Raw genomic sequence first — 70169 nt, 5'->3', positions numbered from 1 at the left:
TCACGCCACTTACATATTTTCTGTTATCTTATCATCTTTGACCGTGGCCTAATTTTGTATCTTGCAGTTGCTAAAGAGACAGAATTTAATCTGTGGGGATTTATATTTATTATGCTTGCTGCTGTTATGTCTGGTTTCCGCTGGTCCATGACTCAGATTCTTCTCCAGGTTTGTTATCGTATAATGCTTTCGCAGTTTTCTTATTTTATACTGTTTAAATACTGTGTAATAATGGTTGTATATCTGTGGCTGTATTTTCAATTCGTCCCTGTCGTGACTGAACTTTTGCCTTTTTTTTTCTTATATATGTCTTCCAAAATTCCTGAAGAAGGAGGAATACGGTAAGCTTTCTATCTTAGCATTTTACTCATAGATAGGAACATTATTACACCTTTCATCCGTGTGATGGCATCAGCCACACATGGTTAGGATTGGGATCCTTGTTATTGGTAGGATTGTTTTGTTGCCTGACAGTAAGATTTGTAATATGTTGTAAAGGTTGAATCCTATGATATTCATTTTGATTAATTTAATTGTCTTTTTGTAAATTTAAGTGGACTTATTGACATTATTTTCAATCCACCTAATATTTTATCACAGCCGAGTCATTTAAAAAATCATTATTTCAATTATTATGCAAGATCGTAAGATCATTGAGATCATATGTAAGATCCTACCTATCTTATGAGATTGGGATGCTATGAAATTTAAGACTTATGGTGGGTTCGGAATCGTTTCGACTTGGTAGAATCGTAGTATCCTAAGGATATGGATTGGGATACTGAGAAGTGACAACCATGCAGTCACATACCTGAAAAATAGTCATACAAGGTTCATAAATATTCAGATAGATTTGATTGGCTTAATTTCTTTGGAAGTACAACTACTGATCTATCTATAGCCGGTAGCCGCTACTGCGGTATTGCCTCAAAACTATTCCATGTCAGCTGTTCTGTGAATACATTGCATTAGAGTCTATACCAGTATGGTCTGAAATATTAAAATTGACAACTTCAAATGCAGTTTATTCTACTGAGTCAATCAACATGTTAAATGACAGATTTACAGCACCATTATTTTATTTTATTTTATTTTGCCATGCAGGATTAAAGAATCCTTTTACTTTGATGAGCCATGTTACCCCGGTAATGGCAATAGTAACAGCAATTATTTCCATTGTGATGGATCCATGGCACGACTTCAGAGCAAGCCACTTTTTTGATAGTTCTGCTCACATAATAAGCAGCAGCTTGTTGCTGCTTCTAGGTGGCGCTTTGGCCTTTTTCATGGTATGTGACTATGTGTCGTGTACTCCATTTTGGGGAATAAATATTTATGCTTTGGAGGGCGGGCCTGGTGCAAGCGATAGAGCCTTACCGCCTGCAACCGGAAGGTCCCGGGTTCGAGTCGCGGTCTCCTCGCATTGCACAAGCGAGGGTAAGGCTTGCCACTGACACGCTTCCCTAGACCTCGCACAGAGCGGAAGCTCTCTGCACTGGGTACGCCCTTTAAATATTTATGCTTTCTTCTAACTTAGAATTAAACATAACAACTACCCCCTCGTTGTCAAAGTACTAGTCCATTCTAGTGGGATGTGTTGTTTCAGAATTGTTATCCATTAAGGAAACCAGGAGTGTAGGTATTGCTATTTTTTATAATATACATTAAAGTGCTTAAACACATCATGTAATAGGGTGAACAGGTGAAGCATGGTTGATTCTGTTAACTATTACTTAGACTGTGGCTCATTGCGTGCATGACACCATGAGCTAGTTGGACAACTATTGAGGGAGTTTGTTTTTTCAGTTCCATCACAATACTTGTAACAAGTCTTCTCTTTCTGGAGTCTACTATTGATTTATTATTAAGGCATGAATGTGGCTCTCCCGATTATTCTTTTAAAAGGTTTTGTAACGGATCTGTTCACTTGCAGGTTTTGACAGAATATGTCCTTGTTTCTGTGACTAGTGCTGTAACAGTGACTGTAGCAGGAATTGTGAAGGAAGCTGTCACTATTCTGGTATAACTAAAGTTTGATTTTGCTTTCCATGTTAGTTTATGCAAAATTCATCTATGCTAGTTCATTCATGTGATTGTGACTCTACAATTAAAAAATGCAGGTTGCTGTGCTATTCTTTCATGATCCATTTACATGGTTAAAGGCGCTTGGGTTGGCAATAATAATATTTGGTGTCGGTCTATTTAATATTTACAAGTGAGTCGAAACTTTCCTATTTCATTTCCATGTTATTATTGTTACCGATCCACAATTGGTAAATCAACTCAAATTTCTAACTTTGAATCTTTAAATAAGAAGCATAAGTTTATTTCTAATGCATGGAGAATATTGACTAACAATTGTTTGTGCTGTATGATGAAGGTATAAAAGGTTCAAAAAAGGGCATCACAATGAAGATACTGGGACAAATATCCAATCTTCTAATGGGACTTCAAAATACGTTATCATTGACGATGATACTGAAGCTCAAGATGATACAGGCTGACCTGAATGTGGTAGGTAAGGTCAAAAAAAAATATGAGGGATATATTTTTGGTTCAGATAAAAGATCTTTGCTTCGCAATTTCTCGATTTTTTCAAGTGGTTTAACGGTTTAATTCATGTTTTTTCAGAATGCAGACTATTATATGCACTGGCTTTTCCAGAGAAGCAAGATCATCTGTGCCTGCATAGTCTTACTTTCACAGGCTAAATGATTTCATATTTTTGAGTTCATCAATCGATGTGGTCAGCCATGCACGAGCATGACGCTTGCAGCCATGTGACAAGTTGGGAAGAGAAAGACTACACGCTAATATATGGAACATACAGCCTGGTATCAGTACAGATGTTTTGTCCTTTCATTCAAAACAAAGAATTGTGCATATATCTGAACGAGACTTTCTGCAAATGTCCACTAAGAAAATGTTCCATCAATTGCAATTAGAAATACAGCTGACACACTATTAACTCTCTGGAAGAGGAGAGGGCTCAATTTTGTAGTGCATTCTGAATGTTGAAGGTAGATTCAGCATCGGAACATAGCTTTCTTTTCTTTCTTTCTTATTTTTTTAGATGAAAATAAACACTCTTATATGCAATGGTGTCATTATGGGAATGTATACTGTTTCACATACAAGCACCACAAGTTGAAGTTCGTCCCACCTTATTTTGGAGAGGGTTCTATTGGTAGTACTTCTATCTTGAGAGCACAGTGTCAGGTCGGCCCCGGTCCATCTCAATTATCCTCTCCGTTCTAAATTATAAGATATTTTGGCTTTTCTATATATATAACTTTTGTTATGCACTTAAATGTAGTGTATGTCTAGATACATAACAAAAGCAATGTATTGAGAAAAACCAAAATATCTAACAAAAAAATGTATCAAGAAAAGCCAAAATATCTTATAGTTTGGAGGGAGGCCAAACAGGCCCTTAGTAACAACCATTTCATAGAGGCACTGGTAGAACAATCCGAGAATATTTTCATGTTACCTGTATTTCCTAATGAATTGTATGAGTACATAAGCTGCATGAGTGCACTATGCAACTACCCGGTTTGTAAGGTGAGAAATATAGCAAATAAAGGCCTGGCCCAAGCCCAACTGCCCAAGATAATAATAAAGGGCCGAGCTTGTCAGCTGACAAGTCTCTGTTTCTCTCAGGACGTCAGCTGACAAGATAACGTGCCCAAACCCAACTTATGTGTCTCGTGGTTCCTATTTGAGCTCTTGTTTAGTTCGCGAAATTTGGAATTTGGGGCTACTGTAGCGTCTTCGTTTTTATTTGGTAAATAGTGTCTAAACATTGACTAATTAGGCTTAAAACGTTTGTCTCGCAATTTCCCATCAAATTGTACAATTAGTTTTTCTTTTCGTCTACATTTAATGCTCCATGCACGGGCCGCAAACATTCGATGTGACAGGTACTGTAGCAACTTTTTGAACTTTGCGGTCCAACTAAACAAGGCGTGATTCCTCTCTCCTACAGTATGCCCTAGCGGCAGAACTACTTAGTGCATCACCAAGTACACGATATTTTTTTTTTCTAAAAGCACGAAGTTTTACGACTCCTAAAAAATATTAGAATAGATAAAGAAAGCCATCATCAAAAGTTTCTAATAATCCACTCCTAAAATATAGAAGACAATTTTATATCAGGAATCTTATACTATTTCTAAATTATTTTAACCACTTTTATATATTTTTTTCTCTTGTATATTTGCATCAGTAACTTTTTTCTACTCTTTATTCTTTTCACGCCCTTCCACCTTTAGATTGGCCGACAAACACGCGCGGGAGAGAGAAGATACGCGCGACTCGAAAGCGCGTAAGTTTACGCAGAATATAGTGACTTTTTTCAAGTTCTAAAAGATTAGGAGGATGAATTAGGAGTTATTGGAGAGGGTTTTTTTGTTATCTTGTTAAAAACCAAGGATTTAGAGAACGCTCGGAGATGCTCTGACCTCCAAACAGAGTGATAACCCCATCTGTTTGATCCGTCGCTTGGCTTATAAGCCATACTTTTTAGTCAACGAATAATATTTTTCTCTCACAACAAATCAGCCAACAATACTTTCAGGCATGGCTTATCAGCCAAGCGAGCAGGGCATATCTCTATTGGATATATACTAGTGTAGCACCAGCTTGTTAATGATATGCTTATCTTTCCAGACATCGAAACATTTTAAATCTGAACCTCTACCGTGTGAACAGTAACGTGTTGTCGGTGTTTTGAACAAACACCAACTAGTAAATTTATAATTGCTACGCGTTAGACTCGGATGGTGTACTAAAGGACACAAGGTTTATACTGGTTCGGGCAGAATGTCCCTACGTCTAGTTTGCTGCTGCTCGTGTTATTAGTACCGAGAAAGGTTCGTAGTAAGGGGTACAAACGGTCGAGAGAGGGACAGGTACCGTGTCTCTGATGGAAAGGTCGAAAGGACGCCAAGAGCTCGGTTGCTGCTTGGCTGTGTGTTGTGTCGAATTGATTCGTCGTCTTGCATATCAAAATGATCGGTCCCCTTAGTGAGGTGCCCTGCCCTCCCTTTTATAGGCAAGAGGGGAGCAGGGGTTACAAACGAGAGAAAGAGGAAAAAACCAAATATAGAGAAGGTCCTTCGAAGGATACGGGTCTTTCTTTTCCCCTGTGTCTGCCCTGCTAACATGGCAGACCCTGTCAGGAATGGCATGTTCGCTGATCCATATAGGGCCGTGCCCTGGCCTCTTTCAGTAAGTGGGTGCATCCCATCCTACACCGACGGACGATGCGACGTGCTAGAGAGCCGAGCTGTGACCCTTCGGAGAGTAGACGGGGAAGTGACCATACGTCTGTCACTGTAGATGATGTGAGTTTTGTCTTGGATCGTAGTGGTTATCGTATGCTTGTGTTAGTATCCGCGTCCAAGGGCTGATGACAACGCCTACAACACGGTGGGACAAAAGTCGGCGCCTACAACACTGTTCGGGCTCTGTCAGGTTGAAAAGGGCCTAAAGCACATGTCTCGTCGTATCCTGACAGTACCTTCCTGCAGGCATGCAGGGCATGGCCCTCGGTACTGTGGTTGACTCGAATGTCCCATCGTACCCTATTCTCGTCTTTATGAAGGAGTAGGGTGCAGTCGTCGGGCGAGGCGGAGCCAACCCTCAGACGTCGAGCTAGGCGGAGCCAGCCCTCAGCCGTTGGGCGAGGCGGAGCCAGCCCTCAGCCGTCGGGCGAGGCGAGGCCTGCCCTAAGCCGTCGGGTGAAGCGAAGCCTGCCCTCAGACGTCTGCCCTCAGCCGTCGCGCGAGACAGGGCCTGCCCTCAGACGTCGAGCGAGGCGGAGCCTGCCCTCGGACGCCGAGCGAGGCAGAGCTAGCCCTCAGACATCGGGCGATGCGGAGCTAGCCCTCAGACGTCGAGCGAGGCAGAGCTAGCCCTCAGACGCCAGGCGAGGCAGAGTCTTAGCCCTTGGGGGTCGGGCGAAGCAAAACCAATCTTTCGTCGTTCGAGCAAAAAGTGTAGTAGTGTTCTTGTCTGATCGAAAGCGTCAACGTTCGATGGTTATTAATTCCACCTCATTGGGTACCTCGGTATTAGGTCCCCGACACGTGCATATCGATGTTAGCCTAATAATTCTCTCTTAGTGTCGGGTTTATAAACCCGGGGTCCCTCATGGATCTGCTTCCCAGCAAAAGCTCGACCCAGCAGACAACTTTGTGAATGACACACAACTCCTGGGCTAGCCTAAAAAACCTAACAACAGGCCAAAGAACAAACAACGCTCACTTCTGACTCCAGCCTGCCTCTCTGACCGAAAGGCCTGGCCAAGGAGGAACGACGCTCGCTTCCGACTCTGGCCCGCCTCTCCGACCGAAAGGCCTGGCCACAGAGGAACGACGCTTGTTTCCGTTGCCTCCGACTCCGGCCAGCCTCTCTGATCGGAAGACCTGGTCGAGAAGGAACGACGCTTGCCTCCGACTATGACTCGCTTCTCTGATCAGAAGTACATCGAACCTCTGCTTATAGCTCTTCTCCGACCGAGAGGCCGGAGCCGACTGGGCAACGACCAATCGGGGACACCCGATCGGTGAAGACCTAGGAAACAAACAGAGCAAGTAAGGCAGGGCGCTCTAGTCAATCGCAATATCAAGGGCCTGTAGGACAATACTATCAGGCCATGTCAGAAGGATGTACTACATGCATCCAGACACCAACAGTGTTGTGGGCACCGATAAACCGCCTTGTACCCGACGACGTGGGCAACAAGATTAGGTAGCACACACACACACTTATTCTCTCACACTCACTCTTGTAAAGCCGTCCTCTTCATCTATAAAAGGGGATGCGCTCTCTTCAAAGACGGATGATTCGAACACACACGATTGGAACAACCAATGATCGATCCACTCTCTGCTAGCTTTAGACACTCTAAAGCTACACAGAGCACATGCTCGAATACTTAGCGCACGTAGGAGCTCCCATAACTCTTGGCCCTTCAATCCAGAGTCCGACCGGATCTCTTGCACCCCCTATCTTACTCCCTCTTGTTTGTAACCCCGCAGCAAACTTCGAGCACTTGGGCTCAGGAATAAAGTCATCGATCGACTCAAACTGGACGTACGACACGTTGCCTGAACCAGTATAAACCCTATGTTATTGAGTGCTAGGCCACATCCGATCACAACGTACAGTAAAACTATAAATATTTACGTGTTGATCACTTTCTACACCGACAGTTGGCGTCGTCCATGGGGAAGACGCCATACGTTCACACTTTTGGTCATTGGATGGCCCACCTTTCTACCACCTTCGCCATGGCGGGCTTAAGCGATATGACTCGCTTTGGCTCACTAGAATTTCCCACTATCCCACCTGTTGGGATGTCGGTTCCACCCGTCTTCGAGCCATCCCAGACCTTCCTCTTTGGAAGCCTGGACTTCATCGTCGACCGGATCGGCGTGCTTCACCTCCGCGAGGAGGCACTGGACATGGCGCCCGTCGGAGGAGGAGCGCCCTCCGTCGGCTCCGAGACACCCGATGACTTCAACGATGAGGCACCTGCGCTTCGCTCAGAGCCCACGCTGGGCTCAAACCCAACTATGAGTAACGTACGCTATGTTATTTACTCGCTATTTACTATCTTCCACCGATTCTACGAAGGGACCCTATTGTCCCTGCCAAGACCGCCATGCGACCAGTTCCCCTATGGCCTCGCACCCCTCGCGGAAGCGTATGCCCTAGGGCTCCAAAGGATGTTGGCGCTGCCCCCTCTCGCATCCAAATTCATGGGGATGGCAAGCTACACTCCCGTATCTTTTCATGACCTCATGGATGATGATGTTAAGAGCGACGGCTCCAGCATCGATGATGTCGTGGCACCTAGCCATCCTCTATCCTAGGAGTGCGCTATGGTGGACACTCTGGGATAGCCACCGGTGGTAGCAGAGTCTCTATAGACCCACAACCCTCTAGACCCTCATGCGGAGGCCCTCACATGTGCGTAGGAGCACGGTAAGGAGCTACGACGAAGGCAGCAGAACCAGCCACCACCTGCGCTAACACGCTCGGTGCAGCACCCTATGGCCCGTGTGTGGAACCCGGTGAGCGGCGCCCAGGGTCGTGCCCGCCAGGTTCAGCGCAACATCATCGATAGGGGGAACGATCCCCCATAGTTTGCTCAGGCTAGCCAGAACATCGCCGTGGCAGCGATGCTTCGGCATGGCCTTCCCGAGCCTGTTGACCCACAGGAGCAGGTGGTCCACCGAAACCTTCGGTCGCTGGTGGAGACCGCCGCCGTGCAATAGGTGGAGAGCTCCACGTCGTGACACCGACTCGTGGCCTCTCTCCCCACCAGGGGGCGGGGACGCACCAGATGAATTGCTCCATCTGCTCACCACTATAGCCACCAGGCGTGGAGCAGGAGGACGTAGCTGCACCACGGCCTAATCCGGCGCTTGCTCCACACCGGCCCCCGGTGCACGAACACCTTGGGTCGAACCGAGACACTCACAGCGTCATCAGCAATCGGCGTCGAGCCCAACATGATGATGACATCCATTGGGTGGTGGTGAGAGTAGGCGACACGAGCTACGACTGGACCATCAACGAGGCTGGTGAAACGCACCCCAGGTGCGATCACCGACCCAACGACCAGAGTCCTAGCCTGGATGGCCCGGGACCATGGGCCTTTGGCTAACGCATCCAGAGAGCGTCGTTCCCACAGCGCTTCCAACCACCTACCAACATCGCCAAGTATACTGGGGAGACGAACCCCGAAATATGGCTTGAAGACTTTCGGCTCGCCTGCTGAGCCAGAGGAGTGGATGATGACCACTTCATCATTCAGTACCTCCCCATCTGCATAGGGGGACATGTTCGAGCGTGGATCAAATTCCTCCCGCACTATAGCATATGCGACTAGGTAGACCTCAAGAGGGTCTTTGTCGGGAACTTCCAGGGGACGTATGTCCACCCTAGGAACTTCTGGGACCTCAAGAGTTGCTAGAAGGAGCCCAACGAGTCTCTGCAGGATTACATCTATAGGTTCTCAAAGCGGTGCAACTCCCTTCCTGATATCATCGACGCAGACGTCACCAACGTGTTCCTCTTTGGGACAACCTATGAGTCTTTGATTCACAAGCTTGACTGCCTAAAGCCCTGGACCACCCACGACTTGCACGACGTCGCTACGAACCATGCCTCCAGCGACGAGGCGGTCGGAGCGGTCTTCAATGGAGGCCAGGAAGAGGGCAAGGCCAAGCGCGAGGATCAAGACAAGGTGGCTCGACTGGGCACCTACCGACTAAAGGACAACAACGGCGATGTTCTCACCAACACTTGGAACATCAAACAGTTATGTCGTTTCTTCCCCTAAAAATCCGGTCTTACCACTTTTCTTTCATTCAACGTTTGCTCCTACAAAGCACCCCGGCCCAAACACTTTTGGCCTGGGTCGCTCAAGGGCTTCACAGGGGTGCGATACCACCTCTCTTTTTTACCCGAATGAAAGGGTAGTCAATTCCTTTAATTATCTTACGTAACTTTGCTTTAAACATTCCACCCAATCGCACCCCGCCACTACCGACGGTTACGACCAGTTGAGCCTCGCGGGCCACGCCCGGGTTCTTAAGGTTGCAGCCTACATGATGAACGAGCAGGTGCGAAAAAGAAAGAATAAAAAACAAAGCTATGCTAGGGTAAAAATAAGGAACAGATGGGACAAAACTTCCCCAAACGAAGTGATTCATCACAAAACAAAAATTGATGTATTCATCAACACAACTATTCATACAGGGGCTTCCCCACGAACTCATCCTTTACATATGCTAAGTACTTCTACTCTAAATTTCTACTGTGGCCGCCCGGCGGCGCGACCGGCGAAGATAAAGGCTACTCGCCCTCCGATGGGGCGACACTCGGCTCGGTCGAAGGCAGGGCGACATTCGCTTCTGACCCAGGCTTCGCTCCATCCGTAGGCTGGACGACGTCTTCTGCACATGCACCTTTGGCTACATTCGCACGGCGAGCCTCCATCACCCATTGTGCGGAGACTTGCTCTGCCACCAACTGTGCGTGTGGCAGCAAGCTCTCCCCGAGCGCATGGATGGTGTCTGGGCTCTAGCCGTCGGCATACCTGCTATAGATGGCGGTGAAGTCTAGCTCCGGGTGGTGGGTCGCCACCGATGTCAGCACCCCTAATGTTCCATAGAACATCCTGTCGGAGATGAGGGCCCGAACCTCATCGGAGAGCTCCGCCAGACGGATGGTGGGCGTGCTAGTGCTTGGCGCTGACCCGAACACTTCCGAGACGACGACTTGGGTGATGTTGCAGAGCTGGTCAAGCTCCCCCTCGAGAGCATGTCGCTCCTCAAGGGACTTGGCCAGCGCCTCCGCGCTCTGACCAATCATCGCCTTGGCTGTCTCCAGGTCCTGCTCCAAAGAACCAACCTTTTCGCCCAGCTCTAGAAGAAGGATGACAAGCTCAGAAGTAGGCTAAAGGAAAAAACCAAGACATCAAAAGCAGAAAAGGTACATACCGAGGTGGGTGTTCTCAAGGATGGAGAGTCCCTCCTCCTACCGAGTCACCTGCTCACGTAGCCAAGCATTCGCCTCCTCCGTCCCCAGCACCCGGCCCTAGAGCGCGAGCACTTCCTAGCCAACCTCTGACCAGGCCTTCCGCTCCAACTCCAGGGCCTCTAGGGAACTCTAGAACACCGCCTCAGTCTCCACCAGGGACTTCTAGAGCGTCGCCTCGGTCTTTGCTTGGCAGACCTTTGTCGCCTCAAGTCCCCGCTCAGCGAAGGTCGCTCGCTCCACTACGAGTCACTCTGCCGCCCCCGCCTCCGTCGCCTCGCCCACCCGGTCTTGAGAGTCACGGTGGGTGGACTCCAGCTGGTGCTCAAGCTTGGTGACCTGCCACGACATCGCGGCCTTCCGAGCATGCACCTCCTGGATTAAACGGGACTTGCGGCTCGACATCTCCTCTAAGCCCTACAAAGCAAGAGGCAGGCGTGCTGAGACAACCAATGGAAGACCAAGGAGCCAAGGACGAATGTAGAAAACTTACCTCTACGACCTGAGGCAGGTCGATCATGACCGCCTACTGGACGACCTTGACCCGCTCCAGGGCCTCCTCTAGCTTCACCCTGGTTTAGGCAAGATTGGACTCCATGGAGAGTCCTCTCCCCCAAGCATGTCCCAAAGCTACAACTTCTGCTCATCTTGAATGATGAACCAAACCTTCCTCGAGTCCTCGGGGCAGGGCCACACCAGGCCGGTGGTCGCCCCTAGCCCACCGGAAGGCCCAACCGATGACCGGACCACCGCCAGCTCCTACGATGGCGCCGATGGCTCCACCCTATCACCTGCTTCACTGTTGGAGGGGACCTCCACTATCTCGATTTCATGGCCCACCGGCAGACGTTTTGCCTCCGGCCTAGCCACGTCTCCCCTCGACACCTCTAGCTCTGATCAGGAGGGCGAGCTGTGCAGCCCTCCAACCGGTGAGGCAGGGAGCCCGGTCTCCCTCCCCTCTTCTGCCACAGCCAGTGTGGGAGGGATCACAAGGGTCACCTCTGACCTAGCCTCCGCCACTGCCAGGATCTCCACCATCATGTGCGCCGCCGCCTCCGTACTTGCGACCGGCTAGGAAGGCACCACCCTCAAAGGGGAAGGACCCACCACCACTGGCCTGCTCTCCTCGCCACTTGCCGTGGCTTGATGCAGGCTGGGTGTCCACTCCACCCACATGGGAGTTGGGGCAATGCTCAACCCCATCAACATATGCCGGCTGTCAAAACAAGTATAGGTCAGCCACGCTCAAAAACTCAAACTATTAGAAAAACAATGCATATCAGGACACAAGCGGCAGGGCTCTGAAGCCTCAACCTGCTGGCAATGGGACCACCAGGCGAGGACCGCTCACGGGCCACGACCCACGCCCCCTCACTTCGACCAAGGGGGAGTCGACCCGGTCGGTTCCCGACTGGTCCACGAGTCACCGCGACCTCTAGCTCAAGGCACGCCCACCGGAGCAGCTGGCGAGGCATCCCCCCATTGAGGGTCGCACGCTAGCACTAGCCTCGAAGATGCATGGGTGCGAGCCCACTCTTCCGACCGCCTGGCCAGCCCTAAAGCAGGCGAGGACAAGGCCGGCGATACCTCCGAAGGGCACGGCGATCGTATCCGCTTCGCCTCCTGCTCGCCGATGGTGTCCGAGCTAGCGGCATGCTTCCTTAGCTTGGGAACATCGTCATGCCTCTCCGCATCCCACCTGCCGCTGGCAGACATGGTCGCAGGCTTGTGGCACTCCACCGAGGTCATGATGACCTCTCGGCCTGCCTCATCCTCAGAGGAGATCACGTCGTCACCCATCTCCAACTCAAGCTCTGCCTCGACGTTGCTCCTATTCTCCCCGGCCAGCACGCGTCGGGCGACATCCTGCTCCTTCTAGAGCCTCCTTCGATCCTTCTCAGCTCTCTTCTTCTTCCGGCCATCCGCCACCTCCTTCAGGGCCACTTACTGAGCCACACCCTCTAGCCATTTCGGAAGATGTGGCCAGGACTTGTAACGCTCGAGTCCCTATGAAACGGACGACTCGAAGTTAAGATTACAGGAGAGCAGGATCGAAAAGGACATGAAGTAAGGAGAGGAGAATGTACCAGGTTGGACAGCTTCGAGGCATGAAGAGGTCTGGGCTTTCCTTCAAGGGTCTCTCGGGCCCTCAGCCGTAGCACCCAGTCTAATCAGCTCCAGACTTCGTCCTTTGCCAACTCCTCCGGTGACGTACGGTCGGGGTCCGTTGGGCCGGTGTACATCCACATCGGTCGCATCCTCTCCACCAACGGGGCGGCCCGACGGTGGAAGAAGGTGTGGAACACCCATAGCCCATCATGGCCCTGTTGCACTAGCTTTTGGAGCTCCGCCCCGATGACCTCCAGCTTGTTTTGTCGGCTGGCGGGCCCCCACGACCAGCTGTCCCGCCTCTCTGGGCTCCTTCTGGTGAACAACAAGAATGACACCTCCACCGGATTTCTGATGTAGAACCACTCCCCATGCCATCTCCGATTAGAGTCATAGGGGGTGTACGCGGGGTAGGCACCCGACGCACTCAGCTTCTTCTATAGCGCGAAGCCCCCCACCGACGCGATCCTGAGTGGTTTCCTCTCCGACAAGGCTCGCCTAGAGAAAATATGTCGAAAGAATTCCACGTGCGGCTCTATCCCGAGGAAGGCCTCACAGATAGTGACGAAGCCGGCGATGTGCAGCACCCCAGTCAGGTTGAGGTGCTGTAGCTCTAGGCCCCACTCATTAAGGAGCCCGTGCAGGAACCAGTGCGCCAGGTATCCTAACCCGCGCTCATGGAAGGCGAGGAAGGAGACAACCTCGTCGGCCTGAGGTCATGGGAAATCCTCCTCCATAGGAGCCCTTTAGTGCACCACCTCCTTCGGCGACAGCACCCCCTTCTCGGCGAAGGCGGCCGGCACCGACTCGCTCACACAAGATGACCTCCAGCTCGACATTGCGCTCTAGATTCGTAAATGAATCTGTGAGTTTCTCCTCTCCCTCGCTCTCCCCTTTTTTCCTAGGAACCGCCGTGGCACACGAACGCTCTTGGCAAGAAGGAAGAAGGAGGAGAGGCGACAGTTGGGGAATAGGCGAAGGAACGGGACGAGAGCTCTCTCCCTTCCCTATTTAAGGTGGAGGTGCAGCAGTTGAGGAAAGGCGAAGGATTGGGGCTTGAAACCTTCTCCCTTCCCCCATTCAATGTGGATGGAATATAATGGGACATGCCCTAACCGATGGGACGCACCCTGCTCGATGAAACGATGCCTGGTTAGATGAGACATGGCCTAGGTATGGCCCACCACTACCGCACGCCGAGTGTAAGAAATAAGGCGCAACTGCGTGTAGGCGGCCCTCCGCATTCCCAGGCAAGACTTGGAAGGCCCCAACAATGGGATCTCCACCTAGGAGAGACCAACGGGCTTCCTAAGTCGATCGGATGGCTTAGGCGAACCCCGAGAGATAGGTAAGGAGCATAGGGGCACCCCATGTGGGCCACGCCGACTCTGTCATGAACAATGAACATGGATCCTGTTCGGACATATCTGATAAAAACACCTCAAAGCCTATCACTCGAGTCAAACAAGGTAACTCTACCGATCCCTACTTTATTTTTTCTCTGATGCACGATCATTCATTCATCCATTCACAACACGCATTCACACATTCATTCATAACAGTCATTCATTCATCCTATACATCCAAAGCATCGCATATGCAATTGATGCATCACAACGCTCCGTATTGCGTTAGGAAGCGGCAGTTGCCTCATTCAACATGAGCAACGACCGACCGGGGTTCGAAGGCTAGCCTGCGAAGGGCTTGAGGCAGCCTCACGTCAAACAGAGCTAGGGGAGAAAATATAGATGAGCCCTAGCGGCCCTCTCCCAGTCTGCTCCGAAGCAGACAGGGTCATCTCAACCTTCTCGTTCGATCCTAACCTCGAGCCATGCCCACATAATCTCCAGCGAAGGGAGGCCAATGGGCCACCTGGGTCAGCCTCCAGAATGACCCAGGCATCTGCTAGGACATGGGTTAACGAGCAGTGGAATGCCACATGAGAGCTATGCCGACCCCATCACGAACGACAGACTCGAATTCCACTCAAACGTACCCGTTAGCAAACTCACCGAGCGTGTCACTCGAGCCATCGAGGCAAGCGAGGTTAGCTCAGCCCATCCGATTACGGAAACCACGAACTGGGTAATGCACGAAACTCAACTGACCCCTACCGAGCCCAATGGGGCTCAGGGGCTCAGGATGCCCAACACCTCGGTTGTGCCCAATGCCTGGATCCACGACTCTGATTCACCCGATCCCTTGGCGCCCGACATCTAGATCCGCGATTCTGACTCGACCGATCCCTCGACGCATCCGACGCCTGGATCCGATACTCTGATTCACCCGATCCCTCGGCTGCGCCTGACGGCTAGGTCCATGAGTCCATCTCGCCTAATCCCTCGGCAGTCCCTCGGTGCGCCTGACGTCTGGATCCACGACTCTGGCTCGCCCGATCCCTCGGCTACGCCCGATGCCTAGGTCTGTGAGTCCATCTCGCCCGATCCCTCGGCTGTCCCTTGGCTACGCCCGATGACTGGATCCACAAGTCTGTCTTGTGCGATCCCTTGGCATGCCTGATGCCTTGGTTAGTGACTCCGACACGCCCGAACCGTCGGTGCGCCCGACGCCCTAGTTGATCACTCCGTCTCGCCTAGTCCCTCGGCCGTGACAAAACGCTTAGGACTGAGCTCCTAGAAACGATGGGTCAGAAACTAAAAAGATGAGGCTACGCCCACCAAGGTGCACACACACACTCGCGCTGACAAAACCCCCTAGGCGATTCTATCTAAATCACCTAGGGGCTCGAGTGCTACACCCACGGGTGCGCTCGCGTGCACATGCTGTTGAAATGAAAAATTCCCCCGCTGGCAACACGACAAAACCCCCAGATGATTCTACCCGAATTGCCCGGGGCTCGGGGGCTACACCCGTGGGTTCGCTCGCACGCACCCACCGTCAAGATGAAAAAAACCCCAGGCGATTCTACTCAAATCGCTCGGGGGCTCGGGGGCTCCTGTCAGGTTCATAAACCCAGGGTCCCTCATGGATCTGCTTCCTAGCAAAAGCTCGGCCCAGCAGACAACGTTGCGAACGACACGCAACTCCTAGGCCGGCCCAAAAAACCTAAAAATAGGCCAAAGAAGAACAGTGCTCGCTTCTGACTCCGGCCCGCCTCTCTAATCGGAAGGCCTGGCCAAGGAGGAACGACACTCGCTTCCGACTCCGGCCCGTCTCTCCGACTGGAAGGCCTGGCCGGCACACCTCTAACTCCGGCGCTCGCTTTCGACTCCGGTCCGCCTCTCCGACCGGAAGGCCTGGTCAAGGAGGAACGATGCTCTTTTCCGTCGCCTCCGACTTCAGCCCATCTCTCTAACCGGAAGGTCTGGCTGAGAAGGAACGACACTCGCTTCCGACTCTGGCCTGCCTCTCCGACCGGAAGGCCTGGACAAGGAGGAACGACGCTCGTTTCCGTCGCCTCCGACTCCTGCCCGCCTCTCCGATCGGAAGGCCTGGCCGAGAAGGAATGACGCTTGCCTCCGACTCTGACTCGCTTCTTTGACCAAAAGTATATCGAATCTCTGCTTACAGCTCTTCTTCGACCTCGAGGCCGGAGCCGACCAGGGAACGACTGACCGGGGACGCCCGCTCGGTGAAGACCCAGGAAACGAATAGAGCAAGTAAGGCAGGGCGCTCCAGTCAACCGCAATATCAAGGGTCGTACCCTGCACATCTGCAGGACAGTACTGTCAGGCCGTGTTAGAAGGATGCACCGCAACCTTCCAGGCATGTCAGAACATGAACAATGTTGTGGGTGCCGACATTTATCCTATAGTATGGTAGACGCCGACATCTGTCATACCAGAAGATGACGATGGAGCCTACCACATGCATCCGAACACCAACAGTGTTGTGGGCGCCGACAAACCGTCTTGTACCCGACGACATGGGCAACAAAATTAGGTAGCGCACACACACCTTTTCTCTCACACTCTCTCTTGTAAAGCTGTCCCCTTCATCTATAAAAGGGGATGCGCTCTCTTCAAAGACGGATGATTCGAACACACACGATTGGAACAACCAACGATCGATTCACTCTCTGCTAGCTTTAGACACTCTAAAGCTACACAGAGCACACACTCGAATACTAAGCGCATGTAGGAGCTCCCGTCACTCTTGGCCCTTCAATCCGGAGTCTGACCGGACCTCTTGCACCCCCATCTTACTCACTCTCGTTTGTAACCCCACAACAAACTTTGAGCACCTGGGCTCGGGAATAAAGTCACCGACCGACTCAAACTGGACGTAGAGCACGTTGCTTGAGCCAGTATAAACCCTATGTCATTGAGTGCTAGGCCACATCCGATCACAACGTACGGCAAAACTATAAACATTTACGTGTTGATCATTTTCTGCACCGACACTTAGTTTAACATTTTTCACTAACTTGTAGACTATCATAGGATGCTGACAAAGGATCTTGTGGCAGAGATAGGTTATGTTTGGTTCACAAGTCTAATGGTTACTGTAGTCTCCATTTAAATAGGTGGACTAATTTTTATTCTAACCTAACTAGTTGCGAGCTTCTCTCAGCCGACCATGTATCCAATCAGGACATGACTAAACTTTAGTCACCTAAAATTTTTAGTTAGACTAATAACTAGTCCAGTGATCCAAATGGATCCCTAGTTATACGAGGAACACAAACAGGACTCTGAAATGTTACATGGGTAATACTGTAATGGACTTTGATTCCTAACATGCAGTGAAGAACCATTTTGGAAGGTATATATTGTTTACTGAAGCATAATAAGTGATGAAATCTCTCCAGCAATTGCCTACAGAGTATCCCTCCGTCGAGAAAAAAAAATGCAATTCTAACACAATTTTGAACCTCGTGTCCGTCCTCACTGCCGATATAAGACCAATCATCAGTTCATCGTCATCCTATGGAACACTCAGGCCCTGTTTGGCCGGGCTCCCGTGGGCTCCGGCTCCTGCACTGTAGCCGGGTGTCGGCCGCCCAGGAGCCGATAGGTGCCTACAGGAGCCGGAGCTACGGAGCCAGAAAAACGAGCTTCTCCGGCTCCGGTAGTGTCAGTGAGAGAGAAAAGGGGGAGAGAGAGAAACGGCTCTGATGAACAGTAACTAGGTGTCGGCCACCCAACAACTGACAGGCAGGAGCCAGAGCCGCCAGAGTCCAGCCAAACGGGGCCCTCACTCTACATCTGCATCCATAGTAGCTTCCCTGGAAAACTGGGAACGAATGACCCAAAGCTTCCGTCCTCCTGTGCGACTACAAGAACTCACTTTTTAGTGCCACACCTAGGAAGGCTGGATTGATCAGTCCCCTCGGCCTTTGGAACCTACAGACTGTTAGTTTTGTCGTAAACGATCGTCGATTATTTACTGTGGACTGATTTAATATAAGAGAAAAATATTATTCCAGCTTATAATCTACGGATCGTATACGAACAAGCGAATATTCGGCCTGTTCGCTAGTTGGTTTCTGGGCTAGCTTAGGCTGGCTGGTGCTGATTTATTATGAGAGAAAAACACTGTTGGTTGACTGGTTTGGACTGGCTGAAACCAACAAGCGAACATGCTGATCGTTCCTAGCCTTGGATCTCAACGTGTTTGTCCGATCTGCTCGCAAATTCCCTCCCGTAACGCCGTGCTAGACTGCTAGGCGGACGGCATCATGTGCGTATCCCACGCGGCGTACCGGTACAGCGACGCAGGCCAAATTCGACGCAGCGGCCGGCGTAGCCTCGCGGGTAACGCGCGTCGTCCCTCCCGGCATCGGGGGGAGACACGGCCGTGGCGCCGTGCCGCGCCTCGGTTCTGCCGGCCGGCTCTGCCCTGGTGGCGAAAAAAACAAAACGACTAGCCGGCCGTGACCGGCAATGGGGCGGGACAGCACGCGGCCCGCAGGTGGGAAGGTGGGGATGGGGTTGGATCCGTTACATCCGTAGCGGCGTAGCGCCCGCATCCTCCGCGCCGCACGTGGCCTCGATCGCGCGCGCGTGTTCCCCAGTGCTCCCAACCACCGCGGCGCCGAAGCCGGGCGGCACACACCGGTGCGTTGCCACTTGCCACCACCCCGCCACCAGTTACCGTCGGGTCGGCAGATTCCGCTTCCGCATCGGACGAAGCCTGTCTGTTTGGCGCGGCACCGCAGGCGGAGCGCACCACGCCGCAGCTCGTGGCGGTGCGAGCAATGTCTCCATCCGTGATCACAACTGGCGAGACGAAGAAAGAAAAATGCCAAACCTTTCGCTGCTTTCTGCTTGGATTCACATTTGCAAACGGGATAACCTTGGACGGCGAACGCACGAACGAAGAACGCACGCGCGCACCCAATCAACACGGGGAGGCAGCAGCAGCCGGCCTTGAACAGATAAACCCCGTGCATCGATCAGAGCTACTATGTACTAGTGCCTCCAAACAGGGAAAAAAATCAAATGTAAAAAGAGTTCAAGGACCATCAGGAGCACGGCGCGGTGGCCGCCAGGCTGAGCTCGCGGCGTCGCTCGAACACGACGGCGCACTCGGGCAGCTCGCCGAGTCCCGCGAACAGGGCGTCTTCCCCCTGCAGCTCCCGCTCCCACTCCTCCGGCGGCAGCAACGGCGCGTACAGCGCCGACCGGTGCCACGTCGGGTACTGGTCGAACCACCCAAAGTCGAAGCTTTGGTCCTCCTCGGCCGCCGGCGCCACCGTTGCGGTTGCTTCCGCTTCCGCTTCCGGCCCGGCCAGACCTGGGACGATCTTCTGCTCCTGCTCCTCTTCCGGCTCCTGCTGCTCTGGCACTTCTGTCTCTGCCAGCTCATGCTCCGGACCGAGCTCATCCTGCTCGACCACGGGCTCAGGCTTCGGCGCCGGCGGCCGAGGGGACGGCTTGCCTTGCTGGTGGCAGCTGCTGCTCTTGGGCTGCGGCGCCTCGTGGTTGTGGTCGAAGGTGTAGGTGACGAGCAGCACGGTGGGGTCCGCGCGGCTGCGCTCCACCTGCTTCCTCGCCGGGCACCCCTTGGAGCTGCTGCAGCGATAGTAGCCCCTGCACAAACAGAAGCACAAAGCAAGCTCACCAGGCTGCTGCTAATCGGGAACCAGCAATTACTTACTAGCATGCACACCGTGGGTAGGGGGAGCCCTTGATGGGCTTCTGCCCATACTTGCGCCACGCCCACGAGTCCGACGGCGGCGGCCCCTCCCCGGTGGCCCCTCTGGGCCGGTCCCCGCACTCGGCCAGCGGCACCGACACAACCCGCTTCTCCACCGATCTCCGGCTGCTTGCTCGCACACAAAAAAGAGACAAGAGCCAAATCAGCGATCTTTGCAGCCCTGATTTCTAGATTCCCGTACCAGCGCAGCAGCAGCAGGTCACGGGCGCGCACCGCGCAGAATACTCTCTGTGCAGGCACGCGTGGGACGCGACACATGAATCCTGTCCGTACCTGCGCTTAGCTGGCGGCAGCGGCGACGACGGCGAGGCGGGGAGGTCGCGCTCGCGCTTGTTCAGCCCGGCGGCCCCGGCGCGCGGCGACTCCGCGTCCGCGTCCGCCCCCGCCCCCGCCCCCGCTGCAGGCAGCGGCTCGTCGGGGGATTCCGCCCGCGGCGAATCCGAGCTGCAGTAGCCGTCCTCGGCCGACGACATCGATCAGATCCTCTCCTCTCCTCTCTGGCTCTCTTGCCGCCGCTGCCTCGGTGGCCACGCCCGGGCGGAGTACACGGAGCCGGAGACGAGCCTCTGCCCTCTGCTCTGCTCCGCTCCCGACGCCCACAGCCCCGGACGGATAAAAAGCAGGCAGCTTCAAAGCAAAACTAACTCGCGCTTTCCCAAAGCGCGCAAAAAAATTTCGCCCTGATGGTGGAGAAAGCGGGGGAGGCGGACTGGAGTATTGGAGCGAATGATGGAGGGGATTGAAGCGGGGAGGAAATGGTGGAGTGGCGAACAGACGGGCCGGGGGCGGATCGATGATGGGCGCTGCGGCTTTCAATGATCCCTCTCTCTCTCTCTCTCTCTCTCGCGCTCGCTCGCTCGCGATGCGCGGCGTGTTTGTCTATGCGGGGTGCGCGCGCTAGTGGGCGCCTTTTTTTATGCGAACGATGCTGGCTAAGTGGCTAGTGTCATCGGGGAGCACCGTGGTGAGCAGGGCAGCCAGGGCGAGTGAGCGATATCCATACCGGCGGGCGGCTGCAGGCGTGAGCGTACGCGAAGCGAAGCGATATTTTTCTTGGTTTGGCGCCTTGCTTGCTTGTATGCTCTGTTCGTTTTGGATTGGATCTCGCCTGTTTCCTGTCGCTGTGTTGCGTCTCGGAACGGAAGAGGAGAGCCGGAGAGGAGAGCGACGTGCTCGGGGCCGGACCGGGCCGGGCCGCGCGCGGAGAGAGCCGTGATTAATCTAGTGGAGGCTGCGATCGCGACCCCCGCTCTAACCACTCCGGCCAGCCAATCATGGACTCCACCCGTGCACACACATCTTCGTGCATGTGCGGATACGCGTGCTCTGAGATGTCCAAATACGGTGTATGTACGTATGCATGGGCTCCTCTGTTCAACCCTGGCCTGTGATCGTATATATATACACGGACGTTGCCAGGGCTTTCTTTGGGAAAGAAGAAGGAAGAACAGGCACATTTTGTGAGGAAATACAAGGGTTTCATGTTGGTTCGCTCCAATTTGTATGTGGTACAACGAACAAGCGCTAAACGCTGCAACCAATCGGCATTTGGAGGTCGCAATGTCCAGCTGCCTTGTTCCGAGTGTACGTCCGCATCGATTAGAATATTGCATGTACTTGAAAGAAACGGGCCGGCTAGATCTCTCACATGTAGTCGTCTAAACTACGGTAGTTACATGTGGGGGTAGGACTAAAGAAGCCGACCTCCTCCATGGGGGAGACCGGGAGAGAGTACAGCCAAGTTGGGCGTGCCAGAGTAGGGTTCGTTCTCATTAATGATCCATGTGCATCGCTAGAAAACTATACAGTCATGGCTGCTATCGATATGTACGCAGAACTAATTTTATCTGTTGTCTGACACCAAATGCTACTACTGATCTTAATTTGATAGGGACGTTTTTAATGATGCTCTTGTTAACGTACTAGTTGAATACAGGGAACCGTTTGGCCGGGCTTCTGCCGGCTCTGGCTCTAGCACTGTAGCAGGATGTCGGCCGCTGGGCGGCCGACAGGAGGCCGCGGGAGCCGGAGCCAGCGTCCGTGAGTGGGGAGGAGAGGAGAGAGAACAATGAAATACGTATAGATGAACAGTGATTTCGGCGCAGGAGCCGGAGCCGCCCGCAGCCAGCCAAACGGGTACATTATTTTCTCGTAATAATAAAAACATATCAATTATGCAAGGGTATAGTTTTTGTAACAAGGTGCCTTCGTCAACAGCATCCATTGGAAACTATTATAGCACACGAACTGAGCATATATAGAGTTATCGTGAGGTAGAATATATAGTTTGCTCACTTTTTTTTTTACTTTTTTTTTTGCGAATTGGTGCCACATGCAAAAAGAAAGTGACTCAGGATATAGACATAGACACTCACGTACATACATGCATGTTCATCCCTACGAGCATTCGCGCGCACAAAACCTATCTATATGAGCATATCTGAAGAACTGATTTGCCGGATCTTGAGATTGCAAAGTCACCACAAGCAACTTGTTTGTCAATGGGCATGTTTTGACTACCACTAAAAAATAACATAGCTAATGCATCAAGTAAATTGTGCGACAACTGTCGACAGTAATAGATAAAGTGCATTATTCAATTATATGCGTATTAGTTATTAATGGATCCAAATATATATGACCTAAAGCAAAGTGTATGGGTACCTAAAGCGTAAATAACTGAAACCGCACTCACGATCTAAAACACAAAGTGCTATGGATAAATAGGTTGGAACAATTAAAAAAAGAAACGAAAAGAAAAAAAGGTAAATCTTTCTTCTGTTCCATTCAAGTTTGCGGTTACAGTACAACTAGATGTAGACATTATCGCTGATGTCCCGTGTGACACGACTTCACTTCACTCCACTAGGGAAGACGTTTTTTTTTTCGCTTCAGCTCCATGAACTACTTTATTGGTGGAGCTCAGTAAAATCGTTTGATAAAACAACAATACATGTAAAACAATCTCTCGCAGAAATCCGAACCCACTAGAGCGAGGTAAAACTAGGGACCATTATTTTTAGCTCCACGTAGCACTTTAGTACTAGTCTCGCTCCTGAAGGTTGCAAACATTTTCTCACAAATAGTTGCCACGTGCACCGATATCAGCGGCCCTACCGAAGTGCTATGTGATTATGATGTTCATTTCATTTTTTTTTAAGAGCATGTTCCTTTTCCTCTCTTTTGTTTACTGTATTTTGGAAGATGCGATGACGATGTTCTGCATAGCTGTTTCCTGTTTGTCCAAACGAGAGTGGTAAAGGTACCTAATTGCCCCGTTTTTCAAAACTCCACTAGCTTTCACACCCGTCGCAGCAGCTTAAAGTGAATATACTCTGAATAAACAACGAACTCCGTAGGACTGTAGTATTTAGTTTAGCGACCAGGTTTTAACGAGAGCTCAATGTCGCTACGCAGCCACAAATCCAGGTTGTGCGGCTACGGATTAAGTGCCCTTAATTTTCTCGCATCCACACATGGTTTCGATGAAAACTCTTCAACCAGGCAGGCATCGGTTGTCATGCTTACGCACTGTCCTCCGTATGCCATAAATACGAGATGAGGCGCTAATTGCCTGTTTCGCTGTCTAAGCACATGAGCTGGTGCTGATGAGCGCACCCGCAGCAGGTGCGGCAAGCTACGCCAGTAAGAGGGACCAAAACTAAAAAGAAAACAGCCTACACCTGACAGTGACAGTAATAAGAAAACCAGCCCCGTTGATGAAACGCCATGCACCAGCTTAATCAATTCAAGCAAATCTTTTCTTTCTTATTATTAATCGGCCGAGCGAGCGAGCGAGGCGCCTGGGTCCTGCTGGTCACCTTATCTTCTTTGAGAAAATGGTGATTCTGCCATTACGAAAACTGGGCTTCGCAATTTTGCCATCCCGCAAATGGGATTCGCCCGTTTGCCATTCTCAAACGATACACACCCGCAAATATGCCCTGTGGAGGATTTGTTGCCAAATTAATTTTTTTTACCATGGCAAATATTCCTCGAGGTGCTGCAGGTGTGGGGCAACAACCTCACCGGTAGCCTCCCGCCCGCGCTCGGCAGGAACGGACGACTCAAGACGCTGGACGTCACCGGGCACCACCTCACGGGAACCATACCGCCGGACCTCTGCGCCGGACGGAACCTGCAGCTGCTCGTGCTCATAGACAACGCCTTCTTCGGCAGCATTCCAGACTCGCTCGGCGACTGCAAGACGCTCACGCGCGTCCGCCTCGGCAAGAACTACAGGAAGTGGTGGATCCTGACATGGAGTTGAAACCTACCACTCGGGCAAACATGCTCACCGGCGAGCTGCCTGACGTGATCGCCGGCGACAAGATCGGCATGCTCATGCTGGGGAACAATGGGATTGGCGGCCGCATCCCCGCCGCCATCGGCAACCTCCCCGCGCTGCAGACGCTGTCCCTGGAGTCGAACAACTTCTTGGGGCCCCTACCGCCGGAGATCGGCAGGCTGCGGAACCTCACCAGGCTCAACGCCAGCGGCAACGCGCTCGCGGGCGGCATCCCGAGGGAGCTCATGGGCTGCGGCTCCCTGGGCGCCATCGACCTCAGCCGGAACGGCCTCACCGGCGAGATACCGGACACCGTGACGTCGCTCAAGATCCCGTGCACGCTCAACGTCTCGAGGAACAGGCTGTCGGGCGAGCTGCCGCCGGCGATGTCCAACATGACGAGCCTCACGACGCTGGACGTGTCCTACAACCAGCTGTGGGGCCCGTGCCGATGCAGGGCCAGTTCCTGGTGTTCAACGAGAGTTCGTTCGTCGGCAACCCGGGCCTCTGCGGCGCGCCCTTCACCGGCGGCGCTTGCTCGCCATCAGCCGGCGGCGCGCGTTCGCCGTTCACGCTGCGGCGGCGGGACTCGAAAAAGTTGCTGGTGTGGCTTTTCGTCCTCCTCATCCTCCTGGTCCTGGCCATCCTGGGCGCGCGGAAGGCACAGGGCATATTTGCCATGGTAAAAAAAAAATTAATTTGGCAATAAATCCTCCACAGGGCATATTTGCAGGTGTGTATCGTTTGAGAATGGCAAACGGGCGAATCCTCTTTGCGGGATGGCAAAATTGCGAAGCCCAGTTTTTATAATGGCAGAATCACCATTTTCTCATCTTCTTTCTCACATCACGCGGGGCCCACCGGCGGCCCGTCTCGAGTCCCCACTTGTTCTTCTCACTGGACGCAGAGGCCCCTTGATTAGTCTGGGGGCTCGCGTTATTTAAAGTGTTAATCCAATCGCAGAGATCTAATGGCGTCATGTGGGGCCGTGGTGCGTGCGTGCCGGTGCCGTGCCAACGTGCGGACCGGTTCTTGGAGGAATCTAGATAAATTTAGAGGAGTTTACGAGAGAGTGAACCGTGTTTTCTAGCCCAGCAGTGGAGTCCGCAATCGCAGGTACTGACATTGATCTCGACTCCTCGGTGACGAAGGTGACGGACAAGAAAAAATATCTCGCTGATGAGCTCTGCGCCATGCAACAATTAGTTGACAGTTTGACACGAGAAAAATGGACGTATTCTTCGATCTCATCCGGCTAAAGCCTACGGCCGTCGGCCGGCGTAGACGTTGAAGACGTTTTCGCGTGATTGCACTAGTTTTTCCGTCATCCGCCTCCGCTTGTAGATGGCGTCCTTTGCTTTTGACGGAGGTCCCGAGTCCGGACGATCGATCAGCATCAGCTGGCAGAAGAATCTGCCGCGGCTCGAGTCCTTTGAGAAATGGAGTTCAGCTGGTGCTCCCAACACAACACCCACCCAGTTGCAAAGGTAGGGATAAAATACTGTTAAGCCATGGCTGATAAGCCATTGGTTGATTTAGTTTGAGAGAAAAATATTATTTGTTGACTGAAAAAGTACTTATAAGCCAAACGAATAGAGAGTAAAAGTTGAGACTTTTTTTAGAGCGGCGGCCAAACGGAGGAGAGCATGATTATTGATGAAGCGCCGCGAGGGCGACAGCCTCGTCCGTTCTCTTTTTCGCCGCGTGCGTGCATCGGTGCATGAACATGGAAGCTTCGCTTGCAGGCTTGCTGCAGCTGCGGGACTGCGGGCGCAAACAGAAACCAGTTTCACATCACGCGCCGGCGCCACCCAGTCCCAGGCCAGGATAAGGCCGGCGTTTTGCAGCGAAATGTCGCATGCGCGGGCTTGGTTCCGTACGCACGTCGTCGGCCTGGACAGGAAAGTCTTTTATGTATCGAAGAGTGAAGAGTCTTATTGCCGTTTCTGCATCACCGGAGAGGAACAGCGTTACCAGGCATTATCAAGATAGCATAAAGAAGGGCGGACTTGACCATCAGGCGTGGCTGGCTGTCTTCGCCTAGAGATCGAAGATATTATTGTAATCTCGTGAAGGGAGAAATGGTGTTGGCATGCATGGCCCAAACGTTTTTTATCCCCCTTTAATTATTGCTCCTATGTTTGACGTTCGTTTCGCTGTAATAAAACAAGTGCAAAAAACGTCATCTTATGAATGCGACCCAGTTATATTGCTGATATAACTGACTTCGCGTGACGGGAACGATAATAAAAATTGAAACACCTGTTCATTTCCACTAAAAAATTGATCGGTGTCGTATGTACAGACTGTACCGTGACTGCGGATGAATGTGCAGTCTATTTGTTTCGGCTGAAAGGATCGTGGATTATAAGCTAGAAGTATTGCTGGTCGGTTTGGTGTGAGAGAAAAATACTGTTGCAGCTTATAATCCATGATCGATTAACTCGATACGAATAAGCTGGTGATCAAGATTCAATTCAAGTACGACTGGTTGAGCACGAAGCGGCAGCGACCAAAAATATCCATCCCTATGGATCATGGATGGATAACGGATTAGACAGTTAGTACTTGTAGTTGCCTGACTGTGTCTATACGTGCTGCACTGCTGCATCTGGAAACGAAGGAAAGAGGAAATCGCTAGCATAGTAGGCAGCTCCCAATATGCCGCCCTCCTGCTTTACTGGTTCAAAGCAAGCTCCAGTTTTGTCTCTCGTTGTACGGTATGTTTTTTGGTTGGTTTCTGAGCTGATAAGTTTAACTAATGTTAATTTGTTATGAGAGAAAAACATGGTTGAGTGACTGTTAAGCTCTGATTAAAACCAGCAAGCGAACGTGCTGGTACTCCGCTTTACATTCCCCATATAGAATCCGTGCTGAAGTCATCAATACAATATGCAGTAGGTTATTTTCATGGACCGGCGGATAAGAAAGGAGAGGGAAGAAAAGGCACATTAACAGATGGGTCCACATGCCATTACATTTGTACAGGGAATTTGCGGTTCTGATTTAGATAGTACGGTACTACTACTAGAGGCAATAACAGAAATTAAGCCTCAACATTACGAGTTTAAAAAATGAGTATTCAGATGGGAGTGAAATCTAGAGAGTGGAAGAGGGAATCAGATATGCTCAGAGACGGAGGACAAAATAAAATCTACGTTGGTCGGATGATGCACAATTGGTCTTTTGCTGAAAAAACAAGATGAAACATTGTTCCGTCTAATTTGCTGTGAGAGAAAAACACTGCTCGCTTGTCTTATCAGTAGTACTTTTTCAGCGAAAAAACATTATTTTTTTTACAATAAATAAGCGAACAATACTTTTTAGTTTGTCTTTTCAGTAAAATGTTGTCCTAAAAAGAATGATGTTCTGGGATTTAAATCTCATGCATACATAATCTGGCACGTTAATCCCGTGCATGCATGATTAAATGGAAATATATTTTCTCTACCTTGTACATGCAATTCCACTAATTAAAGGCACATGTGTCTTTTCCATCCAACCTTAATGTGTCTGAAAATTCCTATAACATCATTTTCTTTTACCGGAGGGAGTAATTCCGATTTGTACTGGTTCTTTTTTTTTTTTGACCTTGCGTTTTTTCTTGCTATCCATCTATCAATTTCTTCACGGATGTTGTAATCATGAGTTCGAGCACCTGGCATGCCGGCCAGTTGGCCACTTCCATGTGCGCTGTGCACACGCGCAGGTATGCGCCCGTGATCCGTCCGTGCGTTTTGCACTCATCGGCAGTGGCAGGCAGAGACACTGCGCTGCTTGAACTCGCCCCTTGCCACTCGCCGCCTGCACTGCGTCTGCCCTCTGCCGGCCGCGCTGCGTGGTGCGTGCACGCCGCCTCCACGGCTCCACGGTCCCCCCCTTTTTTTTTTTGATGATGAAAGCAATCCACGGCCCAACCTGCGTGTACGTCGTTCTTGCCGGGGCTCTCCGTTAGTAAGAGTCGTGATGACCGGAAGGGGACCAATGGGCCACTAAACAACGACAACAACCGAGCAGCCCACAGCAGGCCCAGTGACTGATCAGAGGCCCGACCGAGCCCAACGTGCCACGCCCTTACTTCCTCCCCGCGACTCGGCCCCTGGACCTCAATCGGAGAAAGAAGTCCATGGCGGCACAATCGCACCGGTAAATGCCGCTGTAACCGAAGCGAAGTACCTTTTTTTTTTTAGAAAAGGGTTGGATTTTATTAAGGCCCCGTTCGCTTCCTGGGGAATGGCCTCCAGGAATAGTTCCGGCTGGATCGTTAGTTTATGATTGTATAAGATTTCATCAGCCGGAATGAATCCTGGCGTCATCCTGTCCCAAACGAACGAGCCCTAATAGGGTAACAGTACATTCAGGCCACGTTTGTTTCACCGGAAACGAGCCCCAGGAAGAATTCCTAGCCATATTGGTAACTTTAATTTATATAAGCTTTCACTACGGGAGATTCCTGGTCTCGTAATGCCGTAAACGAATGAGGCCTTAGGGAGAAGCGAAGTACTTTGTCTAGCTCGCCAGCGCTCACGATGAGAACACCAAAGCAGAAACCCAGCAGCGAAGAATAGGCCCATATAGCTTATTCGTCTTGGGCCTTTTCCCGCCACGTGTTAATAGGATCCAAGTTGACACGATGCCCTATTTCCACGGGCATTAAACATGCCTTTGGGTATAACTAGAAACACCGGCGCGGCATTGCCGCGCCCAGCTCGGAGGAGGCCAGCTGCCCAGCCCATTGGAATTTTTTATATATGTCGTTGATGCTTTACTTTTGTAAAGAGTACTCTAATTTTCTGGCTATCTTTGAACGCACCAATTTGTTGCATCGGCTGATACAATTGGATTATAGTAAAGAGTAGAGATTGTTAACAGGGATATTTGTTCTTCCTTTATTCGGAGTGAATTAGTTCGCATATGTTTCATCAGTAAGAGTATTTTGGATGTATGGATTTCACTGAGATTCTTAAGTTTTTTTCTGAACTGAGTGGACTTTGCTTTGAATGGGATCCAAGTGAAAGCACTCAACAAACAGAGTTTGCCATCCCATTCAACGCTCGCTGAACAAACTGAGATAGTATGGTCTTGTCGTCAACTCTGAGGTGAAGATAACGTCACCACAGCGGGCAGCCGACGGGAGCAAGTCCGGGGACTGAGCTAGACGGAACGTATTGGTGCCAGTCGGCAAGCGCCTGCTACCATGGTTGCCACGTACCTGTTCTCACTGGGGCTAACAGGCAGGGTGTGTGACAATTCTGTAATTCAATTAACAGTTACAGATTTGAGGGCGTGACTCATGGAGACAGCTGACTGACATAAATGCTACTAAGAGAACAGAAGATTTGTTGCATGCAATGGTGATGTAGCAGCAGTCAAAGTTGACAGTTAAGGTGTTCAACCAACAGTTTGAGATGTGCAAAGTACCTTTTGTGGCTTTGAGCAGCCTGTTTTCCCTCTTTGCTTTGGCATGGGCACGGCGTCGACACAGAATGGCATCATATTGCTTATTGTTCACTTAAATTGGTGCTTCTGTTGGCATATTCAGTGGTATAAACATTCGCGCTCCAGGCTGCACTGACAAACACAAATGGTGGAAGATAAGCAATAAGATGTACTTTTATAAATATTGTACAGATTTCCTATTTGAAAATGGAAGCATCAAATAAAGATTTCTTTGCAGATCCTCATTTATTAGAAAGCAGGCCATGTAAAAGATATTGCTTCAGCATAGCATCTATAAAGAAATGTCATCAGATTATAGCCATACTATTTGTGCCCACTTAAAATAATACAATTTTGAAGTGGTACAGTGTTAGGTTTTTATATATTTTGTAGATGATAATATTGGTTTTCAGTTAATCATATTCCTTTCGTTTCATAGAGCAATTACAAATGCATTGATCCTTGCGAAAATGGGGTCTCAATTTAGGCAGTGCATGGCACACAAACGCTACAGCAAAAAAGATCTAGCAAGCAAATGGTATCGAATGTGTTAAAAACCATGAATCTCTGCAGAATAGGATAAATGCGTGAAAAGTATATATTATTGCCAGTACTTACCTTGGAAGCACCAAACATATTCGCAGCATAAATATGAAAATCCCTTGGAAGCCAGAGAACATCATTGTCAGGTCCATGGAAGATCTGCAGAATGGTAATATGGGAAACAACATCTTCATCAGGTGCGAAGAAAAAAATGTTTATTTTTTAACATTAATAGGCAAAAGAATTGTGAGAACTCTAATGTAGCCTAATGTCATGAGAAGAAGTGCCGGCACCCTGTAACTAAACAATAGTGTTTTTTTTTTTTTTTTTTTTTTTTTGGGGGGGGGGGGGGGGGGTCCATCAAATATTTAATATTAAGTTTGACAAACATAGTTGGAAAACAACATCATTAATACTGGGCAATGAAAGTATATGGGTACGTGCTATTTTATTATTAGTACCATGTTAGGTATAAAGTATATATACATTGTGAAGAAAAGGAGTGCATCCCAAAACTGGAGACTGGAGAAACATGCAAAATAGAAAGAGGAGGCATAGCATACCTAAATTCGGCAACTAACTTTATAGTAATCGAAAATGAGGTAACCGAAGAACTTGGTGACCCAATAAAACTATTTTGCTGCTGGTGCATATGAGGAAACCTTGACTGCCAATATGTGTATCAGTAAATCAGTTTGAGGAAAGCACCAATGCATATATGACTATATCATTCACGCAGTTATCATCCATCAGGTAGAGATCATGTGGAGCATCTTACGATTATTACCTGAAAGGGGAAAAAGCATCACTAAACTATTCAGTGTTGGATTTCCTCTCATTGTAATCATAGAGCACATATTCAGGGTCAGAGTTGTACATGGTAAACCCATAATGATCAAAGCAATTCAGCTAAACATATTTTAGAGACCCAGTGAGAATTGGGGACCGTAAAAACTGACATCATTCCGTAAGCCTGAATGGCCTAGGATTGGGTGATTTCTCTGAGCCTCTCCTTGCTCTTCTGGTTCTGCATTTACCTACCTGAATTGAGAAAAGCTCCCTTTTTCAACACTGGCCATTACTCTTGACTCTGAGCCATTCAACTAATCGTTACAACAGAGTCTTCTAGGATGAAGCGGTCCTCCTTGACCTACAGTGTAGCAGCAGAGAAAAGCTCCCTTTTTCAACACTGGCCATTACTCTTGACTCTGAGCCATTCAACTAATCGTTACAACAGAGTCTTCTAGGATGAAGTGGTCCTCCTTGACCTACAGTGTAGCAGAAACACAGGGATTTTTTTTATAAGGTGCCAATCTGAGCAATGTATTGAAATTAAAAAATGTGACTGAAATTGGAAGAACGGCAATTGTACTATTCAGATCCGGCACCAAGGGAGAGGAAGAGTGGGCGCGCGGAGTGGATCCTGCAGCAGGGCCGGCCGCGGAGCAGCGGAGTGCGTCGCAAGATGGAGCCGGAGATGGTGGGGGCGGGCTCGCGGCGCCGGCGGCCTCAAGGCTACCAGCGGCGGCATGGCGACCTCGGGGAGGGAGCGTCTGTGCCGGGAGGCAGCCACCGGCGGGGCACCACCGGGGGCTGCGCCGCCCAGCCTGGGAGCCACCGGGCTGGCAGTGCGAAGCGTGCGGAGGTGGCCGCGCGCAGGCACAGGAGAGCTAGCGAGGGTAGCACAGGCCGGCTTCCAACCACGCCTCGTGCTCCTCTGCATGCCCCTTCCACTTCTGCTGCTACAGCCAGGAAGGAAACTGACCCTGATCTGATCCCTATCCCTACTCCCAGAACTAGAGAAGATGCTCAACCTGCTATGGCTTTGTAGGTCACTGGCGCCCTATTTGTAGGCAGGCAAGCAGCCTGCAGCAATGGTGGAGTAGTACTGATTCAGTGGTGCTCGCTCCAGTAGTACTAGCTGGTAGTAGCTGCTGCAGCGCCACCACGTCGGGAGAGAGAGAGAGAGAAGAAGGGAGGCTGCGGCGGTGACGCGAGCGGCGGAGAGGCAGCGCCGGGGACCGGCGGGGGTTTGCCACGGCGTTGGTGCGTAGGCAGCGAGAGAGGAAGCGCCGGGATGGGGAGGATGGACCCGTTTTTTTTTTCGTGTGGGTCGAGGGCTTTTTTGAAAACAAAACTGAGAGGAGGCCTGAACTGCGGGTTGATTCGACTAAAGTTCGAGGGTTTTTTTGTAAAAAGACCGCGGCTCGCCCGATCTGAGCCGTCCACGCGCCCGATCGAACGGCCGCGAAAAGCGGGCGACGTGGCACGCTGTTCGGCCGCGGTTTGGGCGCAGGATTCATATAGAAAGATGGGCTTGTACTGATCATTTTTAGAATATATGTTTAGATATATGCCCGTGCGTTACAGCGGGGTCATACTTTATTTTAATTGAACCTCAATAATAGGACACGGATGTTTGAGCTCCGAGAACTTTGTATTGAACGCGAACACGTGAGATCTGAGTGGAGGAAGATTCGTATCAGATACAGACGTGTAAGTAGGGATTGAGATTTGGTATTATCGGGTAGATGGCGGCGTTACAATCTTCATAAGTGTAAATATTCATTCAACTTTTATAAAATTTATTACCCATACCTAAAATCACATAAATATACTACTCTCACCAATTTAGTTGGTAAATTTTAAATCTGATCGAGTATTTACTTTTAAATCACATAAATGCCTTTGGAGATCTTTTAGGATTTGTACGGAGTCCGTTTGTTTTTTATTTCCGTTCGGTCTGATGTGGATAGAGCCTTTACTTTTTATTAGTGTTTTTTACTGGAGAGGAGATTTTTTAGGATTTGTACGGGACCCTTTGAGCCTTTTTAGGTGTAGATAGATGTGAGGTTGTCGATCGTCTCCGACGCGAACTCTGCAAAATTGGCTCCGACACGGACTTAGTGATTTTGGATTTCAGACACGGCCCGGAGGCGTGCGGACTTTGGATTTCTGGTGCCCGAATAGTATATGATTTTTTTGTATCACTGGGTAGATGATTACTTTAGAGTTTTTTTAGGTGTAGAGATTAGATGTAACATGTATTGTTTTCTATAATTTGATAGGATTATCATGACTATCTTAAACACATGCTGGCCTCGCCAAGCTTGGAGGCGGCACCAGTGGGTCACAAAAATTGCACCCGTCTCATTTCTTGCAAGTGTTTCAAATTTGCCAACTCCAGTGTATTTCAACATGAACACCTTCACCTTAGGCATTGACTTTGCTTTTTTTTTAATATTTTTCACTTGCATGTCGCCACGTCACTGGGCCCAATGCATATACAAAGTTAGTTCAAACCTAGTGTCACTAGATAATAGTTTTGCATCCCTCTTAATAGTACGACTATGTATTCTAAACCGACTATGTACTCTATTATATCTCGATTGGTGAAATAAAAATCCCTAGCTTGCAATTTTACCTTTGGATTTGTTTCATCTCCTCTTCTTCTCTCCAAGTGTGAGCTTGCTCCATAGGGTGTGATCATCATCTCTTGCTTCTCCTAGCCTTGCTCACCACTCCTCATGTGAACCTAGATCAATTGCAACTTCATTGAAAGCATTAGTCTACTAATTCTCACTCAATTACAAAGATCAAACTTAGGGTTTTCAAGGTTTTGGTGAGAAAACCTGAACAACAAAGTCCAAGACAAAAGGAAGAGTAGGTCCTTCATCTTCGGTCTTTTTCCCTAGGGGGAAATATCCATGTTGACATGCATGTGGCTCATGTTAATGGAAGAGCTGCTAAAGGGTTTTATCAACGACTTCATCAAGTCTTTGCGGAGCGCGCGGCTCACTCACCACAGCTTCTACAGAGAGCGTGTCGCTCGCTGGCCACCACTCCCCATTTCGTACTCGCATTAGTGACGGAAACCGCAGCCACCAGAGCTGCTCTTGTACATGTATAAGTACTCACACTTTATTAATGTGTGGCCCTCTTTGAATCTTCCAAGAGAAATGAGAATGAGGTAGAAAAATGAGAATGAAATCCAAACACTCCCGCAAACATACTATTTGGAGATTTTCACCATACAAAATAATCACTATGAGAATGAGATCCAAACATTCCTCAGTTTTTTAATCTAGAATCCAGATTTTATATTCACTTGTATAATCTAAACTCTAATTATAAGAGTGAGATCCAAACATACCCTATTTCATGTTGAAGCCTTGACTATTTCACTCCAACATGTTCTTGTAGAATGAGCTGGCATAGTACAATGGGAGTTCATTTGATCCATTTGTATCAGTCTTGCTGCAGAAATAGAATTCTTCGTACAAAGTTGCTTGAAGCATGTTTTGGTAGGTGTTTAGTTGGGTGAAATTTGGGAATTTGGCTACTGTAGCACTTTTCTTTTTATTTGGCAATTAGTGTTTAATCATGGACTAATTAGGCTTAAAACGTTCGTCTCGCGATTTTCAACAAAACTGTGCAATTAGTTTTTTTTCGTCTACATTTAATGCTTCATGCACGTATCGCAAAATTCGATGTGATGGCTACTGTAGCACTTTTTTGGAAAAAATTTTTGAAACTAAACATGGGCTTGGTGTTTTGGGCTCTAGGCAGTGCACGTGCACCACGTCATGTCGCTGCTATAAATGTCATTTTTGCTTGGCTTATAAGACGTATTTTTTTCAGCCAACGAACAGTATTTTTCTCTCATAACAAATCTGTCAATAGCATTTTCAGCCATGGTTTATCAGACAAACGAACGGAGCACTTATAGCCCAATACAACCTTTTCGTCTGGATACGGCTATATGTGTCGTAAGTCGTAACGTGCATCAGAGTCTTTTGTAACACCTCGGTGTTAAGCATGCATTAACATTCCATCTCATGAGCATAATCATCATTTCATTATGCATAAGCAGCATCTATGCATTCCATTCTAAAGAAAGAAAGTGTCATTTCATGTGGTGCTGAAATTAAATTGAAATTCATCATGTTTAAACTATTTGAAATGCCATGCTCATGTTTGGGTGATATGATTTCTTGGTTTGATCACTAAGATAGCTTATAAATATTTATGATACAATTTGGAGCAAAGTTTATATTTAAATTTTTGCCAAATTTTGCTTTTAAAAATAATTCTTCAAAATTAGGGTTTTGAATTAATATTGATTTTTATTTTGTAATTCAAAATATATTTGGAATTTGACTTTGGTCATAAAAGCAAAGTTGTAGAGAATAAATTTTTGAGCAACTTTATTTTTGGGCCAAAGTTTGAAACTGCTTTGAAATTGCTTAAAATTTACATTGAATGAAATAGGAATAGAAAATAATTTGAAAAATATCATTTCACCTTAGTGGGCCTCGCGCCTCGCTTCCCGGCCCAGTCCGCAAGCCGGCCCGGCCTGCCCCGCACGTCGCCCGGCCTGCCTCAGCACCGTGCCTCGCCCGTTCACCGCGCCCACGCCCGACCGGCGCCAGAGCGCGCACGCCGCGTGGCGGCCATGCGCCGGCGAGCACGCCGCACGGCACCACCGGCCTGCGCCGTTCTGACCGGCCGCGCTGCTTCATGGTTGTCCGACCGCGCGCACGCCACCCACTCCGCACTCCATCCTGTCTCCTCCTTCCTCTCCATTTCAAAGTCTGCGGGAGCTCTCACCACCGAGCGCCGCCGCTGCTCCGCCAGCGACGTGCCCCTCCACCCGCGCCTCTTTCTTCGATTCCTCTAGCCAACAGCTCCACCTTGTCAAGCTCCTTCGTTTGCGCCCGCGTGCGGCTACCGTAGTCGAGGTGAGAGGCTATGGTGGTCGGTCTTCTTCTCCGCACCGCCATGCCTGAGCTCATCGGAGCTCGTGCCCGCGTAGGCGACCCGCTCCGCCTCCTTTTCCCCCTTTTGCCCAAGCGCTTCGGCTTCTCCTTGGCACCGCAAGGCGTACGCGCCCCTCGCCTAGGCTTGCCACGGCCACGAACGGCGGTGAGGCCGCCATGCAGCTCCGCCGCTCGTCGGCATAGCTCACCGTGGCGGTTAGCGCCTCTCCACGCTGCCCTTTCTAGCCTACCGAGCTCACGCTGCGATGAGGAGTCCGTTGGTGCCGGTGGCACCACCAGAAGGCTCGCCGTCGGTGAGCTCCGGCTGGCGGAGCCTCCTTCCCTGCTTTCGTGCGGCTAACCGGTGGGACCCGGTCGGCTCTCGAGGCCCAGTTGCAGCGACTGGGTCCGGATCTAGGTGCACGAAGCTGGGTGCCCGTAGCATTTTAGATCTGGTTTTAAATAAAAGGATTTCTAAAATGATTTTAAAAATGGATTAAAAAGCTTGTAAAATGTATATCTCGAGTTATCTTGCTCCAAAATTGATGAAACAAATTTTGTTGTGTTCCTTGTCACCAGATCTACATGATAAAAATATTGCATGTCATTTTTGAGATACTTTAATGTAGAGCTTTATTTAATTCTTGATATTGCTGATATCTTGTAAAATGTTTAGTAAATCCTATATGTATCAGAAAAATATGATTCTAATTTGGTTGATCTATTCTTGAGATGTACTTTCTGTGAAAAATATATGCCATGCATGTTCTGTAGAGAAATATTGAGGTGTAGTTCAAGTGCTTTTAATTGATGATTTTTGTTATTTTAATAGAGGGCAAAATTTGTATAAAACATGTGTATGATAATTTTTGTGCAGTGATTATTTACTATGTAGAACATAGGAAAAATATCAAATCTGTTGTTTGACACTTTTCATAGTACAAAGTATTTTCATGCTCATATTTATGCCATAGCTTGTCATTTTTGTGTAGGCTATTTTACTTATCCAAATGCCATGAAAATTTTATGATAGTCTACTTAGAGTAGTACTATGCTACTGTAATTTTCTCAGATTTTTATGAGCACCAGAAATATATGTTGTTGTTGTAGCCCTAGTTTAAAATGAAATAAAATAATCTTCTTTAATGCATGATTAGTTAATAATGTTTGCTTTGGTGTATCTTTGAAGCATCTTAGATTGCTGTGGTGACTTGACATGTTAGTACAGTGGTTGTAGTAGTAGTATAGTAGTACATGTTCTTGGTTCTTGGATGATGTTGGCTACCTGGTAGAAGAGCTTTAATTCTACTATGTCCAATAAAGTTAAACATGTTCATCGACATTCTATGCATCATGATTGTCGACGAAATATGGTCGGCAGTCCACCGAGGGGGGTGCCCGTGGTGGTAGATTATCGGTAGACGGTGCGCGTGATCTGGAACCAGATGGTGACACAAGGCGCAGAGACAGCGATTTAGACAGGTTCGGGCCGTCTGGTTGACGTAATACCCTACGTCCTGTGTCTTTGGTGTATTGTATTGGGATGTATACTGTATGATCTCTATGGATCTGTCCTCTAGGGGACCCTTGCCCCTCCTTATATACTCCGAAGGGACAAGGTTACAAGTAAAGTATCCTATTTGGTACTATTACAATGTCTTGCGGTGCACGCCAAGCAGCGCCGTGCACGTCTTGATCTTACGGGCCGGGCCACCTCGGATGGTGCGGCCCATGTACCATCTTGTGGTACCCGGGGGTATATCCCCCACAGCTAGTCCCCGAGCGCCATGTATTCTGATGCGACACGCCATTTCAACCTTCTCCGAACAATGAGGCTTGAGTTCTTGACATCTCCGACCACCGTTGTCGCCGGAGAAGTAGGTTATCCGAAGAATGTATGGTGCTCTTAAGAAGAAAGAAAAAGATTTCCGTCCCAGGAAGTGTGCCCACTTGTATTTCTGAAAAGAAATGTAAGTGTGTCTTGAAGCGTAGCATCTTTGATCATCAGAGGCGTAGTGGTCGAAAAACAAGCACATTCACCGCAAGGTGAAGTGTGCCCACTTAGTCCCCGAGCCTGGTAGTAGGTGACTTAGGCACGTGGTGCCAGGGTCTAAAAAGAATTCCCAGTTAAATTGAGAACCCAATCGTCGTACAGGCGATACGAGATGCACCGGCAGGTGCATCGTACCGATGTAGTCCCCGAGCTTGCTGGAAGGCGAGGTATGAGCCTTGTAGCAAGGTCCAAGTGAGAAAAAATATCCCAACTGTATGCGAGTTGCCAGTCACATGTAGTCAAGACGCAAAGTCCCCGAGCCGTGGTCGGAGAGTGATCGAGGCAGTCCCCGAGCACTGGTCGAGGAGCGACCGACGAAGTCCCCGAGACGTGGTCGGAGCTCAGCGGGGCTGCTCGAGATGTGATCGACGTGGTCGGAGCTCGGAGTGGTCTGGCGAGAAGTCCCAGAGCACGGAGTGGTCTGGCGAGTCCCCGAGCATGAGCGTGGTCTGGCCAGAGTCCCCGAGCACGAGCGTGGTCTGGCCAGAGTCCCCGAGCACGAGCGTGGTCTGGCCAGAGTCCTCGAGCACCGTAGTGGTCTTGGCGAACCCTGAAGCATGAGCTCGCTGACCGAACTGTGTTCCTGAAAAATAAACACAGAGAGCGGTAGTACATGATGGTGTACGAAATATATTGACCTCTCTATAGGAGGTAAAGTAAACACTTGGTGTTCGGTTGGCGATGAATTATACTTGGTGTAATATTCGAAAAATAACATTAGCTGTTTTTAGCCCTTTTGTTATGTAGAGGCGTAGCGCGATGTATTAACCTGTCCTGAAGAATGTGCCAGCCCTGGGCTGACCAACATCTCGTAGCGCGAGGTACGGAACGCTGCCGCGCGTAGAGTGCCAGTGTTACCAGGGAGCGACTGCCGACTACCCGTAGCGTAGAGGGCGGACTCTCATGCACGCGTGGGGTGGAGCCGGAGACAGTGCCGGCTCTGGGATTCTCAAGCAGGAAGGAAAACGTATCGGCGAACCGTTGTAAAAACTTATACATGTTTTGGACTGTATGTATGGAGAAAATTCGACGCGGAGCGCACCCTAAGGGTGGTCGGCGGAGGTGTACGATGATCAAAGAAATTTTCAATTAAAAATAATACTTAGCTTTATTGACGACCGGTGGGTGTAGTGGGTGTGTTGCGATGTTCGAGAGATGGCTTGACGTGTCGTTGGCGATGAAGTTGTCCAGTCCTCGAGCTGTCGTCATGACTGTGGTCACGATTGTCGTAGCGCCGTTCTTCGCGGCGATCATCATTGCGACGTAGTCTTGTGGTCGAGGTGTCGACGTGGTCTGGTGGTCGAGGTGGTCGGAGCTCGGCGGAGGCCATCGAGCGGTGACGACGAGTCGATGGCGAGGGACATCGGCGAAGGCCGTCGAGCGGTGACGATGAATCGACGACGAGGGACGTCGGCGAAGGATGTTGGCGAAGGCCGTCGAGCGGTGACGACGAGTCGACGGCGAGGGACATCGGCGAAGGCCGTCGAGCGGTGACGACGAGTCGATGGCGAGGGACATCGGCGAAGGCTGATGAGGGCAGCGACGGCGAGTGGTCGGCGAGGGATACCGGCGAAGGCCGCCGAGCGGTGACGACGAGTCGACGGCGAGGGACATCGGCGAAGGCCGTCGAGCGGTGACGATGAATCGACGGCGAGGGACGTCGGTGAAGGATATCGGCGAAGGCCGTCGAGCGGTGACGACGAGTCGACGGCGAGGGACATCGGCGAAGGCCGTCGAGCGGTGACGACGAGTCGACGGCGAGGGACATCGGCGAAGGCTAATGAGGGCAGTGACGGCGAGTGGTCGGCGAGGGCTGACGAGAGCAGCAACGGCGAGTCGTCGACGAGGGCCAACCAGAGCAGCGGCGGCTAGTCATCGATGAGGGCTGACGAGAGCATCGGCGGCGAGTTGTCGACGAGGGCCGACGAGAGCATCGGCGGCGAGTTGTCGACGAGGGCCGACGAGAGCATCGGCGGCGAGTTGTCGACGAGGGCCAACCAGAGCAGCGGCGGCTAGTCGTCGACGAGGGTTGACGAGAGCAACGGCGGTGAGTCGTTGGTGAAAACGACCTCGGAGGTGGTTCCGAGATCGGATCTGCTGTCGCAGGGGCTGCTGTAGCAGCGATGAATCGTCGTCGTGGACCGGGATGGATCTCCACGAGATTGACGACGAGAACGCGTTGTTGATTTGAGGTCCATCTGGCTCGCCATGGATCAAGCGCACACCCCCTACCTGGCGCGCCACTGTCGACGAAATATGGTCGGCAGTCCACCGAGGGGGGTGCCCGTGGTGGTAGATTATCGGTAGACGGTGCGCGTGATCTGGAACCAGATGGTGACACAAGGCGCAGAGACAGCGATTTAGACAGGTTTGGGCCGTCTGGTTGACGTAATACCCTACGTCCTGTGTCTTTGGTGTATTGTATTGGGATGTATACTGTATGATCTCTATGGATCTGTCCTCTAGGGGACCCTTGCCCCTCCTTATATACTCCGAAGGGACAAGGTTACAAGTAAAGTATCCTATTTGGTACTATTACAATGTCTTGCGGTGCACGCCAAGCAGCGCCGTGCACGTCTTGATCTTACGGGCCGGGCCACCTCGGATGGTGCGGCCCATGTACCATCTTGTGGTACCCGGGGGTATATCCCCCACAATGATCATTACATGTCATCTCTCCGATGCACCTATGTATTAGCACTCATACATCTGTATCATACAGGATCGCAGGAGGAGTTGCTAGCAGTAGTTCAGGAAGAGCAGACCGGGACAGATCCATAAGAAGTCCAAGCACAGGAGGTGCCAGAGGAAGAGGAGCCGGGAGAGGACTTGCCCGAGTGCATGGATCATCAACCTAGTTCGTTCGAACGAGGCAAGTCCCGGAGCATTATAAGTCTCCTAATTTATAAAAACAATTCTTTCTATATATGTGAGTTTATATATTGTTGCATTAAGTTGTAGGAGTTGATTGAAACCGTTGATGCATTTATTACTATCCATGCCTACCTTATTACTTTTTACCCTGTTAGGTCAGGATCGAATGATTGCTTAGCCTTGCTTAGACCGGTAGCGATCGGTGATATCTGGTCATCTACATTTATAGATGGTTACTGGAAGAATTTAGCTATAGAAAGAATGATATCCTGGAATTAACCATGTGTGATGGATAATTGGAGACCAGACGGAAAAAGTTGTAGGCAACCAGACAGGGTTTTGGGGGTGCTGTTAGTTTCCGTCTATGTCGATTAACGACCGATCGTTGCTCATCCCTCTTGTCATGTTGAACGCATGCCTCACATTTAGCTGGCCGAATAAAGTATCTTTCGACTACGAAGCAAGTGATACTATTCGGGCCAGGATCTACACGGGTGTGCGTATTGGTGCTGATGGGGGTATGACAGGGATGCGAAGAGTGAGTCCAAGGGCAGGTGCACCCTGATTCCTAGCAGTCGGGCGGTCCCTGGGTACTATGGCTCCATATTGTCCCGCGGCTACCTAAATAGTGTCCTTGGTGATCTAAGCTACCCTGGCAGGGGAAGCATGGTTTGTGTGTGGAATAAATCACCAGCTGGTTAGAAATCGATTCGAATCACCATTGCTCCTGGATAGTGAGCACTTGACTCGAACTATGGCATTGTAGTAACAATTATGGAACAATGATGGTTATCTGGATGGTATGGGATATGCTAAATCTAAATTGGCAACTGGATGTTATTGGTTAATCAAGTGATTGTTATAGTACAGGTGCTTACCTAGATGGATATGTTATAATAAAGATGATGCAAAGTATTTAAAATAGTTTCTTCATGATAGCTTATGCTTTTCACAAACAAGTTAGCTAACCCACTAAAGAAAGCCTTGCATAATCCTTGGTGTCGCTTTATTTTGGTTTAAGACGGGTAAATCTAGCTGAGTACCTTCTCGTACTCAGGGCGTTGTTCCCATTATTGTTGCAGATGGTCAAATGTACTATGGCTATTGCATTAACTGTCTGTACCCGGCGATGGGTGACAACTAGGACCAAGGGCAAGGGTCACTCCGTATCTCTCTTCTGATGCTTTTGTTGGAGATGACTACCTACTGGCATTGTATCTGAACTAAAAGTGTATGTGTGGCTTTAAAACGATTTGCTTCCGCTATTTTAGATTGAACTTGGTTTGTAATAACTTTATATTCTAAACTCTGATGTATCCAACTGTCATTGCGAAATTTATGTAACATGTGACGGTACTTGCTAAACTTGTACGATCTTGGTTTGTATGTCGATTGGTTTGAAATCTTTCGTGGTTTCACGGACTACCGGGTTATACGGGCTTAAGTTTGCTAAATTATCTGCTTCGGCGGAAGATTTTCTTACTTAATCTCGTATAATTGGTCGGTTCTGTTACATCTTTGCTCCCCTTCGCCCTCGTTCTAAGTTGGGGTAAGGTGCTACTCCCTATGTCTCTCAAAGAATTAATTTGTAGCAACTTTAACATATTAGCAAACAAGAGAAGTGACTACCTTAATAATAGCTTTTCATCTACCGAGTCTTAGATCTGGTTTAGTTCCTAAAAACTTTCACCCTAAACTATCACATCGAATCTTGCGGCACATGCATGGAGTATTAAATATAGACAAAAAAAACTAATTATATAGTTTGGTTGAAAATCGCGAGACGAATGTTTTAAGACTAATTAGTCCATGATTAGCCATAAGTGCTACAGTAACTAACATGCGCTAATGATGGATTAATTAGGCTTAATAAATTCGTCTCGCAGTTTCCAGGCGAGCTATGTAATTAGTTTTTTTATTAGTATCCGAAATCCTCTTCCGACATCCCCGAAATATCCGATGTGACATCAAAAAAATTTTATTTCATGAACTAAACACACCCTTAATTGAGGCGTGTTCGTTTAGAGTATTAAATGTTGATGTCATTGTACAGACCACTAGTTCAGCACCCAAACCGGCGCTTGGAGCTTTTTTTAGGTGGGGGGTAGTGCAAGGGACCTAAAAGAGAGGGAGATAGGAGGGGTTGTGATTAAATGTGACAAGACTTCGAGGAGAGATAAAATGTGTCAGAAGACGATTAGCTTTATAAATTGATTTTTTCGGAAGACAAATTTTTCTCAACAATTTGATTCTTTGAGGGACAGAGGCATATCATGTCGCTATGAAACATAGACAATTTTTTATGCACATAAGGATGCGTGTGCAGAGTAGGAGAGAGAACTCTCTCCCTATGTGCGTCTAATGCTGCGTGCGCATGGGATATATGCCCTCAAAGTAAAAAACAACATTCACTGTTGTCTGACTATTAGAGATTGAGCCTCAGCTTGTGTAACTGTACACTAGTGTATTTAATACTAATATAACTACTGTGATCAAAATAACCGCATCTCGCAGTCACATGACATGGTCCTCGTCATTTGCCTCACCATGATCGAGTATATTGTCTCGTGGATTTTGTAATTCGATTTGTACCACTATATTTCTCGTCAGGGCATGACATCAGGTGTGCATATGGGCATACGGCCATATCAAGTTATTAACCTTTATCGGAGTCATTGAGCAACCGATCCGGTTAATCGCATTTGTGTTCCCTTGGCATCCGGTTAATCGAGCCTACCGCTGATTGCAGCATGTATTGCGACTTGTGAGAAACATATTACTCTCTTTCTTCCAAATTATAAGTCATTCTAACATTTTTAAGAGTTAAAATATCCCAAATTTAATCAAAATTATAGAGAGAATTACAAAAAATTATGATACCAAATAGTTATACTATGAAAATATAATTAACGAAGAATCTAATAATACTTGTTTAGTATCATAAATGTTATTGTTTTGTTACATAAATTTTGTCAAACTTTAGCTGTTTTTACTCTCAAATAGAATTAGAATGACTTATAATTTTAGAACGGAACGATCACCAGCGAACTTTCCCAATGCCAGAAGCCCAGAACTCCAATTTTCGGAGTTCCACGGCATCCGCAAACTTCCCCCCAGGAGTACAACGAGGACGCGTGAAAAACAACCGGTCCCAATCTCAGGAGCAGAGTATTTTCGATAGAAAGCAGGTCTCCCTAGCCTCGCGTCGCGTCGCGTCCCGCCCGTCCGTCGCCGTCACGAGCTCGCAAAACGGGCTGTCGAAAAAACGACGCCCCAGCGCCGGCACTCCGGCAGCGCGAGCGATCTCCCCCTCTTTCCGCAGCGGTGGACCCACCCCCACCGCATCAACGGAACCTACCAACCACCCCGTGCCCCGACCCCCCATCCGCTCGTCTTCCAGGTTACGCCCCGACGCCCCGTCCCGCGCCGCGGAAGCTGTATCACCCGTCGACGTCGTCTTTCGCTTCGAAACCCCGCAAAACCCCGAGGCAAAAAAACCACCTGCTGCACGCACGCACGCACGCACGCGCCCCCTCCCTCTCCTCCCCCATGGCGCCTCCCCTCACCCAACCCTTTGCTTCCATTCTTTCCATCCACCCGCCGATGCGACGCCGACGCCGCAACTCCACCCACCGCCTGCCAGCGCCACCTCACCGCACCGCCTGCATCACCCCGCGAGCGACCATGGGCTGCCGCTATATCACCACGCCTCCAACCTCCGGCACGCTTAGCTTCTCTCTCCCCCATTCTCTCACCCCGAGCCCCACAACTAGCACACGCGGATCCCCGAGGCCGCGCGTCGGGGTGAGGAGGCGGAGCCATGATGGAGTCGGCGGCGGCCCAGGCCTGCGCCGCGTGCGGGGACGACGCGCGCGCTGCCTGCCGCGCGTGCAGCTACGCGCTCTGCAGGGCGTGCCTCGACGAGGATGCCGCCGAGGGCCGCACCACATGCGCCCGCTGCGGCGGGGACTACGCCGCGGTCGACCCAGGTCCGTCGCTCAGAATCTTTTTTTATTTTTGCCGGTTTTCTGGAGGCAATGCTGACGTGTATGTGACCGCTCTCTGTTCCAGCGCACGGCAACGAGGGAGCCGAGGCGGAGGAGGAGGTGGAGAACCACCACGCCGCCGGTGGCCTGCGTGAGAGGGTCGCCATGGGCAGCCACCTCAGTGATCGCCAGGTGTTTTTCCCCTCTCTGCTTGTTCGGTTCTGTGTAGCACTGCAATTGATATCTCTAGAAAACTCTGGCATTTTTTACATTGTGGCAAGTGGGATTAACTGAGTTTTGCTGGAACAGGATGAAGTAAGCCATGCCAGGACCATGAGCAGCTTGTCGGGAATTGGTAGTGGTAAGGATACTTGCTATAGTCTACGTCCTGTTTCATTTGCTTCTGATGCTGTGGGGTACTGAAATTTCAACCCTTACTATGAATTTACAGAATTGAATGATGAATCTGGCAAGCCCATCTGGAAGAACAGGGTGGAGAGTTGGAAGGAAAAGAAGAATGAGAAGAAAGCCTCAGCCAAAAAGGCTGCAGCAAAAGCACAGCCTCCACCTGTCGAAGAACAGATCATGGATGAAAAGGAGTAAGGATCAAGCGTCCATTTATAGATCTTTTTTTATGACTCGTTGAGGATCTATCCTTCATGCATAGGGTGACATTATAAATGAAACTGTGAATGTTAAATGATGCTTGATTAGATGAAGCTGACAATGCTCCTAGCTGATCATTGTTCTAATATAATCGGCAACGTTGAGATTATACCCCTTACGTCAAAGTTAGTTTTATCTTACTAGATCCCAGAACTTATGTGATGAAATTGAACTTGCTGTGTCGTGTAGTTACTGTTCTTACAGGATATTAAAGCATGGACTTCTCTATACTGGAGGAGAAATTAGTGAACCAAAACACAACTAATTCTGGATGGCAACATACATGTTTATGTTTCATGTCTCATTATCAGGCCTCATTTTGACCTAACTCATCACCTCAATCAGATACTAAGCCTGGCCTATTGACAATTCTTTATTTAGTACCACTAGCATTTCCCAAGATCTGGTTTTATGCTCAATCTAGCACAAGTGAACTCTATCCTAGCCTATTTCGCTATATTTTCAAATCTGCATCTAATTTTTTATAAGATGCCTGAAAGGTCTCAATCTCATCCCTTGTTGGTTCATATATAGGTCCGGTTATTAGTGTGGATCTCAAGTTAGAAGCCTTTGTGATAAATTTCACTAAAATGTGACGTTTTTATCTCTGTACATGTTGTAACAACAAACAATTTTGCAGCTTGACAGATGCATATGAGCCACTCTCCCGGGTCATCCCAATATCAAAGAACAAGCTCACACCTTACAGAGCAGTCATCATTATGCGGTTAATAGTTCTTGGGCTCTTCTTTCACTACCGTATCACCAATCCTGTTAACAGTGCCTTTGGTCTCTGGATGACATCAGTAATATGTGAGATCTGGTTTGGTTTCTCCTGGATCTTGGATCAATTCCCCAAGTGGTATCCTATCAATCGAGAGACTTACGTTGATAGGCTGACTGCACGGTATGTTTGCTAGAGCCTACTAGCACATAAGAAGATTATATATATGCATCAGCAATCATCAGTATCTGATAAGCCTTGTCTCATGTTTGCTACAGATACGGAGATGGTGAAGAGTCTGGGTTGGCGCCTGTAGATTTCTTTGTCAGTACAGTGGATCCACTGAAAGAACCTCCACTAATCACTGCAAACACTGTGCTGTCTATTCTTGCTGTGGACTATCCTGTTGAGAAGATCTCATGCTATGTATCGGATGATGGTTCTGCTATGCTCACATTTGAATCACTCGCAGAGACTGCAGAATTTGCTAGAAAGTGGGTGCCATTTTGCAAGAAGTACACAATTGAGCCACGAGCTCCTGAATTCTACTTCTCACAGAAAATTGACTACTTGAAGGACAAGATACACCCGTCTTTTGTCAAGGAGCGTAGGGCTATGAAGGTAGATCTTGGTTGCATAATTGAACAACATTCATTATTTTTACTGGCTATGCCTTTTGTTTTTATACAAACAATGTTTTGTACTTGTGTTTACACAGAGGGACTATGAAGAGTACAAGGTGAGGATAAATGCTTTGGTTGCCAAGGCTCAGAAGACACCTGAGGAAGGCTGGATCATGCAAGACGGTACACCATGGCCTGGGAACAATCCTCGTGACCACCCTGGCATGATCCAGGTAGTTTCCCTTTTACTAGTGAAATATCAGCATGCGAGATTTTTGTGGTCATACTTTTTTTTTAACGAACATTTGTGGTCACACTGGGAAACTTTTTAACAGTTATTGCATGGTGGTACTTTACTTCTAGTATAGAACTGATTGCTGAAATTTATAATATGAGTAGTTGTTTTTTTAAGGATATAATCAAGTTCTAAATATTTCTTGCATCTTGGTCAATACTGAACATGCATGCCTTCCCTCACGAAATAAATAAGTAAATAAACGATAATAACAGCAACATCCTAGTCAGGTGTTGTTCCACTTGAACTTGCAAATATATTATTTATTCTATGGTGTTAGTTAAATGGATCATTATCTGTATGCTACTTGTGTCTCATTGTGCAGGGTACATTTATCAACTATAAGACTCAAAACACCCTGATTGAAATTTAACTTTTATAGATCCACTGCAAATTACAGTTAAGAATTGAAGTTATGTTTCTGCGGAACTAACATTTCACTGCTACGGTGTTCTTCTTTTTTTCTAGACTCTACTAAGATGCTCCATTTTCCTGACTCTACTATGATGTGTGTCGATCCTTGCTAGAGTGTCAATCCCCTTTTGTGTGAAGCTTACTCTTACCATACCCCTGGCTTTTGGCGACAGGTTTTCCTTGGTGAGACTGGTGCACGGGACTTTGATGGAAATGAACTTCCTCGGTTAGTTTATGTGTCAAGAGAGAAAAGACCAGGCTACCAACACCACAAGAAGGCAGGGGCTATGAATGCTCTGGTACAATATTCTTCAGTACTAATTGTAGTATAGTTCATTCTATGTCAAGATTGTTTGAACATGAGCTGAATGAGAAACTTTCTAATTTGGCAGGTCCGAGTGTCCGCTGTTCTGACAAATGCTCCTTACATTCTTAATCTTGACTGTGATCACTATGTTAACTACAGCAAAGCCGTTCGTGAAGCAATGTGCTTCATGATGGACCCTACTGTTGGCAGAGATGTCTGCTATGTACAATTCCCCCAGAGGTTTGATGGCATTGATCGCAGTGATCGATATGCCAATAGGAACGTTGTGTTCTTTGATGTAAGTGCTTTAGCTGGTGACATCGTGTTGCATCTTAGTTATCTTCACACAACTTATATGTTCATTCTTACATTGGATAGGTTAATATGAAGGGACTTGATGGCATCCAAGGCCCAGTTTATGTGGGAACTGGTTGTTGTTTCTATAGGCAGGCACTTTATGGTTATGGACCTCCATCTCTGCCCGCACTTCCGAAGTCTTCAGTTTGTTCGTGGTGTTGCTGCTGCTGTCCCAAGAAAAAGGTTGAAAGAAGTGAGAGGGAAATCAACAGAGACTCTCGGCGAGAAGACCTTGAGTCTGCCATTTTTAACCTTCGCGAAATTGACAGTAAGTGCGTGAATCTGGTCTGTCAGAAGTTCTAACCTGAAAGAAAAATAGCATGTTCATTACACTATGGTTGTTTTTGCAGACTACGATGAGTATGAGAGGTCCATGCTGATCTCTCAGATGAGCTTCGAGAAATCTTTTGGGCTGTCCTCAGTCTTTATTGAATCAACTCTGATGGAGAATGGGGGCGTCCCTGAATCTGCAAACCCATCTACCCTAATTAAAGAAGCCATTCATGTCATTAGCTGCGGATATGAAGAGAAAACTGAATGGGGAAAAGAGGTGTGCATTCTTGTCTTTTGTTATCTACCTATAACGTCAGATACATGCCTTGATGATGTCAGATCCTTTTGCCCTGTTCGTGAGGCCTGACTTCTTGTTTCGTTTTTTTTTTAATTTCTTTCAGATTGGCTGGATCTATGGTTCAGTTACAGAGGATATTCTGACTGGGTTTAAGATGCACTGCCGTGGCTGGAGATCCATCTACTGCATGCCGGTGAGACCTGCATTCAAGGGATCAGCCCCTATCAATCTTTCCGATCGTCTTCACCAGGTTCTCCGGTGGGCTCTTGGTTCTGTCGAGATCTTCCTCAGTCGGCACTGCCCGCTGTGGTACGGTTACGGTGGCGGCCGTCTGAAATGGCTCCAGAGGCTGTCCTACATCAACACCATCGTGTACCCGTTCACTTCTCTTCCTCTCGTTGCCTACTGTTGCCTGCCTGCCATTTGCCTGCTCACAGGAAAGTTTATTATTCCTACGGTAAGTTGCTCTCAGCACGTACACCTGGCACCGTAATTCATATGGCCACAATGCTCATTTGCCGTTCTTTCTTTCAGCTGTCCAACGCTGCAACGATATGGTTTCTTGGCCTCTTCATGTCCATCATCTTGACGAGCGTGTTGGAGCTGCGGTGGAGTGGCATCGGGATTGAGGACTGGTGGCGCAACGAGCAGTTCTGGGTCATCGGAGGCGTGTCCGCCCACCTGTTCGCCGTGTTCCAGGGTATTCTCAAGATGATTGCCGGGCTGGACACCAACTTCACGGTCACGGCCAAGGCCACGGACGACGCCGACTTCGGGGAGCTGTACGTGTTCAAGTGGACGACGGTGCTGATCCCGCCCACCAGCATCCTGGTGCTCAACCTGGTGGGCGTGGTGGCTGGCTTCTCGGCCGCGCTCAACAGCGGCTACGAGTCCTGGGGCCCGCTCTTTGGCAAGGTGTTCTTCGCCATGTGGGTGATCATGCACCTGTACCCGTTCCTCAAGGGTCTCATGGGCCGCCAGAACCGCACGCCCACCATCGTGGTGCTCTGGTCCGTCCTCCTCGCCTCCGTCTTCTCCCTCCTCTGGGTCAAGATCGACCCATTCGTCGGAGGAACCGAGATCGTCAACACCAACAACTGCAACACAGTCATCTGCTGATTCACCATCGGTAAGCTGGTGTCGTGCCGCGGTCGATGTGTTTCTGGTGTTGCAAACGTGGGTTGCCTGATGCGGGTTTCCTCTGTCTATCTCGCATGTGGGCTTTTGCACCATGATCTGGACGGGTGGTGTAGGTTAGTTCTATTTTGCATCCAAGTGTTGATTGCTGTCGTCTGTATTATGAAAAGTTTTGGTGCTAAAGTGTTAAACTCGCCTCAATTGTGAGAAGGCACTGTTTAAGCGTGTGTAAATCATAGGAACGTGGGGAAAAGGAACTGAGATACACTTGACTACCAAAAGGCGGGATCATTTACATCAGTGGAGCTTGAAACTGCAGTTGTGTTTAGCATGACCGCAAGAGTGATGATGATTATGGGTACGCAAACGCAACTGAATTTTATGCGCTGGCCTGCTGTGGAAATGAGATGACATTTCCTCGCGAAGAGCATGATTAATGTACACGTCTTTAGTCCTCTAGGGTACCAAGAGCTCAACATTATGTTCTGTTGGCTGGTTCATATCGTTGGCTGGTTTGTGAAGAAATGCTGCTAGCTGGTTTGTGTGAGAGAAAAATACTATTCCGGCTAAAAATTTATGATCGTTTACGATAAGCCACAGCCAAACAAACAGGCTGCCCAAGCTGTCTGTCATCTTCCAGTAGCACGAACTTTTTCAACACCAGCTTTCGGAGCCCAGGGTACATTTTCAGCGCCATAGCCACAAGGATCAGATCTACCCTATTTTCTGCATTCTTTTGACGAAAGGCAGCAGTGATGGCGGCTAATGCGGGCACGCTTCCTTCCCTTAGCAGCACCATGAAACCACTACCACCTGATTGTCACGAACCGCATTTGAGACAAGAACACCACCTCTAGCTTGTTCGCTTAGCTGAAAAAACAAACTGAAACACTGTTCTGGCTGATTTGTTGTGAAAGAAAAATATTGTTTCAACTAAAAAAATAAGTTGAAAAAGACGGATTGTAAGAGAAGCGTACAGGGCCGAGACTCTGAATGATGCCTAGCGGACTGCAGTGATGGCTCCTAGTATATTAAAAGCCAAAATCACAAGTGCTTGAGGCCTCTAGTGAAATAAGCATGCGTGTGTGGTTCATCTAGTGCTTGAGGCCTCTAGTGAAATAAGCATGCAGTGATGGCTCCTAGTATATTAATTTGCGGTGGCGCTGCACCGTGCCGTGCCACCGTGGGCCAGTGGGCCAGTGGGCCTCGCATAAATGTAGTAGGGTAGGGTCATGAACCACGAGTTGCGGAATCAATCAGTCCTTCATATGATGCTCATGCCATCATGAATGTCTATTAGGGCGGTGATCATTCCGGCGGCAAATCGACACCACCAAAGTGGGCGACTCACGCTCACGGCGATCTGCTGCGTCTGCGTGCGTGCCCACTTAAAAGAGTTACTACAGTTACAGCACAGGAAATGTATAGGCTGAATGAATGTATCATCATACCCCCTGCTGTACATAAAACAAGTATAGGATACGCAAGCTGCAGAAACTGACTTCAGCGTATCTCAAGACTCGAGAGCTCGACTAAGCAGTGCCATACAAACGCCATGTTTGTTTGGCTTATAATCCGTACTTTTTCAACAAACAAATAGTATTTTCCTCTCACGATGAATCAACCAGAAGTACTCTCAGCCAGCCAAGCGAACAGGCGAAGGATTCACGCTTGCCGCAAGTGGCACTCGCAAGCCACAACTCAAAAAGCGGCCAATGCCGCAGCAGCTGTAAAAAAACGTAGCCCTGAAGGCGACGAGAGGGACCCGCACTTTCCACGGCGACGCAGTCGTCAAAAACGTAGCCCTGAAGGCTAAAAATAAATAGAAATCGGATAGATATATAGACGCTGGCTGTGGCTGCGTCCAGCTCGCAAGAGTCCAACAAGAAAGAGGCAGGAAACGATCTTTGGGCGAGTGAAAACTGAAAACTACCAAACCGATGCGTGCTCCCTGGCTGCTCTGCCTTTCATTGCTCGCTAGTACTCTCGACACACCCACCAAACGGCCACCCTCTGCGACACGCAGCGATCAAATGCCAGGTGGGAGCATGAATTCTTCAGTCGAGTTCGTGAGGATGAAGCAATCATGCCGTGATTCCAACAAGTACGCCGAACTGTGTTCGTACTTCCTTCTTCAGTTCCTTGCAGCATGGCGGGCGAGCTCGACAGGGTCAGTAACATCTACTGGGACGCAGTAAGGGTACAGTGTTCTGGAGGCAGAGGTCCCAAGAGCATACGATAGTGGATTATAAGTTGAAATAGTATTTTTCTCTCACACCAAATCAGTCAGCAGTGAATAATCCACAATCGTTTACGGCCTGCCGAACAGGCTGATATTGCATAGGTTCAGAGCTCAGACATCAGTGCAGCTCTAATCACAGTCAGATGTAATGTAACAAATCCTTGAACGTCGTACATTGAATCACGAGAATAGCATGTTCCAGTTCCCAGCTCTCAGCTTGATTCAGCGGTAGTATGTTTTCCAGCGAGTTACAGTGGCCTACTACGAAGACTGTTGGGTACACACTAGCTCCTCTCAAGGGAGAAACTTCTTCTCTGATAGGGCTAAAACTTTTTGAAAAAAATATTTAATTTAATAAAATAGCTTATCAGTAAAAATATAGTAATTTTAGGACTTTTCATGCTTAGAGGGATAGAGGAGGCACGAGAGAAGCCACTTTTTTTTTCAGCTCCTACGTGCAATACAAAAATTGTTTCAGCTCCTTTTTTGTTTCTTTTTCAAAAGGGTTGCCGGATTTTTATTAGATGAGAGAAATGAAAACATAAAACTCCTTTGTGTTTCATGCATGAAGTTGCTCTCCTTGGCTATTTGGTAATTGGTATAGTTTCTCAAGAAACGTTTTAAAAACACATATGTTTGTATCATGTTTTTCAACGTTGGCATGTCATTAAAATACAAATGAACTCAAGTAAAGAGGACTCAAACTTGGTAACTTTGATGTACAGCCATATTTCCCATCAAAACCAATTGATCTATGCTTACTCCCTTTATGCTATCCCCATGCTTGTATCATTACTTTTCAACCCCCATGCTTGTATCATTTCTTTTCAACGTTAACATATCACAAAAATGCAAGTATGGTATAACACGACGTGAGAGTGAACTTTTAGGTTGGGTTAAAAAAAATCTCCTTATCTGTCGCATACTAAAGCACATGTCTAAGATCCGGTACCGATCATGATCGTTCTCATATGGTTTAGGCTGTCATTGTGTATAGGTGGAAAAGGGGTTTAGGGGACCTATGTAAGAAGGTCTTCTTCATGCAATGCCCCCACAGGTTTGAGTTTTTATACAACTCACCAATTGTATGATATAGAATGGTCTCAATCACTACTAATTGAAAAAAAGATGGTTTTAACAATTTCAAAAATAAGGTTTTGAAAAAAAAAAGAAATTATGGCCACCTTATTGTTGATTTTATCGTAGTATCATCTTTGTTTCATGGTTGATTTTCCCCGGGTTTTCTTCGTGTGACTAACCATTGCCGATCTAGCAATAGGCACCCACCAGATATGCAAACCCAGGCAAGGAAAAACCAGTTGCCAAGCGAGGATTGGAAAGGCACTCCACATCTGAAAATTTGAGGAATGCGAGGGCATTTTTCCACACGCGCATAAATAGCAACATCATCTCTTCATGTTTTGGAGGACTGTGTTTTTATCTGTGTTTTTTGGCCAAAAACCACTTTGGGGAGTAGATTTATGTTGTGTTTGGTTGTTTACTCATGCGTGTCAAAGAATGTCAGACCAAATCTTAGTTATTTTAATTAAAATTAGCCTTAATTTGGTTGGGTTCTAAATTTTGGTTCCACATCCCTGCCATTTGCCTATTTTAGTTCATTTTAGTGGCTAAAGTTGGCCGGAATTTTTTTTAGTTCCAAAAAAAGTTGGCCACAACCATAGCCACCAATTTGGTGTAAAAATTTGCCTTGGCTAAAAAAAACTCGACCAGGGGGGTTAAGACTGCCACCGTAACATTACAAATAAGAAGGACCTTCTCACCCGGCCGAGAAAACCCCGAACCCCCTCCTCCACCCTTACACGGTGGTTTTCCGTCGCCCAAGTGAGAATTGGGCCGGTGCCCCCCCCCCCCCCCCCGTGCTTTGGCTATGGGGACGGACGAGGGGATTTTTTTAACCTCAGCCTGAAATTCGTTCCCACGGGGAGTCGAATCTAGGACCTGAGGAGTGCCGCTGGGTCACCTAACCGTTTGAGTTAGGCGCTCTTTGGCAATTTGCCTTGGCTAATACATGGCATGTTTAGGTGAAAAACTAAACGTACCCAGCAACCTTTTAGTGGTGCTCTTACCATTCTTTTTAAAAAAAATCAAAACAATAATCCAACTTGTCTAGATTCCACAGTCCAACGATCCATTGTCCCGCAAAATTTTACAGTTTGATCATTGTTGCCTTAAATGCATCCTAGAAACAATGATCAAACACCTAGAATCTAGATAGGGCATATTTCTTTTAACTTTTAGATTACAAATTTCCATTATCCATGATCTAACCTACTTTTCGAAAACCATAGCTAACACAAGAAGAATCATAGGGTATGTCGGTGTTTCATACCATCGATGAGTGCTTTTGGTGTCACGCACGATGAATCAGATGGTAGCCTATAGGGCACAAGAGTTTATATTGGTTTAGACAAAATGTTCTACGTCTAGTGAATGAAAAGTGTCTGCATTGCTCGTGCACCGAATCCTCAATGAAATGTTGAGTAGGGGGATGAGATGTGAGTTTGTTCATAGAGAGTGTATAACCATGGTCACTAGAAACTTCCTACCCTGCCATATATAGCAGAGGGTAGGATTATTCCGGGTTGCTTCTTGATGGCTAATGATATTGTTATGTGACTATTTATAGTTATATCAAAAAACAAAAGACTATTTACAGTTATATCTGACTGATTGGGTCACTATTGAAGTGATTGTTGTTGTAGATTCATCCTCGGGAGAAGCCAACGTAGCTAGTTCAGATGGCTTCACAAGTTTCTGCTCGAACGATAAACCCTACTGTCGCGGGGTTAAAACCACGGCAAGCATTGTTGTTCATCGGGTGTCAGAGTGCGTGTCTCTGGTGGCTCGGGTGGACTTAAGAACACAAGAATCACAGAGGGGACGCAACGGTTTATCCTGGTTCGGCTATCGAGGCCCTACGTCTAGCAGCCGATGATCCTTATACTCTAGAGCACCCAAAATCTAGGGGGGGTTACAACAGAGTGTAAGAGAGAGATTTGGTAGGGGATCACTTGGCGCTGATCCTAGGAAGCCACACCGCCGGTGAGGCCTTCCCCCTCGTCGGAGAGGAGGAAGACGATGGAAGCGGTGGAGGAGCTCTCGGTGCCCCTCTCTGGGTTGCTCTGCTCTCAGTGCAGTGTGAGCAGAACGGTACGGACCCGAATGATCTGTTTATGGGAATCGTCTGATCATCCCCCCCTCTTAGAATGCAACCTCCCCTTATATATCAAGGTAGGTCAGTTACATGGTGGTTTGGGGGAGTTGAGCCTATGGTCTACATGCGCTAGAGTCCAGGAGGGTCTTACAGCAGTGTCGTGTGGACCGTGGCGATATCGTGGAGCCGAAGAAGCTCTAGACGTCGTCCAGATGCTCTGTTCTGACACACTAAGTGTCAGGCTGTGTCGTCTTGGGCCGGCCTCCACCAGGTGCACCTTCTGGAGGCTTCTTGGTGGCGAAGGCGGCTAACTTGAGGGCATGACGCGCAGGCCCGGGAGTCCCTGAACCCCGCGGAGGAGTTTTGTCTTCTTGCATCACGCTTGTGCGTGACGCTGTCGGAGGAGCGGTTGACAGAGCCATGCCAGCGGGGTAGCGCTGGGGAGCCCTCGAGCCTTGGTGGCTCGGGGCTCGTGTCTCGAGCCCGGGCCTTGGCTAGCGCCGAAGACCGGGATGGAGCGAAGGTTTGGGTCCAGACTCCCGTCGATCGAGAGCCTGAGGTTTAGGCGAGCCCTCGAGTCTCGAGCAGAGGCGGCGGGCATATTCGGGCCCGGCCCGATTCCTTTACCGAAGGGTACGTGCGAGCATACCCGATGGGTACAGCCCCGAGCCCCTGGGCGATCCTAGAAGGGTCGGTCGTGGGGTCTCTCGGACGAAATCCCTTGATCCCGAGGCTTAACATACCCCTATGTTAGGATCTCGTCAGCTACTAAAAGGCTTTATTGTCTTTTTTTTTTGTCAAAGTTGTCGGTTTTCTTAGAATCGGTCTATGCATCACTGGAGTGTTTTGGGGGCCAGAACACTCGATTTCTTTTCTTCACCCTTCTTCCTCCTCCCGACGTGCTGCCGCCGTCCGTCGCCCTACTGCGACGCGGTAGTGTCTCGCCAAAGCTCCACGGCCGCGGAGCTCCGACGAGACTCTACTGCGCCCATGATGATCTCCTTCTTCCCCTCCCCGCCGCTGTCATGGCTATGGGCGTCCCCGCCCTAACCTGGCTCGACCGCCTCCTCCGCCACTCGCTCCGGCAGCGTCCTCCGTCTCCCACATCCCCACCGCCTAGCTTGCCTGCCTCCCAAAATTTTTTTCTCGGCCCGACGGAGATGGAGAAAAGAGGGAGAGGAAGAGAAGAGAGAAAAATCGAGTGTTGGAACACTCAAATGAGAAGTAACTTTTTTTTTGTTTTTTTATTGGTTTTAGCTCTCATGCATGTTCCCATAAATGTATGGCCGATCTTGCTCTTGCGAATTTTGACATACCATATGTTTTGTAAGAATACATACCCAAAACATTCGCCATAACCATAACCTGCTCCTCCAAATGCTCCAAATAAAAGACATAAACCCTCTTTTGTATACAGCTATCCTTTGCTTCTTGAAGGCTGAAACGCGACCAAGAGCGAAGAACGGCGCCAAAAAATTACAGGTGAATAAATTAAGAGTCAATTGATCCTAGCTATCAGTACTTCATACATTTTTTACGGCACGATAGGCAACAGCAGAATCGGGCAGAACCGACCAACGAACTCGGCAAAAGACATGGAGAAATGGCACGCGGCAGAGGCGGCGCCGTGCATCAGCGGCACACCTTGCAGATGCAAACGAGCAAGATGACCAGGAACGCCAGGCAGGACAGCCCAATGGCCACCCCGAGCACCGTTGCGCTGGGTCCACCCCTCGTGTCGGCGCCGGTTTCCGCCTCTCCGTCCCCGCCGCCGTCGTCGTAGTCCGCGCTTCGCTCCGACCGCGCCGTGGCCGGGGGCGGCAGCACCGGGAACCCGTACTTGTCGCACGGCGCCACGCCCACGGCGATCTCGGCGGACAGTACGGACCGGTTGTAGCACAGCTTGCCGTTCCCGGCGGCCCTGAAAACACGCAGCCTGGACAGGAATTTGGCGGTGAACGGCACCATGCCGTCGAAGTCGTTGTTCTCGAGGTTGAGCTCCCTTAGCCCCCGCATCTCGGCCAGGAACAGCGGTATGCTGCCGTTGAGCCTGTTGGAGCCCAGATTGAGCACCTCCAGCTCCGGCAGCGTAGAGAGGGTGTCGGGGATGCCACCGGAGAGTGTGTTATTGGACAGGTCCAGGGTGGTGAGTGAAATGAGATCGCCGATGGAGGTGGGGATGGGCCCATTGAGAACGTTGGAGCTGAGGTTGATGTGTGTGATGCCGGCGAGGAGCGTGAGGGTATCTGGGATGGCGCCGGTGATGCGGTTGCCAGACAGGTCGAGGTGAGTGAGGTTGGGGCAATGCCAGTGGTGCGGGAGGAAGCCAGAGAGGTTGGCGTTGGAGATGGTGAGGCGGGTGAGGTGCTCCATGTGGGAGACGACGACGGCGAGCTCGGTGGGGGAGCCCGTGGCGAGGGGCGTGTCCGCGACGGTGAGCTCTGTGAGATTGGTGAGGTGAGAGAGCCACACGGCGGAGAGGCGGTGGAGCGAGGCGGTGCAGGAGAACGCCTGGAGCCCGGACGCCAGCTGCTCCGGGGGCAGAGCTCGCGGCGGCGCGGCCGGGCAGTCGGAGAATGCCAGCGCCCGGAGCGACGGCGCGAGCGCCTCGAGCGCCGCGGCCGAGACGGAGGTGGTGTCGGAGCAGTTTGTGAGGGCGAGCGACGTGACGCGCCGGAACGGCGCCCCCGCGTCGCAGGAAGCGTTCACGGCCCCCACCACGGCGCCCGCGCCGCAGGGGTCGGCGCGCGGGTGCGCTCCCAGGCCGAGCGCGCGCAGCGCCAGCAGCTGCTGCGGGTCCAGTGGCGCCGCGCCCGCGATGGCCGCGACGACGAGGAGGGGGAGGAGGAGGCGAGAGAGGAAGAGGGCAGCGGCGTCCATGCCCGTGGACGCAGCGTTGGCGAAGCGAGAGCGCGCGTGGGTGGGAACCCGAGAAAGGCTTGGCTTCTTCAAAGCCGCGAGGAGGGAGGGGAGCGGCGCAGTTTACACCGCGCTCTCTCCACGGGCACGGGGCCGGAGCCGCTCTCCACCGTCGGATGCGCGCGGATTGACGGATGGGCAGGGCTGGGTATTGGGGGACGAGGGGCGGCATGGGACGGTCGCTTTCGAGGGCAGTGCGCTTGCGCCGGGGCGCGCAGAGGTCGCCTGCGACCGCGGCAGAGGCAGCAGCGTGCCTGGGTATCCGTGCAGTCCCTGTGTGCCTATCTCTTCATGCTACCGCTGCGTCCAATTGACCGCTGTGGAAAGACGGGACCGGTAAAGCCGGATGCGCAGCGCGTGTCAAATGGGAGGAGAGGTCTCATTGGCCACCGGCTTCTGCCACCCTCATGTGATCGTGCCTGGCCGCTCAAACATGGGATGGTGCCGTGCGGCGCGTACCAGCTCTGTGCCGCGCTCAGGTTCTGGGGCTTCACCACGACGCCGCGCAGCGGCGCAGGGGGTAGAGGCAGCCGCGCACTGCGAAGTGCGACCTGGAGGCTGGAGCTGAGCGCGCCCGTGACACATCGCGCTGCGAGTGGGGTTGGGGACCTGCCGCTCTCAAGCTGGGCGCTTCTGCGGTCCCCAGCGGCCCAGCCCAACCCCATTCTAAGCGGCCCAAACGCATTTGATCTTCTCACAATGCTAGCGCGACTGGGCTGAAGGAGATGATTATTAGCTGCAAAATCAAAAGGTTTCTGCAACACTCCTTTTGTTTTATTTATTTATTAATAAGGTGTGGCACTATTCAGCCTACTCGCTCCACCATCGTATGCTACAACCGCGGCTGCTTTGTAGTGGCCCCAATAAAAGAGTACTCCCTCCATCTATCTAAAAATAAACATAAACGCATATCTTGTTTCTCAAGGAATCAAATTTTTAAAATTTTAACAAGATATGAAAAATAGTATTAACATCTGTATCTCAAATAAGTTTATTGGGTCAGTGCCATGCTTAATCTAAAGATACTTATTATATATCATAAATATAGTACATTTTTGTATATATTTGGTCAAACTTTAAATGATTTGATTTTTCGGGAAGCGAGATGTACGTTTATTTTGGGATGAAGTGCATACTTATCTTATTGCAGCCAAAGGCACAGCTGCAGCCCATGAAACCATTGACTTTTGGCTCGATTGTATTTATTTAAACTTACTTAGGTAAAGTGAAAAGATCATCATTAGATCTGTCATCAAAAGTATTTCAATCATGCCTTGTATGCTTGTGAATTTGTATAAATATTAATGTTTTAAATCACCGGCTAAGGCATATAGCGATCTATATCCTGAAACAGCAAATAGCCGCCAATAGCAAACAATAATAGCGGTATCTAACAGCTAAATTGTACATCGATAAATATAGCCAAATCTTTCTCAAACAGTTATAACCAGAGACTTAAAACCTTGATAAATATTAACAAAATGAATATTTACTTATAAAAAAAGAAAAAGAAAATATTAGGTTCAACCCTTCCGTCCCCCTGATAACAAAAGAAAAACGTCAATGGTGTCTATAAACGGATGGACTATCATTGATGCACACTTCTATAATTTACTAGATGGTACCCCACGCTTCGCTACGGGATGCTAGTTATCTTGGCAGTTGCATACAGAAAATCTTTCACAGCTGACAAACATTCAAAGAGCATGTTATTCACAATGTAAGTAAGCAATCGAGGGAACACAAAAGAAGATAATTTGCTTTAGAAGTAAGAACTCATAATAGAAAAATGAGGGTGGAACATGACTGGAGCATATTCTACTCAGTGTTGAGGTGAACGCAGAGCTACCTATAGTTTAATATCACTGGTACAGAACTTTCAGTGCACATCTGATGGTTTGCAGAACTCAGTGCATGAATGTGACGAAATAGTCCACTTTCGGTTGCAATCGTAGTCGATGACATCCTTCGTACAATTCTGATCAATCTCTGTAACAAAGCAAGACATGATAGGGATGAAAACCTGGTAAGAGACATCAGGCCACAATATGAATTGTACTGGTCCCAATGGTTCACCAGCGTTTAGGCACCAATTAGATTGAGGAACTCTGATGAAGAACAGGAATAATAGAGAAAACTGTCAGACATTTGGGGGCCAGAAAACTATTAGACATATAAGAACTCTTACAAAGAACTCTGATGAAGGGACTCTGTTGGGCCTGTATAGAGTTTGAGGATGACAAAAGTATCAGACATTAAAAAAACACAAATTAGATGGTTAACATGGCATAGAGAAATACGAAGCATATATCCTATTTAAGTAACACCAGCATATCATATTTTTGGATTGACACCAGCATACTGAAATATGCAGACCATATGTATATGTAACAATAGTGCCATAATTAGAAGCAGAAAGGGAAAATAGAAGAATCATTATGGTGAAATACAACATGGGATACAGCCATGCAGGTACTGTGGTACAGAAGAATCAGTAGAGAGCAAGGAAGAGTTATCTGAAGGTATACGGACGGCATAAATTAGACTCATGGAATCATTCTAGGAAGTACATATCCCCAGGGTCAGAATTGAACGGGCCTTGTACTATATAAGATAGGCGCCTCTAAAATTGGGCTGCTTTTTTGGGGGGTGACAACTGAATTTAGGTAACTGAAAAAAAAAAATCCAGAAGACAATGTTCTCAGTACCCTAACTGATACCAGCAGAATGGCAATTCCAAGAATTTGCAGAGGCATGGTAGGACCGTACAATTTTGGTAACTATGGACTACACATAAAGCATTTTTTTTACTTGACTAAACATGCATCTGACTATGCAAAAGGTAATGCGCTATTTTCTCTGATTTCAGCTATGTTTGCCAAGAAAAAGAAAACATGCATGTTGCTGTACAGAACCCAATTACCATTGTGGATCATTTACCTAAAGAGTTTGCCAAGAAAAAGAAAACGTGCATGTTGTTGTACAGAACCCAATTACCATTGTGGATCATTTACCTAAAGCTCAAAAGCTAAAAAGTCCAATCATCAACAATTGTACTGCCATACCTTACATATTTATCAAAGAAGCATTGAGGCATTTCTGTTAGCAGTTAGCAGTCAATGGAGGTACCTGCATTTCAGCATAAGAATAAGCTCACCATAGAAATGTTGATGATCGCATGACAACAATAGTACAGGGGGTAGGGAGTCACCTCCACTACAATAGAAAGAAGTGATTGTACTCGACAAGAAAGAACACTCCCTACCTTACCTGATACAGCTAATGGCATGTAATATATCTATCCAGTCAAGAGTATTGCTTATAAAGCACAGATACCTATACCAATAATAAATCACGTGAACCATAGTAGCCAAAGTCAAAGAAAGGCTAATGGAAATTATGAATTTGTACAGAGAAAACAAAGATGAACCTGTACTGAATGATGGAGAAAATGGGTGTGGCATACCTGGTACTTTGTGGTGTTCAGCCATGATGTTTTGCTCATCCAGGAGATGGCTCCACATCATCCATTTCTAATCTGTGTTCCAATGACCCAGACTGCAGTTACAAATCGAAGGTCAGGTACTCCCCCAAAAAAGCAGACACGTCGCGTGAGTATCTGAAGACAGATGTAGGCAAGATCAGCTGATTGTTTTCAGTTTCCAAGGCATCTGCCTCATCAGACCATAGAAGGAAAAAAAAAGGCATAAATAAATCACAGAAGCGGCATGCGGTTGATCAGACACCAAGGCATCCTTTTCTTCAGGTCATACCAATCGTAGCTACAAACAAATAGGGAAAAAAAGTGGCATACTGTTTGTAGATAGGAGGATTAGTCCTTTCAGTGTTTGTCAGGCTGCTTTCGATGTACATGTAGACTAATTACAAGACGAAATTGTTCAGCAGGTGATTGAAGGACACAAAGCAACGGGAATATGCATTGCACTGGTCAAATCATAAGTGAACATAGGGATATATAAACATACATGTAGATAAGGGAAAAACATACATGTAGATAAGGGAAAATGACCAGACCGAGTAAGATGGAAATGGCATTGAGTACCTGAAGTTTGTTGGGAAGGATGAGGAAATCTGTTGCCATGATGGATGCAAGGTGAGGATCAATGCATTGTGAACTACCTTTGCAACTATATGTCTGGTGTGCTTCTGCGATTTCAAAAAATATGACGGTGATTCAAGATGATCTCAGTTTTAGTATCATGATTTTAGAATTCCCAGCCTGATCAAAACATAATACGGATCACATTGTAAGGATAGCAACACTAAGATGTTAGATTACAAAAATATACAACAAATACATATGTAATGGTCAATATCCGGATTTGTTTCCTGGTCCATCGAGGCAACAAAACCTGAGGAATGCTAATCAGATAAATCATGGCTTTGTATAGTATGCCTTGCAAAACGTTGATTATGGTAATGTATAAGGACTGAGTGAAACAAATACTGGCCCAGTAAAATCAGATGTCACCTCCCTGAGTAGAACTGTTGTCTGTCTATCCGTGCACCTAATCTGACACAATCATTCAATGGCAAGCAGATTCCCTTCAACGGAAACTGCAGAGTAGCAGTACAAAATCAGTAGATTGAGACGGAGAGAAGCCAACGCCGTCGCGACTGAAAGTACCGTCGGTTAGATTTGGTCTGACATAAAAAAAAATATTATTTGTTGATGGAAAAATACGGCTTATAAGCTAAACAAGCTTAAGCCAAACAAAACCTTACGCGAAGAATGATGGACTCGAGAGGAGTGAGGTGGGGAGGCGGGGATCACCTCACTGACTGGATGGATCGAGCCGAGGTGCCGCGAAAGGTCTTTGTTAGGTTTTGGTAATTGAGTGATAATCTTAGGTGGATTAATATGTGTTTGAGTGAGATACACAGGTAATTAGTTCATAAGTACATATGTGTGAGCAACATATGCTATGATGGTGAAGATGGCTAGAAAATGTTGCAAAGCTCATACATGTGATGATGAAGGAGTTCATTGCACATGGGACATAAAATTGAGCCATGTGATCAAGGTGGAGAAGACCAAGACATGACTTGCCTCGACGGACCGGTTGCAAGTGTGAAGGGCAAGTTGAGTGATGACTTGGCGCCGATAGACTGAAGCAATGGTGAAGAGCAAGTGAAGTCAAGATCGATGAACCAATATAGTCACGTGATGATATGGAGTGGATCATATCATTGTTGATTATGTTGGTGCATGTGTTGCATCGACATGGGAGGAGACGGAATGAAATGCGCAAGGCAAAGGTATAACATAGGACATTTTATTTTACCGGTCATAGGTGTGTAGAGAAGTTATGACCAGATTTAAGATAGATGACCATACTATCAAGAAGGGCAAACTTGTTTGCATATTGATCATCTAGTGTCATTTAAGTGATCTAACTTTACATCGTCACTAGGATCGAGTGGCATGACAAGTTGAGTGGCTAAGTCCTTAAAAATATTTATGAAAAGCAAACACACATACACATGGTGGAGTATACCTGATGGTGTTGGCACATTTGCAAAGGAAAAATAAGTTAGAGTTGAAATGGATCAACTCGATAAAGAAACGGAGGCGAAACAGGTCACTGTGAGTGACCGGACACTGGCCTCAGCAGGACCAGCGTGTCCGATCTAGTGGCAGCAAAGAGCGCGCGGTCTCGGTCTTGTGATCGGATGCTGGCGCAAAGAGTGACCTAGCGCGCAGGGGCCACGTCCGATCGTCTTTGACGTATGCTGACGTAGTGGCGCGAGCGTAGCGTTGACACATGGCAGGCGATGAAGGATCGAACTCAGATGCTGTGTCTGATCGTGACTCATCTGATGCGTTCAGTCGCAAAACAGAGGCTCAGGGAGTTCTCTGGAAACGATCGGACTCAGGCGGTGGCGAGTCAGGTCATGGAGCAAAGGCGCATCTGGTTAGGTGTTGGCTATGTGCGCGGGGGCGATCTGACGCAGCTCGGGTACGTCAAGTCGTGGGCTTGCCGCGTCCGGTCATCTTGACCATTGACGCGTGAAGTTACCATTGAGATCGGGTGGCTCCGGTTGAACGTAGAGCGACACGTGGACGGTGGACTGTGACCAGACGCTGGCCAAGTGCGTCCGGTCAAGGTGATATGCGCGTTCGGCCACATCGCAGAAAGCCCAGTGAAGGGGTAACGGCTAGTTTAGCCTGTGGGTCTATAAATCAAAGTGTTCGTCAGCCTTTGGCCAGCAGCTGAGCACACTAGCCTTGGTGGCTTATTTGGTGGTGCTTGGGAGCCCTCTAACTCACTCTTGCTTGATAGTGTTCATCTGATTGAGTGAGTGAACGATTCTAGTGCGATTGCATTGTGAGGTTGCATCGAGTGGCACTAGGTGATCGTGTTGTAAGTCGGTGATGCTTGTTACTCTTGGAGGTTGTCACCTTCTAGACAGCTTGGTGGCTTGTTACTCTGTTGAAGCACGCGAGAAGATTGTGCGGTGCTTCGGAGGAGAGTTTATAATGGGATTGTGCTCACCCCGTGGGAATCATGAAGAGTAACTCTAGTTGAGCATGTTATTGAGCTACCCTTATTTTTGAGGTAGGTTCTTGTGGTGCCCGACGTACGGGCTTGAAGGGTGATGCCAATTAGCAGCTGAACCACCAAGTGAGCGATCAACACAACGGGGACGTAGCTTGGTGGCAACCAAGTGAACCTCGGGAGAAAATCACCATATCAATATTGTCTTCATCATCTTCTTGGTGGTTTGCATTCCGTGAAGAGACTTTTACCTATGTGTCATTATGAAAGATGGTCCTGACCTACAGGCCACTAAAAAGTTCGAACGCACCCTAGTTCCATGACGCTAAACTTTCTTGCCTTTCACGCCATTCCGTCCACCTTTTGTTTGATTTTTGTCATTTGCCCATTCTGACATATGGGCCCAGCCAGTGAAAGTGTCCAAAATACCCTTCTCTCATACTCTTATCCACTTCTTTCTCTCTCTCCGACTAGTGAGACCAAGTTGTCGGCGTCTTTCGCATGCAGTAGGCAAAGAGGGTCGAGCCGTAGGAGCGGAGGCGCGGCGGGATGCCCGTAGCGGCCATGCAGCGGATGACGGAGAAGCCCATGATGGGGTCGTGGGTGCCAGTAGCTAGGCATGCGACACTGGTGAGGGTGGACGTGGTTGCCCGCGCACCGTCGCTGTCGCCAGAGTGGAGCTTGCTCGTCCCGCAGTGGTGGGGCAGCTTGCTCGTGCATCGGTCGTGGTGGCCGGGGGAGCTTGTTGCGCGTCGTCATGATGGTCGAAGGGATCTCATCGTGCGCTAGTGCGGTGGCTTTGACGGAGCTCCCATGCGCACCCACAGTCTCTGGGGGGAGCCCATGTGCATGCCAGTGGCGGTTGGTGGGGCGAAGCTCCCTGCCGGTTGCTCCAGGCGCTGCGCTGTAGGAGGTCGAGCTCACCATGGCCATCATGGTTTGGTGTGGGTTGCCATGTGTGTCAATGTCAATGGTGATGCCCACGTCCGTGAGAAGGGAACGAGCGAGGCTAGAGAGTGCCTGAGGGAAGGGCGAGCAGAGCTCGGTGCACCGCCTCAAGAAGCCTGCGCCACCAGTTCTACTTGGCGCTCCCCCCATGCTCCTAGGGCCGGCCATGCCGGCCCCTCAAGGATGATCACGTCATGCCACTGTGGCCTGCTAGCTGCCGCATGTGGCCACACGCCACCGCACGCCTGCTGGCCACCGCCCATGAGCTCGCCGTGGTTGCCATGGTAGCCTAGCCTAATGGGGTGCTGCACAGCCTCTAATCCGACGTGCAGGGCGGTGACGGATGCACGGGCACGGAGGCACGTAGAGTCGTGACCCATGCAAGCTGTCCCCGATCAGATAGAGGAGAGAGAAAAAATAAAATAAGTGAGGAAAAAAAGAAAAGGAAAAAAAATCCCTAAGAGTATTTTAGACTTTTTGCACCGCAGATTGACACCATTACCAGCGAAAGTGGACAGAATGGCATGGAAGACAAGAAAGTTTAGCGTCATGACACCAGAGTGCGTTCAAATGTTTTAGTGGCCTGTAGGTCAGGACCATCTTTCATAATAGCACACATGTAAAAGGCTCTTCCGCAAAACACAAGCTTGTATTACTTTCATATACATTGTGCTTGTGTAGTTGCTCTTGTGACTCATTTAGCTTGTGTAGCTTGCTAGTTACCTTCTTGCTCGTGTAGCATAGAAGTAGCTCTCTTGCGTGGCTAATTTAGTTTTAGTAACCTTGTTAGTCACATTGCTTAGTTTGTGTAGCTAAATAATTTGTGCTCTCTAATTTGGCTTGTGTAGCCTTGTTATTGAGCATTGTTAGTGAGCATAGGTGGCTTTGTGCTTTTGCTTACTAGATTGTGTAGGTGCTCTCCGGTTTGCTTGAAGTACTAGTTGCATAGGTTTATGTGACCTTGCAAGCTAGAATTAGATAGGTGAGCACTAGCTAGCGCGACACCTTTGTTGCCTCTTTAGGATCTTCATAAGGTGCTTGTGAACTTAGATAGAGGGGTGTAGTTTAGTAAGACCGATAGTTTTAATTCCGCATTTGTTTTGGTTAGTCAGCGCGTTTAGTTTTAGAAAGGACTATTCACCCCCCTCTAGTCCGTCATCTCGACCCTACAAGTGATATAAGAGCTTGGTCTCTCATTTGTGGTCTTCACGGACCTAAGAGGATGGCGTCTAGTGGGATAGATGAGTGCGACACATACATTTTTATGGCACACACTTTGCATGGTGGAAACACCATATGCTTGATCATATTCATGCAAAGGGACCTAAGTTTTGGTGGGTTGTCACAAGTGGTCTCACCCATGTCTTGGACCATAAAAATGTAACCAAAACTCAAAAGGTTCTCTTTAAACTTGATTTCGATGCTTATTTCTTTCTAATGAATGCTTTGAGCTTTAAATTGTTTTACAAGGTGAACCACAAAGGAACCGCCCATGAGTTGTGGGAATTAATCAAGCACACCTTCAGTGACTCCTCCACATGGGATGATGGCAAGTTCAAAAAGGAGGATGCGGCTAAGGAAGATGAACATGAGGGTGTTGAGCATGACCATGATTTGGTGATTGTGGAAGATTGCTCCACCTCATGGTCAAGTGATGATGATGATGACCATACCACTAGATCACTTGACAAGATTGATGATGATGCCACAAGTGATGCAAATGATGATGCTACCACATGCACACTTGATGGTGATGATGATGGTTCATGCTCGGGCTATGAAAGTGATGCTACTACAAGCTCTCTATCATCACTACATTGCTTCATGTCACAAGGTGACACAAATGTACAAGATGATAATATGGTTGATCATGTTGATTCATATGATAAGCTTGTTAGTAGACTTGCTAGCATGACCATGTATTTAGAAAATGAGAAAGCTAAAACATTGAAATTGGAAAATAAAAACTCATTTCTAAAGAACTCAAGTGAAGAACGTAAGTGCTTACTTGATGTTCTTAAATCTTAATATGGTGAGCTAAAATTGACTCATGAGACACTACTTGCATCTCATGAAGAATTATTAGAACAACATACTTCTCTCATTAAAGCTTTTTCAAAGAAACTTAAAAAGAATGAGAGCTCATCACAGGAGTCAAGTGATCAATTGCAACATGTGAATAACTCTTGTGATGTATGGAAGAAGCATGTATCCACCTCTTGTGATGATTTATTAGAAATACCATGCTCTTTACATATAGATGCTTGTTCTACTTCCTTGTCTTGTGAGACTAACCTTTTGAAGGAGAACAATGAGCTCAAGAATGAAGTGAAGAAATTGAGCAACAAGTTAGAGAGGTGCTATAACTCAAAAGTCATCTTTGAGCACATGTTGAAGACTCAAAGAAACTTTGGTGATAAGAGTGGCCTTGGCTTCAAAAGGAAGATGACAATGGGTGAAAGAAAAAGGGCAAAGAAGATGAAGAAGCAACTACAATTGAAGTTGTCTCACTGCATGTACTACCGGTGCCATGAAGTAGGACACCTTGCAAATGGATGCTCAAACATCAAGAATCTCAAGAAGATGAAGGAAGAAGAGAGGCTCAAGCATATGAAGTGCTTCAAGTACCGCACTTGGGGTCACCTTACCTCAATGTGTCCAACCAAGAAATTGGTGAAACAACAAGAAGAGCATCAACCAAAGCCACAAGATGTGCAAGAGAAGACACCCTAAGAGCAAATCAAGATCAACCATGAAGATGGTGGTGACTTAATGATAAAGAAGAAGAGAAATATAAGAAGGGGTAGAAAGGCTAGGCATCCAATGCAAATTCAATATGCCAAGATGATGAGCAAGGATGAAAATAAGAAGAAGGTATATGCTCATATCAAGTGCTTCAAGTGTGAAGATATGGAACACTTTGCCTCAAAGTGTCCTACCAAGCTTGAGAAGAAGGATCAAGCAATTCATGAGAGGTAAGGCAATGGGAAGCATCACATGAGCAATGAAGAGAAGGCTCAATCAAAGAGAAAGTATTACTCATACCGGGAAAGAGGACAGATGGCACATTCTAGTCCCTTAGGTAACTCTCATAAGCCCATTTCAATTGATGATGATTTTATGCTTAGGAAGGATGGCAATGGTACCTCATTGGTTGTAATTGCAAAACATCTCGCTACTCATACTAAGGCTATGCCTAAGTATGTTGCTCCTAACTTTAGAGGACCCAACCTTGTTTGGGTACCATCAAAAAGTGGATGATTGTTTATAGGTACCATGGGCATTGGAGGCTTGATTCAATAGGTTTCTCTTTGTTCATCATGTGTTGAATCAAGTTATGAAGCTTAGTGCACATCCAAACCCAATGCCAAGTGAAAATTGAGTGAAGTCCAAATGTTGTCAAGTGTCATATTCAAACTGTGGATGATTTATTGACTATAATTGGTGGCTTGCAAGAATTTGAGTTGAAGCTTGCAAATTGATTGATCATGAGCTAACCAAGGTATATCTCTTGTTGATCATTTCATTTGGGTGCATGTGAGTTGATTGAATTAGATAAATATGCAATATTTCTTGCTATAAGATGTTTGAATAGATAAATGCTTAGTAATCAAGTTTGGATTAATTTATGTTGGATAAATTCATGAGATAACCTTTAGTGAGTGGATTGAATGGATATATGTCTTATGAGAGTATTCAAGTAAGTTAGTTTCAAGTTTGATTCAATTTGAAGAAATTTAGCTCAATTGATTGAAATCTGTCCTATAATTGAGAATCTGAGCTAGCTGAGCTCTTAGCCATGTTTGAGTAATAAAATCTATTTGAATTGGCTTGAAATTTGGTATTCATGCTCTAGACTTATGTTATAAGATGCTGTATAAATTTTATGAGAATTGGATAAGAGATGCTTTGGTTTTGGAGTAGATCTTGTCAGCTATAGTGCAACAGTTTTCAGCATGTAGTAGTGGTGGAAAAAATTAAAATCTTATAGCAATCTAGAAGTCAAATGAAGCTCAAATTTTTACTGCTGCTATATGAGTTAGCGAGCCACATCTCCACCAAATTTCATGAGATTTGGATTTGTACATTAGGATATATGCATTTTTATTTGAAGGGTACAGAATCTGTCTGAAAAGTGACAAATATTGGATTGATCTAGAGTCACTTTAATTGAAAGGTCCTCAAGTTGGAATCATGTTTATAAGTGTTTGAGGCATCTAAGTTTGGTTTTGAGATGATCTAGAAGTATGACAAGCAAAGAGTACAAGGCCATTGATTGTGGGGTGTACTTGGCACACATTTGGTACTCAAATTGAAGATCAAGACCAAGCACAAGATGAAGATAAAGTTTAAGTTCTAGAGATTATAGGAGATCATTTGGTTGAAATAAAAGGACTTAAGGAATAAGGATTCAAGGTTATACATCAAGTTAAGTCTATCACTTGGATCAATCAAACAAAGTCAACTCAATTGAGTATCTAGAATGGTTCTTTAGAGAGAGGTTACTTCTCCCTAGTGTGGGGGCTTGCTGCCTATGTGT

The 70169-nt window shown here is 48.3% G+C and overlaps 4 protein-coding genes and 2 long non-coding RNA genes across 9 annotated transcripts in view; 2 read left to right on the top strand and 4 right to left on the bottom strand.

The window, feature by feature from the left end:
- The window catches only part of LOC136458997 (probable sugar phosphate/phosphate translocator At1g06470), a 5543-nt gene extending 2391 nt beyond the window's left edge, over window positions 1–3152 (top strand). Inside the window, exons 6-12 of one of the 2 annotated variants that reach the window (XM_066458900.1) lie at window positions 68–168; window positions 329–341; window positions 1105–1289; window positions 1934–2020; window positions 2121–2215; window positions 2381–2514; window positions 2632–3152. In XM_066458900.1, the coding sequence (XP_066314997.1) occupies window positions 68–168; window positions 329–341; window positions 1105–1289; window positions 1934–2020; window positions 2121–2215; window positions 2381–2504 (605 nt within the window). In that variant the 3' untranslated portion in view covers window positions 2505–2514; window positions 2632–3152. Of the gene's footprint in view, window positions 1–67; window positions 169–328; window positions 342–1104; window positions 1290–1933; window positions 2021–2120; window positions 2216–2380; window positions 2519–2631 lie in introns of both variants that reach the window. The other variant, XM_066458899.1, reaches the window with a different exon arrangement.
- A 15717-nt stretch (window positions 3153–18869) lies between these two features.
- Window positions 18870–20837, bottom strand: LOC136456555 (probable WRKY transcription factor 65). Of its 2 annotated transcripts, XM_066456460.1 has the most exons (4): window positions 20187–20837; window positions 20062–20141; window positions 19741–19893; window positions 18870–19661 (listed from the first exon to the last, which is right to left on the bottom strand). In XM_066456460.1, exons 1-4 carry the CDS (start codon window positions 20259–20261, stop codon window positions 19094–19096), a joined length of 876 nt encoding a protein of 291 aa, XP_066312557.1. In that variant the 5' UTR covers window positions 20262–20837; the 3' UTR covers window positions 18870–19093. The 2 variants fall into 2 exon arrangements, with proteins under 2 accessions (XP_066312557.1, XP_066312556.1); XM_066456459.1 differs by having other exon boundaries at window positions 20062–20832.
- A 7954-nt stretch (window positions 20838–28791) lies between these two features.
- Window positions 28792–30234, bottom strand: LOC136459002 (uncharacterized). Of its 2 annotated transcripts, none has more exons than XR_010760119.1 (3): window positions 30134–30234; window positions 29498–29647; window positions 28792–29328 (listed from the first exon to the last, which is right to left on the bottom strand). It is a non-coding gene; the product is annotated as an uncharacterized lncRNA (long non-coding RNA). The 2 variants fall into 2 exon arrangements; XR_010760118.1 differs by having other exon boundaries at window positions 29498–29642; window positions 30134–30219.
- Window positions 30235–44469: 14235 nt separating this feature from the next.
- LOC136456554 (cellulose synthase A catalytic subunit 4 [UDP-forming]) lies at window positions 44470–50015 on the top strand. Its single transcript, XM_066456458.1, has 13 exons — window positions 44470–44733; window positions 44816–44922; window positions 45040–45091; window positions 45182–45329; window positions 46037–46303; window positions 46399–46741; window positions 46839–46976; window positions 47626–47751; window positions 47845–48057; window positions 48138–48384; window positions 48467–48666; window positions 48791–49144; window positions 49222–50015. Exons 1-13 carry the CDS (start codon window positions 44565–44567, stop codon window positions 49804–49806), a joined length of 2949 nt encoding a protein of 982 aa, XP_066312555.1. The 5' UTR covers window positions 44470–44564; the 3' UTR covers window positions 49807–50015.
- A 6720-nt stretch (window positions 50016–56735) lies between these two features.
- Window positions 56736–58121, bottom strand: LOC136458996 (receptor-like protein 51). Its single transcript, XM_066458898.1, has one exon. It carries the CDS (start codon window positions 58119–58121, stop codon window positions 56874–56876), a length of 1248 nt encoding a protein of 415 aa, XP_066314995.1. The 3' UTR covers window positions 56736–56873.
- Window positions 58122–59972: 1851 nt separating this feature from the next.
- On the bottom strand, window positions 59973–61716 carry LOC136458995 (uncharacterized). The gene is made up of 4 exons (XR_010760117.1): window positions 61627–61716; window positions 61431–61496; window positions 61226–61289; window positions 59973–60149 (listed from the first exon to the last, which is right to left on the bottom strand). It is a non-coding gene; the product is annotated as an uncharacterized lncRNA (long non-coding RNA).
- Window positions 61717–70169: the final 8453 nt, after the last annotated feature.

This window comes from Miscanthus floridulus, chromosome 6 (assembly GCF_019320115.1).
Source record: "Miscanthus floridulus cultivar M001 chromosome 6, ASM1932011v1, whole genome shotgun sequence".
In the NCBI taxonomy this organism is placed as follows: Eukaryota; Viridiplantae; Streptophyta; class Magnoliopsida; order Poales; family Poaceae; genus Miscanthus; species Miscanthus floridulus.
The sequence above is the reverse complement of the archived record's forward strand: the minus strand, read 5'-3'. Positions and strand labels throughout refer to the sequence as shown.

Excerpts from the sequence above, each read along its gene's own strand:
- LOC136456555 (XM_066456459.1), bottom strand. The coding sequence starts at position 20,261 with ATGTCGTCGGCCGAGGACGGCTACTGCAGCTCGGATTCGCCGCGGGCG. Across the intron at positions 19,894-20,061 it reads CTGCCGCCAGCTAAGCGCAG|CCGGAGATCGGTGGAGAAGC; the intron begins GTACGGACAGGA and ends GCGAGCAAGCAG. Across the intron at positions 19,662-19,740 it reads AAGGGCTCCCCCTACCCACG|GGGCTACTATCGCTGCAGCA; the intron begins GTGTGCATGCTA and ends CTGTTTGTGCAG.
- LOC136456554 (XM_066456458.1), top strand. The coding sequence starts at position 44,565 with ATGATGGAGTCGGCGGCGGCCCAGGCCTGCGCCGCGTGCGGGGACGAC. Across the intron at positions 45,092-45,181 it reads CTTGTCGGGAATTGGTAGTG|AATTGAATGATGAATCTGGC; the intron begins GTAAGGATACTT and ends ATGAATTTACAG. Across the intron at positions 45,330-46,036 it reads CAGATCATGGATGAAAAGGA|CTTGACAGATGCATATGAGC; the intron begins GTAAGGATCAAG and ends ACAATTTTGCAG.
- LOC136458996 (XM_066458898.1), bottom strand. The coding sequence starts at position 58,121 with ATGGACGCCGCTGCCCTCTTCCTCTCTCGCCTCCTCCTCCCCCTCCTC.